Source organism: Camarhynchus parvulus, chromosome 19 (assembly GCF_901933205.1).
Source record: "Camarhynchus parvulus chromosome 19, STF_HiC, whole genome shotgun sequence".
Classification (NCBI taxonomy): Eukaryota; Metazoa; Chordata; class Aves; order Passeriformes; family Thraupidae; genus Camarhynchus; species Camarhynchus parvulus.
In genome coordinates, this window is record NC_044589.1 from 3,681,165 (window position 1) to 3,737,760 (window position 56,596).

General features: G+C 57.1%; 5 protein-coding genes across 9 annotated transcripts; 3 read left to right on the forward strand and 2 right to left on the reverse strand.

The window, feature by feature from the left end:
* Window positions 1-8,286: 8,286 nt before the first annotated feature.
* METTL27 (methyltransferase like 27) lies at window positions 8,287-10,974 on the forward strand. 2 transcript variants are annotated; one of them, XM_030962663.1, is made up of 5 exons: window positions 8,287-8,473; window positions 8,542-8,670; window positions 8,763-8,898; window positions 9,022-9,114; window positions 9,590-10,974. In XM_030962663.1, exons 1-5 carry the CDS (start codon window positions 8,366-8,368, stop codon window positions 9,826-9,828), a joined length of 705 nt encoding a protein of 234 aa, XP_030818523.1. In that variant the 5' UTR covers window positions 8,287-8,365; the 3' UTR covers window positions 9,829-10,974. The 2 variants fall into 2 exon arrangements, with proteins under 2 accessions (XP_030818523.1, XP_030818524.1); XM_030962664.1 differs by lacking the exon at window positions 9,022-9,114.
* A 345-nt stretch (window positions 10,975-11,319) lies between these two features.
* Window positions 11,320-19,230, reverse strand: LOC115911502 (claudin-4-like). Its single transcript, XM_030962518.1, has 2 exons — window positions 19,124-19,230; window positions 11,320-12,138 (listed from the first exon to the last, which is right to left on the reverse strand). The coding sequence occupies exon 2, from the start codon at window positions 12,127-12,129 to the stop codon at window positions 11,485-11,487; it is 645 nt and encodes a 214-aa protein (XP_030818378.1). The 5' UTR covers window positions 12,130-12,138; window positions 19,124-19,230; the 3' UTR covers window positions 11,320-11,484.
* On the reverse strand, window positions 14,156-15,657 carry LOC115911503 (claudin-4-like). The gene has a single exon (XM_030962520.1). The coding sequence runs from the start codon at window positions 15,625-15,627 to the stop codon at window positions 14,998-15,000; it is 630 nt and encodes a 209-aa protein (XP_030818380.1). The 5' UTR covers window positions 15,628-15,657; the 3' UTR covers window positions 14,156-14,997.
* A 3,339-nt stretch (window positions 19,231-22,569) lies between the features above and the next one.
* On the forward strand, window positions 22,570-23,669 carry LOC115911541 (claudin-3-like). Its single transcript, XM_030962591.1, has one exon. The coding sequence runs from the start codon at window positions 22,660-22,662 to the stop codon at window positions 23,302-23,304; it is 645 nt and encodes a 214-aa protein (XP_030818451.1). The 5' UTR covers window positions 22,570-22,659; the 3' UTR covers window positions 23,305-23,669.
* A 762-nt stretch (window positions 23,670-24,431) lies between these two features.
* Window positions 24,432-28,915, forward strand: ABHD11 (abhydrolase domain containing 11). 4 transcript variants are annotated; one of them, XM_030962694.1, is made up of 6 exons: window positions 24,432-24,556; window positions 25,349-25,484; window positions 25,578-25,755; window positions 26,164-26,334; window positions 26,424-26,605; window positions 26,877-28,915. In XM_030962694.1, exons 2-6 carry the CDS (start codon window positions 25,414-25,416, stop codon window positions 27,007-27,009), a joined length of 735 nt encoding a protein of 244 aa, XP_030818554.1. In that variant the 5' UTR covers window positions 24,432-24,556; window positions 25,349-25,413; the 3' UTR covers window positions 27,010-28,915. The 4 variants fall into 4 exon arrangements, with proteins under 4 accessions (XP_030818554.1, XP_030818556.1, XP_030818553.1 ...); XM_030962696.1 differs by having other exon boundaries at window positions 24,438-24,556; window positions 25,582-25,755; XM_030962693.1 differs by having other exon boundaries at window positions 24,472-24,533.
* Window positions 28,916-56,596: the final 27,681 nt, after the last annotated feature.

Below are 56,596 nucleotides of genomic sequence, written 5' to 3' on the forward strand. Positions count from 1 at the left end.
CACACGCAATCCGTCTGCAATGCTGCAGCCTGGATTTGTATCAAAAAGGGCCAAAGGTTGGATGATTTAATTTTTTCATTTTTCCTTGCAGTACAGCAGGAAATAGCTGGGATAGTTACATACCTGGCGAGATGGCCGAGGAGCCAGGGGCCAAGAAACACAGAGGATCTGGCATGGCCCAGAGCATCTGTGCTGCACACAGAGCCTGCAGGCACCTGGGGCTGGGGGGTCTGCACACCTGACCTGGGAGTGGGAGGTCACAGCAAGGACCCCCACACCAGCCAAGGCTTTGAGAACCGGTAGAGAGTGACCAGCATGACCTGGGTGGCTTAGAAGCACAGAATCATGGAATGGTTTGGGTTCCTCAGAGGCCAACCAGGGACACCTCCCACTGTCCCAGGCTGCTCCAGCCCTGTCCAGCCTGGCCTTGGGCACTGCCAGGGATCCAGGGGCAGCCCCAGCTGCTCTGGGCACCCTGTGCCAGGGCCTGCCCACCCTCACAGGGAACAATTCCTAATTCCCACTATCCCGTCCAGCCCTGCCCTCTGGCAGTGGGAGCCATTCCCTGTGTCCTGGCACAGAAATCTTCTCTGACGCTGGTACTTCGTGCCATCTTGACCCCCAAATCCTTGTTCTAGCAGCAGAGCAATTGTCCTTCCCTTGCTGAGGCTGATTAGACCAGTTTCCTCCTGATCCTGATCCTGATCCTGGTCCTGGTCCTGGTCCTGGTCCTGGTCCTCCTTTCCAGCCTCTGTGGGGCTCCTCCAGCCCCTGCTCTCCACCAGGGCCAGCCTGAGTTTCTTCTTAAGGCATCTCCCTTAATGAGGTGGGTTGTGGGGGTGTCTTTTTTAAAAATATAATTTCTTCAACAAGTCAGGCTCACTTTGAGTTGGTCCTTCAAGGCTTCTCACATGGCTGTGGATTCCAGGGTGTTGAGGATTGTGGGAACCACACCTGCACACACATTATAACAGTGCCAGGAAAGTCATGGTCCTGTGAAACAGCACCAAACCCCTTCCTGCAGTCAAGGGTCAGACCCATGTCCTTCCCAGCTGCCTTTCCAAGTGCTGGACGAGGAGGTTCCCTGCCTTGCCCTGAGAGGGTGGGGAAGCAGTGCCCAAAGCTCCCCTGCACTTCACCCCCAACAGCAGAAACCCAGCACCCACACAGGGTGACACAGCCTCAAATACTTTCCCAGCTCATAGCAGTTTTCATGGACATCCTGAGCCAGAGCTGAGCCTTTGGCTGTGATAATCCTTGAGGTATTTTTCTTCCATGAACTCGAGCTGAACCCACCCTCTGAACACACGTGAGCTCCTAGTTTAATTGTTACTTGAGATAATCCACAGATGAGATTTCTTCAGATAGTGTTCAAAGTGCCATAAGACAAAAGTCCATCACCAGGCTTTTGGAAATGTGGGATTTGCCCAGGCTCCCTGTGCCTCCAGCCCAGCTAGGCTGAGCTCAGCCCTGTGAGAGGACTTTACCTGCACTCCCCACTCAGGGTAGAAAAGGAAGGTGACCAAGCAGCCACCCCAGACCCAGCCATGGTCACACCTCCCCAGAACCACAGGGACCACCCTGGGTCAGCAGGATCACCAGAGGTCACCTTCCCTTCCCTCTGGACCCTGGGAAATCCATCAGGCACCCCAGCAGGCCGTGCTGCCTCTGCTCACGCACTCCTGTTACCCTGTCTTGAATGATTTAAAGTTGTTTCCACTGTCTGGGCTCCTCCTCCTTGTTCTTGAGATAATTCCCAAGATTTCCATTTTGCCGGATTCCTGGCCTTTCCCTGAACTTACTCCCTTGACTCTGTTTCTGCAGGAGCAGGACCCTCCCTGACTCGCGCTCCCGGGAGCTCCAGCCCGCCGCCTCCGCTTTGCCGCTCTGCCTCCTCCTTTTCCAAGAGCCACTGCACATCTCCTCCAGCTGCACTGTCCCTTCAGAGAGACCCACCACCAGCCTGCCTAGCCAGGTCATTTGGATCAACATGGGCTGGGGAGCGTTCAGAGGAGCAGCTCCAGCCACCAAACCCAAAGATGCAATCCTCCAGCAAAGTCCTCCGGAGCTGAAATGCTCGGCACAGGGAGGGCAAGACTCAACAGCCAGCAGCGACTGGCTGGCATCACTTCCAAAACAAGCACAGATGCCATCGGGCTCTAGGATGGATGAACTCAGGGGTGGGGAGCAAGTTGGTCTTTAGGGTCACTTCCAACCCAAACCTTCCTAGGATTCTAGGAACTCTCAGTCCATGGTCATCATCATGCAACCCACTGACACCTTCCCACTCCATTGCTCTCACTCCAAATCACTTGTGTAACTTCTCAGCTTGCTTTCCCTGCATGGGTGACATGGTCCAAGTCTGGTGATTTTGTTCCAGTTGGAATTGGCAAAGTTCAGCTCAGGTTCAGCTCAGCTCAAGAAAGTGATAATGGTTTGACCTCTTTGGCTTCACTCCCACAGGGCCCCCCCCTCAACTCCTCATTTGGGCAGGATGGGCAGGGGATGAAGCAGCATAGGGATTCTCCATCACTCCTGCCAATGGCAATCTGTCGGGCCCACATCAGAGCTGGGATTCAGGGATGTCCCTGAGAAAGGAAAGACTGGTGTCCAGGAAATACTAAAAGAGCCTGGGGATAAAACAAATAACAGCAATTGGGCACAGCAGCCCATCCTCCTTCCTGAATATCTATAGAGTTGGAAGTTGGTGGAGGAAGTTACAAGCTGCTTTTTAGGATTCAGATACCCAAACAGCACCTCAGCCCTTGTGCAGACAAAGTTGAGGTGGCTTGACATCACCAAAGGTCCAGAAGTGCTTTAAGATCATCAGGATGAACTCAACAGGTAAGGTCCAGACTGTCCTGGGATCACCGAGATCCCTTGGAGAGCAGCCAGCTTTCCCGAAAGCACTGAGTCATCTTTTACAAGTCACAAGAAATCCTTTGTTTATTTTTAGCCACTAATCCACTCATTAATTCCTGCTCCAGTGAAAGTGTGTACCTTATTACTGAGCTGGGCTTTACTGCAGCTTCCACCTCTGGCATCTCACCCAGCCTGTCCCTTGCTCTTCCCAGGAGGTGGCAGTCACTGCCCAAGATGCAGGGAGCAAAGAGGGGAGTCCCGGGTAGGAGATCCAGAGCGGGGCACAGGAGTGCTCTGGGTAGCCAGGCTGGTGGCAGGGCAGGTGGTCAGGGGGATGTGGGGACGTGGTCGGGTGGGCTTGCATCGAGCCAGGGGACTGTGGGGCAGCCACACCTGGAATGCCAGGAGTGGCAGGGATGTGACCAGCGAGTCACGTTGTGTCCCAGGGTGGGAACAGGGAGCTCCTGGGGCGGACCTGAGGACACTGAGTCACAAGTGTGCTGTTCCACGAAGGACTCTGAGTCAGGAGGGTGCTGTTCCACGAAGGTGATGAGCTCCAGAGGTGCTGTCCCAGGAGGGACACTGAGTCACTGGTCTGAGGTGTGCCAAGGTGTCAATGATGTCATGGCACTGCCTGTGGGAATGGGAACAGGGAGGCAGCACCAGGGGAACTCACCTGGCTGCAGGAAGGGCTGTGAGGGACAGAACATGGGTCCAGGAGGTGATGGGGTGTGAAAGAGAAATGGGGAATGTGTGGTGGGTGGGACCTGAGGTCTCTGGGTGTCTTGGATATGGTCAGGGTGGGAAGTCCCCAGTCAAGGGAAAGGAGACAATGGAGACAAGAGGGAACAAGGGGGAAGGGGGACAAGGAGTGAGGTCCATGAGCTGGGTGTGTGGATGTGGTTTGTGGGGCTGCTCAGAGGTGAGGAAGAGGCTGAGCTCAGCTAAGAACTGCAGCCAGAGCATACACTGTGAATGAAGCCACAGGCATTTGGGATGGGGATAAGGAGAAATGGGAATGTCACCAGTGTGGAAGCACCATGCCCCTATGAACGTGTGGAGCTGAGGGCCAGAGGGTGTGTGGAGCTCTGCGCACCAGGTGCACAAAGGGAGGGTGGAGTCCATACCCTGGGAGTTCAGGGAAAAGGAGCATCAAGGATTTGGGATGCAAGAAGGATGAAAGCACCACGCACCAGGGTGCGGGAGGGAGAGCAGCACGGCCCACTGGGGCTGCAGGGAGGATAGGATGCAGGCGGCACACGTGCAGAGGCTGGCACTGATGGAGGAGCACCGCGGCCAGGGAACGTTCCCAGCATGGCAGGGATGGCCCTCTGCGGCTGGCCCCGGGCACCAGCCATGGCCAGGCCCCTGCGGGGGACAGCCACACTCAGGGAATGGCTGGGTCAGCCACACTCGGGGAACAGCCCAGGCCCGGGGCTCACTGGATGGAGGCAGCGTGGCCCGCTGGAGGCAGCGCAGCCCTTCCAGCCCCCGGAACGGGTTCCATGAGCCGCTCCCGCCGCGCCAACCACTCCGATCTCCACCCAGCTCCGCTGATTTACACCTCAGCCCCTCCTTGTCACCTGCCCGGAGCCGTGCGGGCCGTGGGACCAGGGCAGGAGGGTTGGTGACCGCAGCCCCGGGCACCATCAGTCCCAGCCACACCGAGATTGCAGACTCAGAAGTCGGGCAGGAGGCCAGCAACCCAGGCAAGCTCATGCGTCTGAGTGGGGCTCAGGGGGCAAAATCCACGGCCCTTGAACACCAGGGGGATGGGGGTTAGGAGAGGAGCGGACAGATTCCAGTCACATTTGGATACTGGGAAAGGAAAATGCTCTTTCCTCTAAGGATGTGAGAGCAATCCCACCCAGGATGTGTGAAGCCCCACCAGCCACCCCAGCCCTGTCCTGCTGTCTGTCACTCCCTCGGCCACGGGGAGATTTCAGAATCATTAAGGCCGGACAAGCCCTCTGAGACCATCGAGTCTAACCACTCCCCCAGCACTGCCAAGGCCACCACTGGCCCGTGTCCCCAAGTGCCACATGCACAGGGCTGTTAAGCCCCTCCAGGGATGGCGACTCCACCCTGCCCTGGGCAGCTGTGACAGGGCCTGACTGCCCTTTCTGTGAAATCTTTCCTAATATCCAACCTGAACCTCCCTCTGTCCCCCCATGGGGGCTCTCCAGATCCCACCTGGCTGTCACCCCACAGGGTTTTCCTTCTCTGCTCTGCCCAATTCTGCACCCAGCAGAGCAATCCACCTCCACCTTGTGTGGCTCAAGTGCCCCATGGGATGGTTGTCCATGCTTTCCCAGCTCAGGAAATGCAGTAGAGAGCTCAGAGGACCATGAAGGGCCCTTTCTCAGAGCTGGAAATGTCTTGGGATGCCCTGAAGACATTCCCTGGTGCTGGTAGGCTCCTGCACCACCAAGAAACTGCAGTCAGGACCGATGCACAGAGAGGCAGCTCATGACCGTGACAGCCTCCAGTGACAGTTACCATGACTGTCCCCAAAGTCCTCTGAGCCAGAAGCTGCCAAGTCCACAGTTGTCCCCCTCCAAGCATCTGTCCCCTTGCCCCAGGGACATCCACACCACAGCCAGACCCAGGAGCTGTGTGGGTCACCCAGGAAGTCTCTAAGGCACACAAGGCCGTGGGACTGAGCATTCTGTCACTGCAGCCTGATGAAGAAGCTTAGGGACATTCCAACATCATTGGGATGTCCAGGGGGACAGCATCAGTCCCACCCCAAGGGCCAAGGATGTGCCAGGGCTGCTCTGCACACGTCCTGGGCCATGCAAGCCCACCTGCCCAGGGTACCAATGCCACCACACACTTCACCTGGGGATCCAGGAAGGCTCAGAGGGGTGACCTGCAGGCAGGTTTGGTGCCAGGTGACATTGCCCACCCTGGAGATGCCTGGCCCAAACCCAGCACAGACCTGGGCTTTCCCAACTCCTGTCCAGCTCAGTGGCAGCTTTGAGGGTGAGGGCCCCACCTAAGCTACGCTTCCACCCCTGCAGCAGCTCCTTGGGGAGGGAGGGCAGGCAAGGCCCCAGCAGAGATCTGTGGGTTCAGGGGGCTCAGCCCCTGCCTTGGGGGCACACGTTCCCCCAGGTCCCTTTGAGGGGTGGTGAGGACACTCCATCAGGGCAGCTGAGCTGAGCTCCAGTGTCCCAGCACCCCATCAGGGCACAGGGAGACCCGTGTCCCCAGGCAGGGGACAAGGACAGCGCCCCAAGGAACTGCACCATCAGAGAGGAACGTCCTGTGACCCAGTGGGAGCTTGCCAGCACCAGGCCACGTGTCAGGACAAAGTCCAGCCTCACACCGGCACCGGCCATGGGACGCTCCAGTTGCTACCTGCTGCCACCTCTGTCCCCTGCCCTGAGCAGGGTACAGCCCCAGGCCATCCCACGCTGGCAACAGGCCCTGTGCAGACCCCAGCAGGGCCATGCTGGGTCCCAGCCAGCCCAGAGGGTGGCACAGGGTGCAGATGTTTGCACAGCTGTGCTGTGACAGAGCCAGCCAGCTGCGGGAAGGGGATGGAAAAGCACCAGCAGATTCGGGGCTGATCTGTACAGGCCAAGGCTGCAGAAGGCAAGGCCCGGTGGCCCCTGGGGCCAGCAGAGCAGGGACAGGGGGTGCTGGGGGTGCATCCTGGCACTGCTTCCTCAATGAAGGTTCACTAAGTGGTGGGAACCGTGACGAGACTGAGAGAGCCCTTGCTGGAGGCCAGAGCCCTCGCAAGGATGCCAAGCGCGAGGGACAAGATTGGGCCCACGCTGGTGGCAGCAGGGGGGACGAAATGCCCACGGACAGTGGCAGGAGCTGTCACAGGGCTGCAGCCCCAGCGCGGGAGCCATCCCTGTGCCCCGGGGTGGATGGCACGGTCGCTGCTGTCCCGGGCCGAGCCCTGGCCGCCCCCAGCCCCGCGCTGTGCTCTGCGGCTCCGCCAGAACCCCGAGCGCGGCCCCGGGCGGGGCGCGGGTCCGTCCCGCGGGCGGAGGGCTCCCTCTCGAGGGTCCCGGCCAGCACTGACCGGCCGCGGGCCGAGCTGTCCCCGCCTGTGACACGGACGGGTCCCCAGGGAGGGACAGAGGAGGTGGCGAGGCCACCAGCGGCTCCGTCAGGGCACCGCATTTTCTTCCCGTCATTAATTAGCACCTGAATCCGTCACTAATTAGCGGCTGGAGCTGTCTGTTTCGCTCTGGGAACAGCCGGAGGCGATGAGCACAGCTGTGGCTTGTCCCCTAGCGTGTCCCTCACCCTCGCTGTGACACCAAAGGTTAACGGGGACTCCGGCAGTGACCTCGCAGGGAGAGCCCTTGGAGAGATAACGAAGCTGGATACGGAACCTCACAAACGTTGGGCACCTGGACCAGGCACTCCGGAGAATTGTGACCTGGAGGGGACATCCTGCCCCCGCCGTGCATCGCGCGGATCTCAGGGCTGTTCTTGCTCTGAGCCAAACCCGAACCTCACCCAGGTCACACACTGATGGCGCACGGAGAGCTGGAAGGAGCCGGCAGCCATCACCAACCCCAGCTCCCCGCTCCTCGCAGGAGCCAGCCCGCGCCTCCTCCCTCCCAGCCACGGCCCGCTCCTGGCCCCGGGCCCCTGTCCGCACGGGGCAGCGCAGAATGACCCCCGGCCCGAGGGGCGGCACGGGCCGGTCCGGTCAAGCAGGAGCTGCCCGGTAGCGGGCGGCCTCCTCCCCGGGGGCAGTCCCGGGTTGTCACTGCCGCACACGGTGCGACACGGCGGGCGCGGGTGGTGGCCACACTGGGTGACGGTCGGAGCGGAGGAAGGAGATGCGGCTGCAGGATGGAGCTGACAGCGCAGCGCTGGGGCCGTGTGGGGCTGGGGCCAGGGCCGGACAGGAGGTGACCTGTCCAGGACACTGTCCCCGCGCCTGGGACATGAGTGACGCAATGGGAACTGACCCCTGCAGGAGACAGAGCAGCAGGAACAGTGGACACTGTTGGGAGACAGGGCCCCTGGTGCCGCTCCCCGCGGGGATTCGGTGTCACGCCCCTGGGGTATTTGAGGTCACCATTGCTGGACTTGGTCAGCCCCCCAGGACACCTGACGCCTCCCTGGGCCGTTGGTCACCACTCGGACGCTCGGTCAGGTCTCAGGACACCGGGTCATTCCGCCCCCCCGCTTCCCGGCACACTTGGTCGCTCCCAACGCCCCGAGGGGCAGCTCCGGCGGCCAATGGAGCGCGGGGGCGTGGCCGGGGCGGGCGCACCCAACCAATTGGCCGGGGCGGGGTCGCGTGTTCTGTGGGGCGGTCCTGGGCGGGGTCACTGTGGAAACGCGCCTTGGGGGCGTGTCCTGGGCCAGCAGAGGAGCCAATGAGGCACTGGGGGCGCGTCGCCAGCGGGAGGCGGGGCCAAGTGCTTTAGGGGCGTGGCCAGGGCGGAGCCTCCGGCTCAATGGGCGCGGGGGGGGGCCCGGCGCGGGTCAGTTGGCCCGGACGGTACCGGGCGGTACCGAGATGGGGCTGCCGGCGGCCGTGCGGGACCGCGTGGCCGCGGTGCATCGGGGCTCGGCGCTGCCCGAACGGCTGCGGCTCTACGACGGCTGGGCCGCCCGCTACGAGCAGGTACCGGGGACACAGAGCGAACGGGAACGGGGTCGTGGGTGTCCCCGCTGACAGCCGTGTCCCCGCAGGATGTGGCGGCTCTGGAGTACCGGGCACCGTATTTGGCCGCCGCCTCGCTCGCCTTCGCCTTCCCCGCGCCGCGTGCGGAGGCGCGGCTGCTCGACGTGGCCTGTGGCACCGGGCTCGTAGCGCGGGAGGTAACGGAACGGGACGGGCCGGGGGTAACGGACGGGACGGGACGGGGGGGTAACGGGACAGGGCGGGGGTGACGGTGCCTCTGTCCCCGCAGCTCCACCGGCGCGGGTTCCGCTGCCTGGACGGCGTGGACGGCAGCGCGGGGATGCTGGAGCGGGCACGCAGCACCGGGCTCTACCAGCAGCTGCGGCTCTGCGTCCTGGGCAGGGAGCCGCTGCCCGCGCCCGCAGGTAACGGGAGGGGGCGGACCCCCGGCACCCCTCGGTGACACCCACGTGTCCCACGGGTGAAGGGCCGGCACCGGGCGGGGGAGCCTCGGAGGGTCGCCCCGGTGATGCCCCGTGTCCTCGCAGAGCACTACGACGCCGTGACGGTGGTGGGGGCCCTGGGCGAGGGGCAGGTGCCGAGCACGGTGCTGCCGGAGCTGCTGCGGGTCACCAAGCCGGGTAAGGGGGGGCCGTTTCCCCTCTGCGCCGGGACCCCCGGCGTGCTGGGATGGGACACCGAGCCCCGGTGGATGTGGGTCCCCTGCTGAACGCTGGACCCGTGGCACAGCTGGACCACGGCCTTGTCCCTGCTGCCAGGGACGGGCGATTCACGGGGTCCCTGACCCTGCCCACTGCCAGGTCTGGGCAGCGGGACAAGGTAGGAGGTGACAGTAAGGGCGCTGGTGTGTGACAGCCTGTGCTCAGGCGGGACATCCGCCCATGCCCTGCCGGCCCCCTGCGCTGCCCATCTCTGCCTGCTGTCCTTCCTACCCCCTGTCCGTGCCCTGTCTGCGCCCGTCCCTGCCCTGTCCGTCCCCTGCCCGCTGACTCCCGGCAGGCTCTCAGTGCCTCCCCGTGTCCCCACCCTTTCCGGGGGATGCGGTCCCCAGAGAGGGACGCTCTGTGTCAGTGTTACCTGTCTCCTGTCCCGCAGGCGGCTTCCTGTGCCTGACGACGAGGAGCAACCCCTCGAACCTGCGGTACAAGGCGGAGCTGGAGGCAGCGCTGGGGCAGCTGGAGCAGAGAGGAGCCTGGCAGAAGCTGCTGGCCCAGGAAGTGGAGTACTGGGAGAGGGCCACCTCCGAGGAGGAGAGCACCCAGGGCACTGGCTACATCTCCGGGGTGGTCTACATCTACCAGAAGTGCCCTGTTCCCAACCTCGAGGAGGGCTGAGAGCTAGCATGGCTCTGGAGGGGGGGTGAGCACTTGACCCTTTGTAAAACAGAGCCCAGTGGCCCCCTCCTGCAGCAGAGCAGCTGCTGGGGGTGACAATATTCTGGGGGAATTTCCCCATTCACTTCCTCGGTTCCTTCTCACCGAGGTCTGGGCTTGGGGCCCTTGTCTGCTGCACAGCACGGGAAGGGTCTCCTGGATTCACCAGGGTCTCCTGGGTGCCACCTTTAGCTCTGACATTTAGGTATTGACCCCAACACCTCAACGTTCGCCGTGACATCTCATAGACCCACATGGCTGTTCCAAGGCATGTCCAGTCTGGATTTCTCCCCACCTCGCCCATCTCAGCACTCATGGTCAAAATCTGGATCCTTCTTCATCTCCTACCCCCAGAGTCTTTAGCTGGGACTGCTGGAGGTGGGTCCCCACTGCTGTGTCCTATGGCCTCTCATCCTCCCTAGGGACTGAGCCAGCCCTGAGGTGCAGGAGTCTCCACATCCAGAGTCAAAGCAGCAATGCCAAGGTGACTCCCAGCTGGAGAGGCTTTCCAAGTGCCACATCTGCCTTGCATCCCACAACAGCTGCTTGAATCTCATTTTCCCACAGCTTTGTAGTTAATGTTCAGGGAGGGGAAATGAATTTGGAAGGGATTTGGGGAGCTGGCAGCTGCTCCCCACCCAGGAGCCATCCAGGACTGCCTGCCCAGCCTGTTCCCCCAGCCCCTTGCTGGGCTGCCTTCACAATTCCTCCTCCACTGCTCCCTTGGGAAGTTTTTTACCCAAATCTCTTCCTGGAATATTTGGGTTTTTTTCATTTTTCCCTTCCCTCAGACCTGTTCCTGCTTATCCTGTTCCTATGTTCCTGGAGAAGAGGTTGCATCCTTCCCCTCAGGAGCTGTTCTCAGTGTGAGGCAATGGCTGTGTCTGTCCCTGTTCCTCACCCAGGGCATCCCACATCTTCCACACTCGCCCTCCCCATGGCTCTCATCACCCTTCTGCTTCATCCCCCATGTTTTGGGGTCCCTGTGCCCATCAGTCCCCATTTGTCTCCGACACTGTCCCCTGAGCAGCTGGGGGTTGTGGCTGTCCCCAGCCCTACACTTGCCTGTTCAATAAAGCCCTGTCCCTGCTGTCTGTCGGCTGTGTGTTGTTCCCAGAGCAATGGGAATGTGCACCCTCCAAGGTGGGTGGCCAGGAGCTTGGGAGGGGGGATTCAGCCTTTCTCTGGGGTCCCCTCCCAGTCCATGGGGGCTCAGAGCACCTGGTGTTCCCCTGTGCCTCTCTTAGCTCTCAGCATCCTCTCCCTGCCTCTGTTTCCTGTTCCAAGGAATGCCAGGAGCTGGCTGACTGCTGCTGATCCCCTTGGGAAGATGGGGGTGTTCTAGGTGCTGGAACACAGCAGCTGGCAGGGCACAGCACCCCCAGACGCGTCACCATCCTCCCCACACCGCGCTGTTCAAAATGAGCCCAGGCAGCCTTGGTGGCACCAGGATGTTTATAGTCCCTGCCCTGGGGAAGGGCACGTGTGGGGACCGTGCTGGGGGTCAGCCAGCGTGGGGATGGGCAGGAGGAGGCAGTGCAGGGGCAGGGTGTGGCACGGGGATGCAGGACAGGGACAGTGGTGCTCTGCCTTGGGCTGGCACCTGGGCACAGTGGCTCACACATAGTCCTTCATGGCATAGCCCATTGGGCCGCAGGTTTTCACTGCCCTGTACTTCTTGGGGTAGGGGTCCTGCTGGGACTGGGATCCTGAGCAGCACAGGACGCCCCCACCGAAGAGCTGCAGGGCACTGGAGGCCCAGCCGATGTAGAGGGCAGCCCCCAGCTCTCTCTTGAGGGCCTCAGGCACCATGGGGTTGTAGAAGTTGCTGACGATGCTGTTGGCAGACCAGGAGACAGGGATGAGCAGCATGATGCTGGCCATGATGAAGATGACACCTGCCACTGCAGAGATCCTGCTCTTGGTGCCGTTGTCATCCACGCAGCGGGTGCAGTCAGCTCCTGAGAGGGCGATGAAGAAGGCAAGGCAGGCCACGAAGATGGAGGTGACCACCAGGGCACGAGCAGCTTGCAGGTCAGAGGTGAGCTCCAGCAGGGAGTCGTAGGCCTTGCACTGCATCTGCCCCGTGCTCTCATAGACACAGTTCATCCACAGCCCTTCCCAGAACACCTGGGCCACCACGATGTTGGAGCCGATGAAGGCCGTCACCTTCCACATGGGCAGGGCACAGGTGAGGATGGAGCCCAGCCAGCCCAGTGCGGCCATCATCAGTCCTCCTGTCTGCATCGTCATCATCGCCATCAACAGCTCCTGCGGGGACAGGCACGGGTGTCACAGGCACAGCCCACAGCCAGGGACAGCATGGGCTTCATCTGCTATGCCCTGCTCCCCACCAGGATGGGAATGGCTGCAGGACAGCATGGGGACATGGGAGACACGGGGACTTGAAGGGCACAGGGACATGAGTTGCATGAGGCAGTGCTGCAGGGCAGGATGGGGACACATGTGGTACTGAGGACCCAGGCCCCAAGCAGGCCAAGGTGCAGGAGCCCCCGTGTGTCACACTGGCCCCTACACTGTCCCCACAGCACAGCGCAGCCTCTGCCATCCCCCCTTCCCAGGCCATGGCAAGTGCCAGGGAAGGCACGGCTTTTGGGGAGCAGGATGGGGGGCTAGGTGGGCCCATCCCCCAGTGCTGCAGAGTTCAAACCCCCCACCTCACACTCATCCCATGTCCTGCCCTGGTGGCCATCCCCTAGTGCCCACCCCATGTCCCACTCCACCAGAGGTGCTCAGCCTCCCCGGCCACAAGCCTCGTGCCAGGGGCACAGGGAATGGCACAGGGCACAGCAGGGAAGGCAGCCCCCCCACACCGCTCAGCACTGCCTGCTCCCGTTCTGGCTTTGCCCTCACAGCCATCCTACAGTGCCCTTTGGACCCGGGATCTCCTCTCCAGGAGAGAAGGGAAATGGATCAGAGCTGAGCTCTGCCCCGATCCCAGGTCGGGCTCAGCACCTTCTGTGATACCATCCTTGAGAAGCCCCAGGAGCAGCCCCAAGAGGGCAAACCCTGGTGAGGGGCTATGGGGTCACCACAGGTGGCATCCCTGGGAGAGGGGTGGTTGGTATAGGGACACATGCTGGGCACACTGGCAGCTCCACCATGGCCACGTGTGACTGCTGTGGCCCTGGCTCAGCCCACATCCAGTTCAGCCCCTCACGGAGCAGAGTTCACCCATGGGTGCTCATGCTGTGCTTGGCAGCTGGGACCAGCCGGGGTTTTATGGCCCCAAGCTCAGCGGGTATCGGTTGTGCCTGGCACACCCTGCGGCTCTTGCCAGAGGTTTCACCATCATTTCCTCTGTCTCAGTTTTGGTTTCTTCAGCCTCTCCTCTCCTGTTGTATCCCCACTCTTTATCCAGCACCTTTTATCCCTCAGGAGCCTGATGGACACCCAGCACTGGACTTGGCATCCCCCAGGCCATGAAAGACCCTTTGGGCCAAAATCACAGCCCCTTCCCCAGGCAGGCATGGGCCGGGATGGTGGGCACCACCCCCGGCACCGTGCCCCAGCCAGCAGGACCTGGCCACACGAGACATCCCAAACAGGGCCTACGACCGCCTGCAGGGGGACAAGGGGCGCCTCCACGGATCCCCAGGGATGCTCGACAGAGCATTGAGCTCACATTCCCACCTGGCCACCGGCACCACAGGGTTACAGGAATATTTTCCACCATTCCCGGGCCCAGTGAAGGGACTGAGGAGCTGGGAGCCTTCCAGCCCTCAGATCCAGACGAGACACCCAGAGCTAGGCGGAATCGACCCCCGTCGCCACAAGCCCCGAGGTGGGAAGGAAGGATGTTCCCAAGCCAGAGCAGCGCTTGCCGTGCCGGAAGCGAGATAGGCAAAGTAGCCGGCGCTGCCCACGCCGGCCGCGGGGCGCTCCCAGCCGGGGCTGGGGGGTGGCACCGGGGCCAGCGCGCCCCGACCCGCCCCGGCCGGCGCCCGCCACCTTCTCCCTGCTCGGGTGGGGAGATCGCGGCGGGTCAGGCGTGGGACAGGCGTGGGACGGCCCTGACACCCCGTCCGGCGCCGCCAAGACTCTGTGCCGCGGCAGCAGCCGCTGTCACCCCCGGGGCGGCCCGGGAGGGGCACGGCGACGGGACGCCAGGGCGGGAATAGGCGGCGGGGATCTCAAGAGACTCTGAAGAACAGATTTGGGTGATCTCTCAGGAGGACAGGAGCCCAGGGCACAGGAGCACCGGGCTATCCCACCACCGAGGCGGGTGTTGGAGAGCGCAAAGAACACGAGGCACAGCGGGGTCTGAGCAGCTGCCGTTTAATGCGGGAAGGCTGAACACGGGGAGGGATGGCAGCAGAGTCAGGGGTACCGTGAGACTGCGCTCCCGGCCCCGAGCGCCCCGCTCTGGGGCGATGGATGGGGTCGGGTCCGGGAGACGCCCCCCACCACGCGGGGGCACAGCCCCGCTCCCGTCCCTCCTCCCCGACCGGTTTTCCCAGCCCGGCTGCTGCCTTCCCACTCCCAGGATAATGATGCCCCCGCCCTGGGGAGCTGCCGCGAGAAATCACACTCTGTACGGCCGCTCCGAGCCCCGAAAGTAGGTCAAAGTCAAAATTTAGAGAACAGGCAGGTGACAGCCCCTGTCACCCCTCAAGACCCTGCCGGGGTTTGCAGAACCACTACGTCCCTGTGACCACGTGGGACAGGTCCCTATCAGCACCGACACCGCCACCCACCCCGAGGGACAGACACGTCCCGGGGAGCTTCACGCGGGGAAAGAGAGCCCCGTGTCACCCGTGGGACGGGCTCCTGGGAGCTGTGTCACCACATGGCACACCCCGATACCGGGAGCCAGGAAACGCTCGAGGAGGAGATCAGGTGATGTCTCGGAGAAGATGCCTCAGCTGGATGCTCCGGGGGGAGCAGAGCCCCCACCGCGGACAGCCAGGACAGGATCTCCTTGTCCCCTGTCTCAACCGAGATTAGAGAACCGGCTGCAACCCCGGTGGAACAAAGGCGGCTCTGTCTGCCTTCCCTCGCACCGCCCCGGCGCCCGGCCAGTCCCAGCCCGGCCGGGGAGGTTTTGCGTGTCCTGGGAGGTCCCTGTGCCCTGGAGCGGCCGGGGGGTCCAGGCAGGCGCGGCGGCTCCTACACGTAGTTGCTGGCTGGCAACGAGCGAGCAGCCGTGAACTTGGCGGAGTAGGGCTTCTCCCCGCGGGGGGGGCAGGTGCAGCACAGGATCCCCCCCCCAAGCAGCAGGAGCGCCGAGGCCGCCCAGCCCACGTAGAGGGACGAGCCCAGGTCCCGCTTCTGCGAGTCAGAGACCAGCGGGTTGTAGAAGTCCTGGATGATGCTGTTGGCTGACCACGAGATGGGGATGAGGATGAGGATACCGGCAACGATGAAGATGATGCCGGAGAAGATCATGACCTTGGCTTTGGCGGTGTCATCCTCCACACAATTGGTGCATTTGCCGCCGGTGACGGCCAGCAGGGTGCCCAGGATGGCCAGGACGATGGCCACCACCACCATGGCACGGGCGGCTTGCAGGTCCTGCGGCAGGGCCAGCAGCGAGTCGTACACCTTGCACTGCATCTGCCCCGTGCTCTGCACCACGCAGCTCATCCACAGCCCTTCCCAGATGATCTGCGCCACCACGATGTTGTTCCCGACGAACGCCGTCTCCCGCCACATGGGCAGCGCGCAGCAGAGGATGGAGGCCAGCCAGCCGATGACAGAGAGGGCGATGCCCAGCACCTGCATCCCCATGGAGGCCATCGCTCACCGCCTGTTCCCTGCCCGCCTCCCGCCGCGCAGTGCCGGCTGCCGGGACCATGGCAGGCATTTTATGCCTTTGCCGAGGGAGGAGCGCCGCCGCAGCCGCCGGCCTGCCGCCGGCACCGGACGGAGGGGTAGAACCAGTTTCCCGGGATTCTTCCACTTGTATTTCTCCCTGCAGTGATGACACTTAATATCCCGGTTGCTCCCACGGAGGAGGATGCAGGGGACTGGAACCAGGCCACCCTGGTGCAGGAGTGCATCCCATTGCTGTGGGCAGGCAGGACATGCCCCGGGAAGCATTGGGGCTCAGCCCAGGATGCTAAAGGGGAAGAGCCAGTGTCCAGGCACCAGGATATCTCTGCCATCCCTGCCAGAACCCTCTGCTCCATCACTTGGATGGGGTCCCTTCAAACCTTCATGCCTCAACTTCCCTCCAGCTCATAGCCCAGCCTCTGGCTCCCCATGGCCCCATGCCGGGGGAGGAGCACATTGTTCCCTTTGGCTGCTGGGCTCCATGCCCGGCAGGACACAAGAGGCTCTTGTTTGCTCCTTGGCATCCATACCAGCACTTGCAGCCCTCCATTAGGCCTCGGGCAGGAGGTGCCACCGCCCAGACCCACAAACCGGTTGGAGCGGCTGCCATTTCCCCACAAAGGAGAGACGGCACTGCCCGGGGCAACAGGGGGGCAGACCCCAAACCCAGCTCACCTGTGCTCCAGTGCCAAGCCAGAGTTCACACAGCCACCCTCAGCCCCAGCTCTGCCCATGTCCCACTGCTTGCATGGTGGGGTTGCATGGGTTGGGGCTACAAGGGGCAAATGCAGCCTCGAGCTGTCCCAGAGCTGTACCCACTGATCGCATTGATCATACCAGAGCCACTGGTCCCAGTGCTGATGCCAATACCAATGCCAACACTGATGCCATGCTGATGCTGACCTGTCCTCTTTTAATCCATTACTCCCACACGGGCTCCCTCCCTACTCCCTTCAAGCCCCTGCACAGGCACAGCATGACACCAGACAGACGGCACAGACAGACAGACGGACATTGCGCTGTTTCATCACCCTAGCTTAATCCTGGGCCCCAGGAAAAGATAAGAGGCACTGAGATAATCTTAGTTTTCCTGAGCACTGGGTTACCATCACGATCCAACCATTTGTTCTTATTGCTTGGTGTGACGGACTCTGGAGCTGCTACTGCTCGTGCCAGGGTGTCCCTGGGCATCATGTCCCATTGTGGTGGGACAAGCCTGGTGGCCCATGCACTGTGGTGCCAGGAGGATGCCTGGGGGACACCCATGTCTCACAGCAGACCCCAGCCTCAGGAGACGGTCACGGTCCTGCCTGCCTGACTTGTGCCAGAGGAGCTGCCCAGGCTCCGTCCCTCTGTCCGGCTGGAATGCCCGCATTGTTCACATACCAGTGTGTCTACCCTGCGGCCAGAACCTTGTGGTCAAGGGCTCCCTTTAATCTACAAGGCTCTGGAGCATCCCCGCCGGGGCCAGACTCTGCCTGAGGCTTTCACCTCCCAGCCGGCTGCTGTAACCACCGAAGTATTTGGGGTTGGAGAGAGGCACACGCCCACGTGTGTGTGTGTGGCTCACAGCGGCACAGTGTCCCCGCGGGCACGTGGGGACATGTCTCTGGGCTGGGGACAAATGGCAAGGTGGGGACAGGGACTCCCCCGCACACGGAGCATCAAAGCTTGAGCTGCTCATACTCCCCCTCGGAGGCAGAGCAGGCGCCAGCACAGCCTCTGACAGCCAATTACTGTAATTAATGCTGGAACGTGACATATATTCCACCTGGCAGCTGCCACACAGGGGCAGCCCCTGTGCCCTTCCCCACATTCCCAAGTGACACACCCACCTGGACAGCACTGCTGGCCCCGTGTCCCCAGCACTGCCGGACAGCAGGACCGACAGACACCGGCTTGGCATGGAGGAACAGCAGCCGACCCCAGAGCCCTTGGAGCCTGAGGATGGTGATGCAGCACAGGTGGGACCACCAAGCACCTCAGGACATGACATACAGGACAACCACTCCACAGACACCAGCCCCACACGGACACCAACCCCACAGCCCTATCCCAATGCTCATTCCCAGTGCATCCTGCAGGACCCCAGTCCCAGATTTTCCCCAGTGTCACCTGCAAGAAGCCATGGCACAGGCACATGTCCTGGTGGGACCACAGCCCAGTTGCTCAGCAGGAAGCTCTTCCACCCCAAAACAGGCTGCTCAACACACTCAACCCACCCTGAGCCTTCACCACGCAGCACTTGCCCCAGCATCCAGACAGCTGTGGATGCCCTACCCCGAATGCAGTGGGATTTGAAGGACATGCAGGAGCCTGGGTTCCCATCCCTGTTACACTGCGCTAACAGGGTTTGTGAGGGCAGAGCTCCCGTTCTGGCCCATCCATCAGGAAACACCTTCTGACATTTTTCCTGTGTTCTCCAGCATGGGGACACACTGCAGCCCCTCAGCTGGGCAGTGAGGCCATTCCCAGGCAGGAAGGTGACATTAAACGCACTGTTACCACAATGCGAGGCACTGCTGGGTGCACAGCAGAGGCTGTGTCACCCTGGCATTGCTCAGGCTGGAGGACACCCCTCAGGGAGAGGGCTTGGGGCATGAATCTCCTGCCAAAAAGGTCTTGGGGACACCTCCACCCAGGACATGAGTGTCATCCCACCTCACATACCCCATGGCACTGAGCCGAGAGCCCCTCATCCCCCAGGACCCACACATGGACCCACCAACCTGGCTACCTCAAGGTCCCAAAGAGGCAGGTGAGACTTGCCAGCAAATGATGATCCACCGGGATCTCTGGCTTCACATCTGCCAAGCAAGGCACAGCCAACAACCCTCCCACTCAGGCTGTGAGGAGCGGGGCAGCTTCTCCCCGCTGGAGGCTGAGGATTAGTTACCGACAGCCCAGAGACTGAATGTTCCCAAAAAACATCCTTGCCCAACATAAATCCCTCCGACCGACTCAAAAAATGCACAGTCAGGTTGTTTGTCGCTACGGGAAAGCAAAGTCTTATCGGGAGGGGAGCCGCACGCTGGGACCTGTGGGGTCCCTGCAGGGAGAGCAGGGACCTTCGGCCTGAAGTCGCTCTGAAAGTCAAAACTCCGTCCAGTTTCTATGCAACAAGTGGCTCCCGACAGGGAAAACATCCCTAAGCGCTGCCAAGGTGGTTGGCGAAGGGATGGGGGAGATGATGGATCAGGAAGGGGGTCACGGGCCGTGCAATGGGGGTGTCCCCACCGGCGATGCTCGGAGGAAGCGGGATGTCACGGCAAAGCCCTGGGGAAGATGATCGGATCTGTCGGGGTGGGGATGCCCCAGGCATGATCCAGCATCCCTCAGCGAACCCCCTGACACATCCCGCTGGTCCATGTCCCCCGCCGCCCCCAGCCCCCGAGTGCCGCAGCCACCTCCCCGCCCCGCCGGCAGACAGAGCTGCCATTGATGCTCGGAGCCGCCTCACCTGCTCCCGCCGCGCCGAAGGGGCTCCAACAATGGGCTGCCTGTGTGCCCTGGCCGGGGCAGAGCCAGCAGCCCCGCACCTGAAATATAAGCAGCCGAGGCGGCATTTACCGCCCCGGCCCCGCTCCCCCGGGGGAAAAGCGCCGGCATTCCCGACCGCAGCGGCGGGAACACCCCAGCCCCGCCGCACACGTGAGTGGGACGCGGCCCCGCGGCGCTCGGGGCGGTTTCTGCCGTCACCTCCCGCGCACCCCCGGGGTGCTGCCGGGTGCCGGTTGCATGGATGGGGGATGCTGCAGTGGGTGTCCCCCCTGTCAGCGCAGGTGTCCTTCCACTGGGGCCACCAAACCGGTGATGGTCCCGTGACCTGTGAGTCTGACATTAGTTCGGGGTCTCTGCATCACAATGCAGCAAACCTGTCCCCGTGTCACCACAGAGTTCTTGCAGCCGCCCCACTTTGTCCCCATCCCGAGGGACTTGGATACTCCTCATCCCTCCCCAGCTGTGTGGAAGTGCAGAGGGTCTGCACTGGGGAGAGAGATGCAGTGGTTGGGATGGGGGTGCTCTCAGGAATCCCCCAGGGATGCCGGTCCTGCTCAGCTCCTCAGTAAACACCAGTGAGCTAGTTTGCTCACCACAAGAATGTGTTGTGCCGGGGGTGACCAGCACCCGAAACCCCGGTGATTTGCCCCTTCCTCCGTCGTGAGTCAGGCGGTGGCAGCTGCCCCAGGCCGGCACGACACTGGGCACAGCCTGTACTTTGGGCAATTTGGGATGACAAAGTGGGGACGCCGCGTGTGGGGCTCTGATTGCAGGGTCGGGGGCTGTGGTGTTTCACTGTCCTGTCCCACCCCAGCTCTGCCCCAGTATGTCCTGTCCCATACACCTGCCTCGAGTACCCCACTCTTCCCCAGCCCCACAGCCCTACCTAGAATATCTTCCCTGTCCCATATCCCTATCCAGAGGTATCCCTCTCTCCCACCTCCCACTCCTATGTGGGTTATCTTCCCTGCCCCATGCCCTGCTATTGAGTATTCCCATTGTTCCACAGACCTGGGGGTATAGCCCTGCCCCTATTTCTGTGCCCCACACCCCGGTCTGGGGTGCCAACCCCCCTTCCTTATACTCCAGCACTGTCTGGGATATAACCCTGCCCCAAAGCCCTGCTTGGGGCATCCCCACACCCTACAGCCCTGCCTGGGGTCCCCTCCTGGCCCAGAGCCCTGCCAGGAGAACCCCTGCCCACAGCCTCATGTGCACTGGGGGAGGGTGTGTATGTGTGCACCTGTACCACTGCCTGTTCACCTCTGCTCCTGTGTCAGTGTCTGTCTGTGAGTCCGTGTGTGTGTGTGTCTATGTGTCTGTGAGTCTGTGTGTGTCTGTGAATCTGTCAGTGAGTCTCGGTGTGTATCCGTCAGTCAATATGTCTGTGTGTCTGTCTGTCTCCATGTGTCTGTGTGTCTGAGTCTGTCGCTGTGTGTCTGTGTGTCTACGTGTCCATGTGTTTTTGTGTGCAGCTGCATGCCGGGGCGCTGCTGCCAGCAGAGGGGGTGTGTGTGTGTGGTGTGTGTGTGCGTGCCTGTACCTGTGTGTTTGTGGTGTGTGTGTGTGTGTGTGTTCACCTGTGCACCTCTTGTGTGTGTGTGCCTGTACCTGTACCTGTCTGTGTGCCTGCGCCTGTGTCTCTGTGTGCCTGTACCTCTCTGTGTCTGTGTGCCTGCACCTGTGTGTCTGTGTGTGCCTGTAGTGTGTGTCTGCGTGTCTGTGTGTGTTCACGTGCATGTGTGCACTCCCACACCCCGGGGCTGCGGGCACTCCCGTGCCTGCACACGTGGGGGCCCTCGGCAGCCCGGCCCCCCCTCTGCTGGCCGCTGGCAGCCCGGCCCTGTGGCAGCACTGCCCCGTGGATACCCAGCCCGAGGTGGTCCCGAGGGCCGGGGCCCCCAGCGCCTCCAGCAAGGGCACAGAATCCTGGGGGCTGCTTGCATGGGCTGGGTCTGCCCTGGGTACCCCCAGCTGGCCGTGGGGATTTTTGGTGTCCTCGGGGGGGTGATCACAGTACAGTGGGGTGCAGAAGCTCACTCAGCCAAGTACAGGATATTTCTGGGATGCCGTGGGTTGGCAGAGGCTGCATATGGGGGTATTGGGGTGTCACAGTGTGGTAAAGGTCAGACATGGGGTGCTGCAGGGGGCTGGAAGTCAAGCTGGGTGGATATGGGGTGCTGGGGTGACATGGGGTGACAACAGCTGACCCAGATATATATTGGGTATCAGGGTGCTGCGGGGTGACCCCGCTGGCTATGGGGGTTCAGGGTGCTGCAGGGCAATAGAAGGTGACCCACCAGATACTGGGTATCAGAGCACTCTGTGGCACCCAAATACAACCCCTCTGGCTATGGGGTGTTGGGATACTCTGGAAGCACCCAACTCCAAGCCCTCTGGCTGTGGGATATCAAGGTACTGTATCCTGTACTGTACAGGGATACAGCCAGGCAGCTGCAGGGTTCCCCCCCACCCCAACTGCACGGCGCCAGCTGCCAGCATCCCACCGCGCTCTTGAGTAGTTAATAAGTTGTAGAGGAGATTTTTGGAGCAGGCAGGGAACAGGTAGGAGCAAGCCTGTGTCCAGCAACCACATTCCTGGGGGAGGGGGACTGGAAGCACTGGCACTACCCCCAGCATGCAAGGCTGGGGGGGGGAAACATCCACCCCACAGCCATGGGGCTGTTGCTGCCAGGTCTGAAGGGATTGCTCATGCCTTGGGATATTTTTCCCTTTGCCGGGTGCCAGCTCAGGTTGTCAGGGTGATGCTGCTGGGGTGGTTACGTGCATTATCTGCTTCCTTCAAGGTCACAAGACTTGTGCAGGATGAGTAAAGATATTTATCAGTCAGTCAGAGGATCTCTGACTGTGCTCCTGGCCCAGCAGGGTGGGAACAGGAGGGGCCAGGCTGAAGGGGTTCCTGCTGGGCCAGGAGCACCCACAGGTCCCCTGGAATGGTGACACAAACCTCATGGCATGGCGGAGGGGTTGCACTTTGCACAGTAATGCAAAGGTGCCCAACGCTCACCGAATCCCAGTTAAATGTGAGCACTGACAACACTACAGAAATCAACCAACCCTGACCTGCCACATTTCCTCCACGGGGGAAAGGTGAACCCTTGAGATTTCCAGGTCCACAGAAGGGGTTTGGTGGGAATGAGCATGGTGGTAGTGCTTCCTGATACCCATCGGCCGAAACCAGGCGATGGCTGTGGCAGGTGGCATTTCTCCTCCTCCCGCCCTTCTCTGGTTACCCGGCGCCATCTCTGCAAACAAAGGGGAGGGTGTGGGACACAGGTGACGGTGACGGAGGAGCAGAGAGGAGCGTCCAGCAGCCAGCACTGAAACCCCACCCCGGGGCCAGCCCATATAAATAGCACTGCGCACAGGTGTAAGCCGATCCCCCGGCTGAGAGCGGCGGCGGGTGGTGGCGACGGTCTCGGTCCGTGGGTTCTTCTCCGCCATCGCCTGGAGCGCGTCACTGAACCGTCCACCATGTCGATGGGGCTGGAGATCGGCGGCGTGGCCTTGTCCGTGCTGGGTTGGTTGTGCAGCATCATCTGCTGCGCGTTGCCCATGTGGAAGGTGTCGGCCTTCATCGGCAACAACATCGTGACGGCCCAGATCATCTGGGAAGGGCTGTGGATGAACTGCGTGGTGCAGAGCACAGGGCAGATGCAGTGCAAGGTCTACGACTCCATGCTGGCGCTCCCTCAGGACCTGCAAGCCGCCCGCGCCCTGCTGGTGGTGGCCATCATCTTGGCCGTCCTGGGCTTAATGGTGGCCATCGTGGGCGCCCAGTGCACCCGCTGCGTGGAGGACGAGAGCACCAAAGCCAAGATCACCATCGTCTCCGGCGTCATCTTCCTGCTCTCTGGTGTCTTGACCCTCATCCCTGTCTGCTGGTCGGCCAACACCATCATCCGGGATTTCTACAACCCGCTGGTGATTGAAGCGCAGAAGCGGGAGCTGGGCACCTCGCTCTACGTGGGCTGGGCGGCCTCCGCACTCCTGCTGCTGGGGGGAGGCCTGCTCTGCTGCTCCTGCCCCCCCAAAGACGACAGGTACCCCACAAGCAAGGTGGCCTACTCCGCCCCACGCTCCGCCGTCACCAGCTACGACAAGAGGAACTATGTCTGAGCCCCCCCAGGGTCCCCCGGCCCCCCTCGATATCCCCCACCCCACCCACCCACCCTGGGACCCTCACTGCCCTCCGTGGGGCCCGGGGGCGGCAGCGCCGGGGCCGGGGGGGGCGCGAAGGAGGGGACGGGGACGGCCGCGGGGTCAGGGCCGGGCTATGTAAATAGAGACAGTTTCGGTTAAACACGAGGCAGTTTCGGGTCGGCGGGAGAAGCGGCACTCGGCGAGGTCCTGCCATGCCGATGGGGCGGGATGAGGACGGGATGGGGACGGGGCCCCCTGCTGTGTCCCCCCATCGCTGCTGGCCCGGCACCGTCTGTCCCTGTTACGCGTGGTCTGTACCGGTTACATTTGTCAATAAACGTGTCCTGTTTTGGTACCCGAGTGTCCTTGAGAGGTGCGGCACGATCGAGGTGGGCACGGGGAGGGGGAACACGGAGGTCCAGCCCCCCAAGGCACCCTACACACCCAGCTACGGCGGCACCCGAGTGGCACCGGGCTGGGGACAGAGGGCTCAGCCGCAGCGCGCCGGGCGTCCCTGCTCGGGGTGGAGACCCGTTGTCCCCCTGCATTCCAGGGGCAGCTCTCCGGGAACGGTCGGGGCGGGAAGCAGCGGAGGAGCCGCTGGATGCCGCAGGGACACTCCCTGCCCGCAGTCCAAAGTCTGGGGCCGCCGGGGGGGCTGCGAGGCGCTTCCCTCGCCCGGGAGCTGCGCTGGGGCGAGGCCGCCCTGCTCGGCCGCTCCCTCCCGCTCGCCGCCACGCTCCAGCGGCCAGGGACAAAGGGGCAGGAGCCGCCGCAGGAGCGCGGGGCCGGTCCTGGGGAAAGCGAGGCCGGGGGCGGTGAGTGCGGGGCCGAGCCGGCCGGTCCCGCTGTGCCTACCGGCGACAGCGGGCGGAATGGCCCTGCGGAACCCCCAGCCGCCCGCAGGGAGCCGCCCCGCCCGGCTCACTTTCCCCGAGCCCCAACCCCCCTGCCCGCTGCCCGCCCCGGGGCCGCGGGTGCAGCAGCGGGAGCGGCCCCGCCGTGACCCTCCCCGTGCGCGCGCTGCCGCCGTCCTGCCGCTGGGGGCGCCCGCCGCCGGCGGGGCGGGGCGACTCGAGCACGTCGCGTCACGGCCCGCGCGCCACCGCCTCCGCCGCCGCCATGATGCTCCGCCGGCTGCTCCGCGCCCCCGCCCCGCCGCCTCTCCCGCAGCCCGCCGCCGCTGCCGCCCGCTCCGTGGCCACGTAAGGGCCCGGTCGCGCGCGAGGTGGGACGGGGGCGGCGGGAGTGGTCCCGGGAAGGGTCCCGAGGGGAGATCCCGCGAGCAGGGGCGTGGCCGCCACAAGGGAGCTGGCCACGCCTCTCTCAAACCACGCCCCTTGCGCCGAGATTCCCACACGGGTGGTGGACGGGTTTGACCACGCCCCCCTGGCCCACGCCCGCTTCCCTTCCTGCCCTTGGCCCAGCCCTGGCCGCGCTCTCAGAGTCCCAGTGGGCCCGGCTGGAAGGGGCCCAGGGGGTCCCTGGTGGCACCTCCCTGCTCAGGCAGGGCCATCCCAGAGCACAGGGCACAGCACTGTGTGCACAGGGCTCTGCAGTATCCCCGCTGAGGGACACTCCAGCCCCTCCCTGGGCAGCCTGCTCAGGGCTGGGCACTGCCCAGGGCAGAAGTTGTGCCTCCTGGGCAGGGGCAGTGCTGGGCTCAGGCCCTGCCCGTGGCTCTGGTGCCACTGCTGGGCCTGGAGCAGAGCCTGGGCCCTGCTCTGCCCCTCCCTGCACACAGGGACACCCAGGGCTGAGGGCCCCTCTCAGCTGGGGCTCCTCTCCAGCCTGAGCAGCCCCAGCTCCCTCAGCCTTTCCTGGGCACAGAGATGCTCCAGGCCCTCCTCATCCTCACAGCCTGAGCTGGCACTGCTCCAGGAGCTCCATGTCTCCCTTTTCCTGAGGAGCCCAGGGCTCGACACAACACTCCAAATGTGCCTCACCAGGGCTGGGCAGAGGGGCAAGGCTCACTTCCCCCCTGCACCTCTGGCCATACCCCATTCTTGTCTCCCTGCAGTGTAGTGCCCCTGACCCACGTGGAGGTGGAAGGTCGCAGGGATCGGCCACCCCTCGTCCTGCTCCATGGGCTCTTTGGTAGCCACAGCAACTTCCAGACGGTGGCCAAGACACTGGCACGCCGTGGTAGCGGCAAGGTGAGACCCAGGGCGTGGGGGGAGGCACAGCATCAGGGAGAGGTCCGGAGTCATATTGGGCACTGCCTGGGGTGACACGCTGCTCCTGCCCAGGCAGGTGCTGACAGTGGACGCCCGGAACCACGGCAGCAGCCCCCACAGCCCTGTGATGACGTATGAAGCGATGAGCCTGGACGTGCAGCACCTCCTGAGCCGCCTGGGCATCACCAAGTGCATCCTCGTGGGACACAGCATGGGGGGCAAGACAGCCATGACGCTGGCCTTGCAGCGGGTCAGCAGGCACGGGGATGGGAGTGGGGTCACAGGCTCAGGAAGTTTGAGGGGGGGCTGTAGGAAGGGGATAGCACCTTCTGAGACTGTTCACCGGGGCCAGCTTTGCCCCCAGCCCCACAGGGACTTGTTTGTATCAGGGTGAGTGGTGTAAGCCAGGCTGTGGGAGCAGGAGCAAATCTATGTCCACCAGCCCATGCTCTGCCCTGTCCCTCCAGCACCGATTGTGAGGGAGCTTGGGGATCTGGGCTGAGGACAACTCTGGGAAGGGCACATGCAGGTCTCTATTGAGACAGGAGGGAGCAAAGAGCCTTCAGGGAATCTGACTGGGAGTGGAGCCCTGTGCCCACTCTCACTGGGGAGATCTTGGAAGATCCTGGCATCTGATCTACCTTGCTTGTGTCTCCAGCCAGACCTGGTGGAGCGCCTCATCTCCGTAGACATTGGTCCTGGCTCAACCGCCCCCGTGTCCGAATTCTCTGCCTACATCTCAGCCATGAAGGAGGTGAAGGTCCCAGCGGGGCTGTCCCGCTCGGCAGCACGCCAGCTGGCAGATGACCAGCTGCAGCCCGTAGTCAAGGTAGGAAATCCCATGGGAGATGGGGAGGGTGCCAGGACATCCTGTTTTGTTGCTCTTACTGAAAAGTGCATGATCCCCTTCCATGGCAGCTCCCACAGTTGAGACAGTTCCTCCTCACCAACCTGGTGGAGGTGGAGGGTTGCTACGTGTGGCGGGTGAACCTGGAGGCTATTTCCCGGCACCTGGCAGATATCATGAACTTCCCTGTGTTCCAAAAGCCATATCCTGGTCCAGCACTCTTCTTGGGAGGGTCCGACTCGCCCTATATCAGGTGAGACTGGATAGAAGCGGTTCCAGGTTTGACCTTTTGTGCTCTTTGCAGCTGCCAAGAGTGGGAGGAGCCCCTGGGATGAGGAAGGTCCTGAGCAAGGGCTGTTCCTCCAGCAGCCAGTGACACCGACACACTGGAGGAGGGGGGAACCTGGGGGCCCCCTGGGCTTTCCAGCAGGAAAGGAGTCATATCTGGGATCATCCTCTGCTTGGGGAGGGTGAGGGTCCACCAGGAGCAACCTCTCATCATGGCATGTTCCCTTGTCCTGCAGCTCTAGAGACTACCCAGAGATCCAACGTCTCTTCCCCAAGGCAGAGATCCAGTACATTAAAGGTGCAGGTCACATAGTCCATCAGGATAAATTTGAAGAATTCATCACTGCTGTCCTCAATTTCCTGCCATAGCTGTAGCACTGGGGAGCAGGGTTTGTGCAAGGACCATGTGGGGCTTGAGGAGCTCTGGACAGTGATGCAGGGCTTGGGCTCTGAGGATGGGCTCAGCTGGGACTGGCTGCCCTCAATGCAGTCTGATCCTGCCTGCAAGACCTTCTCCCATCCTGATTCTCCTGCAGCCAGAGCAGAGAGACACCTGCATCCTGCTGAGATCTCCTGCCACCTGTCAGGGAGATGGGGTGCCACTGCCTCAGGACACTGTCCTGCCTGCACAGGGGTGTCAGGCACACGGATGGGGGCAGAAGAGCCCTCTTGTTTTCCTGCTGCCAGACCCTTCCATGGATCTGGCTGTGACTTTGCAGAATATGCAATAAAGCTGAATCCATGCCAAGGCAGAACAGGGGTTGGATGTGGCCATGGTGGGCAGGGCATGTGTGGGGGGCAGAGGAGGGGGTTCTCAGTTGGCAGCAGGGATGCTGGTGGGAGTTGACAGCTGGACTGGGCCCTAATGTGACAAGCTGTGGGAGCAGTGCACGTGAGACACAGGTTTGAGGATCTTTCTTGGCTTCCAGGGGAAATTGCAACTTTGCTCTATGCCTGGGGGAGTGTGAGGATTGGGGAGTGAGGGAATCTGCCTCCTGAGCAAGGAGCATGTTTGCCCACGCTGTCCCAAAGGCAGGTGTTGCTTCATTCCTGTGCTCCCGACAATTTCTCCCCTCCCACTTGCTGTGCATCCCCCCGAGGCAGCATAAGACCCACCCACCACGGGCTGGAGGCAGAGGAGCAGGGTGTCTGCTGCAAAAATCCCTTTACTGGACAACTGGTAAAGTCGGGGACAGGGCAGAAGTGACCATGGGGGTGACAAATCATCTCTGTCACAACTGGGGACACACTGTGTGTGCGGACAGTAGAGAGACACACTAACCATCTCTGCTTTTGCTGCTCCAGAGCCAGGTGTCTGCTGCTCCCTGGGATGAGTCTGCTTAATTTGGGGTTGTTTGGAGGCCCCAAAAGGGAGGGAGGGCAGAAGACTGAGGATGCTTTATTCCAGGTCTGGCTGTAGTTGCCTAGCACAGCGGACACCAGGGACTGCTTTGGAGATTTGCTGTGTTTCTGCGGAGCTCTCCCTCTCCCTCTCCTCTCCAGAGCTGGGCTGCACTGGCCTTGAGTTTTCTACTATATCATCCTCATATTCAAACACTTTTCTTCTCTGTGTATTACTTTTTTCCTGTGAAGAATGTCAGACCAATAAGCTCCAGAGTCACAAGTTACTACTGAAATGAGTTTCTTGGGTGCCACCAGCCAGTTGGGGGTGGGGTCTGACCCCAGCTATCAGCATACAAGACCTTTGGACTAAGCCACAAGCTCTGGAGCCCAGGATCTGTGGGGGATTTCTCCCCATTCCTTCCTGCTGGCCAGGTACCAGGTTTGGGGCACAGACAAAAGGCAGCTACAAGGTGCAAGGTGAAGCGTCTCACCATGGCAGGAGATCAGTGGCCTGAGGAGAGGTAGAGCTTTCTAGAGGTAGAGCTACATTGTAGTCCATCCTTGTGATGGCATCTGCTGTGGGAACATAGGGAAGCATTGTTGGACCTGGCGTGAGAGAGACAGCAGGCTCTGTTCCTGCATGGGAAGGGTGCAGGGAATTCAAGAGCTATCCCAGGGGCACATCCAGGCATGTGTCTGGTGGCACGAGGGATGCCATGGGCTGCACCAACTCACTGGGCTCTGTGCCTGCCAAGTGTCAGGCTGCTGATGCCTCCAGAGATCCAGCTGACTCCCCAGGCAAAACCAGAGCCCTTTTTGACAGCCTGCTCCCAAGGAGCCTGCCAAGAAAAGACCTGTCCTGGCCTGAGCTCTGCTCCAAGAAGGACGTCTGATCCTTGGCACAAATGCAGTGAACCAAAATGCCACCTTTAGGAAGACCTCTATGTGGCTGTTGCAGGCATGGCTTCAAAACTGCTCTATAAGGCATTGGGTAGAAATAGAGCCTGTTGATGACCTGCAGGACATGGGATCTGTGACAGATCCCATGGGTGACAGAAGATGTCCAGTGTGACTTCACTGGCGTCCCTCACTGCAACAGTGATTAATGCTGAGTGCCAGACCGGGACACTGGGGCACCTTCTCCAAGATCATTCTGTTTGGCCCATCTGACCAACAGCACGGAAAAAGGGCAGGGCATCCTAGGGAAGACACAAGTGATGTGAATGTTTTCTTCAAGCTTCTGCTTTCCTGTTCTCCCAGGAGCCATGATGGCCTGGAGCCATCTGAGACCCAGCAGGAGAAGCCAATTTCCACCGCAGTGGTTCGCGGGGGAGATAAAATCGGCAGGAGAAGGAGCGCAGGCAGAGCCGGGGAGGGGTGGGGGTGGGAGCCCCGCCTCCAGGGAGGCGCCAGGGCGGGCGGTCACAAAGCTCTGGCCCTGGTGCTGCTGGAGGGATGTGCGGGTGTCCTGAACAGCCGCCTACCCTGGTAGTGGGATTCCCTGCAGTAAAGGCTGGAATCAATGAGCTCAAAGGTCATTTCCAATCTAATTTATTCTGTGATCTCCTGCCCTGCTCCTTGGTCGGCAGACCCCTGGCTCCCTTCAGCCCATGCCTGCTCCATCAGGGGGGCTGGGCTATGCTCCAGCCCTCCTCTCATCTACTCTGCCCACAGCATGTGGGCTCCTTCTGTCCCCGATGTCGCAGTACTCACTCAGGGAGTACTGCTGGATCCAGTGCTGGCCCCGGATGCCAACAGGGGCTAAGGGGGCACCTCAGTGTTAGGAAAGGCCAGTGGCACAGCAGAGGGCCCTGCCAGAGAAAGCCCCTCAGTTACACTGGGAAGTGCCTGCAGCAAGAGGGGCTGATGCAGGGCAGGGCCCCTTGGGGCCCCTGTTCAGGCCGAGGGGGGACAGCCACCCCCAAGAGCTCTGTCATCACAGGGTGGCAAGGGGGTCTCAGGGCAGTGATACCCAACTGCCCCTTGCCTTTGAGCCTCAGACACTCCCCAGGGCTGCTCCAGCATCCCGCTGGAGGCTCTGGCCAGGAGCAGACCACAGCCCTTCATCTCTCACCTGAGTCAGCTCAGACCCAGCTGCTCCACCATCCTGAGGCTGTCACTGAAGATCTGGCTGGCCTTAATGCCCTTTCTGGAGCACGGTGTTTGAGGAGCCAAGCCTTATCCATGTGCATCTTGCATTGATCCTGAACCTCTTCCACCTCACTGAGGGTCAGAACCCCTTGGGCCAGCAGGTTGTCCAGCATCCCAGAGATCAGTGGGTTGCTCACATGCTCCACAAACTCTTTCTGCACATTCTGGAGCAGCTCCTCTTCAGGCTGGCACCATCTGCCCCACATCATAGCTCCAGCTGCCCCACCACCTAGCTCCCTCCAGGTGCTGCCTCCTCCCTATGACCTCTCTACCTGCTCCCCCTGCCCTATTGCCAACCCAGGGTGCTGCTCCCTCCTTCATTTTCCAGCCCAGAGGCTTTTCCTGCCATCACTCACCTCCCCCTTTTCCCCACACATTTTCCCCGGGGAAATTGCCCAAAGCAATGCATTTGCAAAGATTCAGCATCCGTGGGACAAGGAGGAGGAGGTGCCTCTGCACCTCCCAGAGGCAGGCCCGGGACAGCTCCACTCACAGCTGGCACCAGGCAGGGATGGTTGTCCGCTGTCGAGGACCAACATCCCTTTGTCTATGTCCCCAAACCCTCCAGACCCGTCTGGGGCTGGGCTCAGCTCATCATTTACAGAGGCTGCAGAGAGACACTGCCTCCGGCAGCAGCACTTGGTGCTGGCAGCTGGGAGCACTGGAACAGCTGCCCAGAGAGGCCGTGGGGTCTCCCTCTCCGGAGACATTCCAAACGCACCCAGACGCGTTCCTGCCACCTGCTCTGGGTGACTCTGCCTCGGCAGCGGGGTTGGACTGGGTGATCCCCACAGGGCCCTTCCAGTTTCAACTACTCTGTGATGCAGCCCGCAGGATCCTGGACGGTAAAACCCAGGCTGTGAGGAAGCCTGAGATTGCCCCCTGACTACATGAGCGGGGCTGGCCCGCAGGCAGGCTGGGGACGTGAACGGCACAAGTAACGGCACGGATCGGGAAACGCAGGGACGAGGCGAGGGGCAGAGGCCATCTAGCCCCGGGGGAGGCACATCCAGGCCGAGAGAAGCAGCAGCTGCCCGAGGCTGAGCGGGGCGATAGAGCGGGGAGGCCTCACTATCTCTTGACCATTCAGGGGGCTTCTGTAGAACGCGAGGCCTGGCCCGGAGGCAGCGACACCGCGCCACCCTGTCCCGGCCGAGGCACCGGAGGCGGCCCCGCCGCACCGATGCCCCGGGGCTGTTCCCTGGGCGCTGCCTGGCACCGAGGAGCTCAGGGCTCCGCCAGGCTCCGGGAGCCCCCGGGGCCTGAGGGGGTCCATATCAGCGGGCGGTCACGTGACGGGACAGCCCAGCCACCCCCCGTTCCCGCCGCCCGCCCGCCCTGTCTGAGGAGCGGCGCCGTGCGGCTGCCGATTGGCTGCGGCGGGACGCGCTGTGATTTCTCATTGGCCGTCGGGCGGCGGGCACCGCCCCCTCTCGTGTCACGGGATAGGCCTGGCGGGAGGGTGGATGGGCGTGGCCTGGTGGCCGGTGGCGCTGGGCGGGGACGCGTTCTCTCTGCTGATTGGTCGGTGGCGCCGGCGGTGCCGGGCGCTGATTGGTCGGGGCGCGCGGGCCGGCGGGGGGGGCCGGGCGGGAGCTGCACGCGGCAGAGGCGGGAGCGGCGCGGCCGGAGCCGGGCGGGACCCGCCGGGACAGGTGAGGCCGGGGCTGCCCGGGACTCTCCGCCCCCGCTCCCCCTCCCGCCGCCCTGGCACCCAGCGCCGCTCCTCGGGCCGCCGCCCGCCGCGGCCCCGCTCCTTCTGCCCGCCGCCCGGTGAGCGCGGCCTCCCCGGGGCCTGTCCGTGAGGGGCGGCACCGCCCGGTGGCAGCAGCGCTGAGGCGGCGGCCCTGCGGGCCGGGCTGTACCGGAGGTTCCGTGGTGTCGCCGGCGGGCGGAGGCGGGGTCACAGTCAGACCGAGGAACGGGGCGCGGAGCTCCCGCTGAGGCCGGCCCTGCCCGCTCCGGCCCTGCCGCGGGGCCTGAGCCCTTCCCCGGGCCGAGGCTGCGCGCGCGGCTCGCCCGCCTCTCCTGTCCACCCGCGCTGGGGCCGTGCAGATCCCGCCTGGAGGTGCCTGGCGGGTGGGCGATTCTTGTGCCACAGAGATCCGGAGTAGCGGCACGGAGCTGGTTCTTTTTCGCATGCGGTGGGGTTTGCTCGGTGCCCCCCTGGAGGCCACACACGGCTGTGTTTGGAGCAGGTGCCTCCCCTCCGTGTTGGGTAGGAGCTGGTTCTGTGCTGGTTTGGAGCTGGGGCTGGCTCAAGTTTGGTGTGGAGATGGTGATGCAGGTTTGACATTTATTTAGAACCTCCTCAACTAACTGTACTGTAAACACTGCTTTCCCTAAAGCACCAAAGCAGCTGATGTGATGCCTTTGGGGTGTCCTGCTGAATTAACTCAAGTGGAATGAACTCAAAATAGTTAATGTTAAAATGGGGGTCCTAGAACATTATTGAGCATGTTATGTTAACTGTCTCATAAAGATCCTGATGGTGATTTTGGCAATGACTTGAAGGAAGCTGACAGGTAAAAGCTGAGAAACTGCTTGAGCAGCTCAGAGTGCTGAGTAAAAAATGGGAAACGAGAATCTGACACTGTGGCCTGGTTAGTTTGGCACTGGACTTTGGGGAGACCACATATGTTTTACCAGAGGAAGCAAAGAAGTATACTCTTCAGGAAGAGTCTGAAATGGGAGCAGAGAAACAAGGGAGGGAGAAGTGGGATCTGTCCTGGAAGCAGGAATTTTTGCCTGGGTTCGTGACTGTATTGAACAGAGGGAGCTAGGCTGGAGGTGGTCTTTGGTACCTCACTGAAGAGGAGGAGACAGAGTGTTAGCTGAGCTCCCATGCTGGTGCAAAAGCTGCTGTGTGGTGCTGAGAGAACTCCATCAGCTTTCTCCAGCAAGAACTTGAGAGAAGATCTGGCCAGTCTGCATCTGCTTGTGGAGAACAGAGGCTGGAGACTGGGAATTCAGTCTGGCTGGTCAGGGTATGTGTACATGGAATCCAAAATGTATGTCTTTAGGTGATGGAGATGCAAGCATGAGAACTAACTTCCCTAAGTCATGATGACTTTGTATTGGCTGCCAGCTTTTACACGGAGGCTCCATGTTTTTCTTTTTTTTTAATAAAAGCAGCTGGGCTCACAGCCCCAGGAGTTTGGGGTCTGTGAGGTGGCTGTGGTGTCTTTAAGGGAGTTTGCTGGAAGATGGACATCTAAGTAAACTGGGAAATAAATGTAAACGTTTCACTTATAAATTTCTAGGAACATCTGAGTTCCCCTTTGCTGCATTCTTAGGAATCTGTTTGTCTGGTTGTGACAGCTATTTGATTTTTTTGAGAGAGCCTTGACTGGAACATTTCCTCAGAGGTGTCACTGCTGTGTGTTTTGTGGCAGGGTCCAGCCCATCTGTCTCAACAATAGTGTCATTTACCTGTCAGATTTGGTTGTTACAAGCTAAAAGGAAAAAAAAAAAAACAAACCCAAAACCCAAATCAAGGGAAGCTTTAGGGGCAGATCTTGCCACAGAGACTTTGGAGACTGCTGCTGTGCCGGCTTTTTATTGTGATCTCAATCTGCCAAATATGCACTGGCCTGCTTTTGTTTTTTGTTTACGTGGGGCTTCTCAAAGTCTCCCTTGTGCCAGTGCTGGGGAGCACAGGGATGATGTGAGCAGCCTTTCCTCAGCCCGGTGCCTGTGTCTCCCTGAGCTCTGCTCACCTGGAGGCAGGTGCCAGGCCTGGATGACTCCAGTCTGCCTGTTGGTGAGGATTGCTCTAGGAATTGGGCCTTCTCCTCCAAGAGATGTTGTTTTAGTCTGTGCTGCTTGAGACAGAGCTATTTCCATCCCTCTTTGCTGTCTCTAGTTTGTTTCAGAAGCTGCTGTCAGTGGAGGGAGAGGGTTGTTCTCAGTAATACTTCGTTAGGTGAGGAAAAAGGAGGGTAGAGAGAACTGAGATTGTTTTGGGGGGTGTGTGGTTGCGCCGACTGTGTGCAGTGGTGTTGGAAATGACTGAGCATTGTTTCACAGGAAAATCCAGCAGTGTCATCTAACCCAGGTTATTTTTATGAGAGAGAAATGTGAACAGAAGGAAAGAAATCAGTGTTGTGTACTTGCACATCATACTCAATTTTCCAGGACATGCTCCCCCAAGGAATTAATAGTTATCCAAGAGTTATGAAAGCTCATACCTTTCCCCTTCCAAGGCAGCTCCAGCCAGCCAGTTTCCCATGTGTTTTTGGATTTCTAGTGGTCTTTTACTGTGAGACTTGTCGCTTTTTGCAGAACTAGATCAGAGCCCTTTTTAGATAATGATGAATGGCGATGAGAGCTATTTAAAAAATTACTTTGCTCTTAGCAAATTAGCATAACAGTTTAATCCCTGCTCATAATCACTGCCTGTTCTTCAGGAGGATGCTGGGGCTGTGATGGAGCCGGGAGGAATTTTGTCTGGTCACTTGGAGCATGCTCTGGGCCAGTGTAATCGCTTCCCTCCCATTCCTCCCTGACGTTCCCGCAGTTCCACACACTCTGAACAGCCCCAAAGGGTAGGATTTCCCTCCGGAGGGATCAGATTATTAGTTTATAAATAGCAAATGCCTGCTCAGGCCTACTTTCCAGGGTGATTTGGTCCCTGTTCTGTCCAAAGCAGTGAGTACAACTGCATCCGCACCTTGCAGCCCAGAGCCAAATCCATGGAAAGGGGGATGCTTTCCCTTGAGATGGTGAATTTCTGCCTGGAAGGAAACTGCCCTGGTGCAGGGTGCTTTGGCTTTGCAGCCAGAGCCTCAGAGGGGGGATTGACTGGGAGGCTCTGGCCGCAGCAGTGCACTGTGCTGCTGGATGTGCTGGCACAGCACTGGGAAACTGGCTCTTTTCTGGGAATGTGAGCTGAAATGGATCTGAGATGTGTTCAGTGGCTGAATCGTGTTTGAAATGAGCCTGTGTTCCTGCCAGGAGGCCTGTGCTGGTACTGGGGCACCCTTGTATCAAAGCCTGAGCTCTTGGAGTCCTCTTTGAGTTGCACACATTCCCCCTTACCTATTTCCTTCCAACTTTCTTTTCTTTCTCTCCAGTTTAGCCAGTCCTGGGCTGCTGAGAGATTCTGACACACATGCTGAGGTTTGATGTGCAGCCTCTGGTCACTCTGACATAGCTGGGTTTGCCTCGGAGCTGGAGAAGCCTCTTCCCAGTGGGGTGGGGATGGTTTTCACGGGGTGTGTTTTGCAATATCCTTGTGCAGTGATCTGTGTGTGGTGGTTCTGGGAGCAGCCTGGGCCTTTCCAAACAGAGATGACTTTAGTGGGACAGAGCACCAGCAGAACTAATCTGACAGTTCCTGCTTTTAACAGCCGTAAGGCCTTTGTTGTTACTTATTACTTTGTATTGCTCTTTGTCAGTTGGGAGATGCCCTCAAATTTCTTCTTCAAGAGGGAGAAGCCTGCCCCAGGGCCTATCCCAAGAGAGGAGAGTTATGTGTCAGTATATTCTGTTTCAACATGTATCAAGTTTCTGGCCTCAGAGGTTTCCTTTTATGTTGTGAGTTTTTTAGGCGCTTTATTCCCTTTAGTCTCTGATGGAGAGCATTCCTGATCACCCTTCCCTCGTGGATCCTATTGCTTCACTTCTAGGTGGAGTGTTTGCTCAGCAGCTGTGAGATACAGCTGATCTCAGGCACTGCACAGCCAGGATGGTCGGCTGGCCCGGCCATGCACAACAGAGTTCTGCTTTTGCCAACGTTTCTTTTCCTGGGGGACAGAAACACTGCGCTGTCTCTTGCAGGGGTGCGGGTCTGATCCTACCGCAGAGATAGGCACAGCATTGACAGGAAGGATGGCAGTTAGGATTATGGTTTTCCTAAGCCTTGGGAACGGGGTTTGCTAGATATAAATTAAGTGGGAATGTTCTGATAACAAAGTACAGGTGACATATTGGGTACCTCTGTCTGAGATGGAGCAAGAGCCAAATCTGGTGACTCTTGCTGAGGCTGCTGACCACTGTCAGCTCCTCCCCGCTTCAGAGGAGCCTGTGCCTGCCGCAGGGACAGAGGTAGACATGGCTAACAACTTATCTGCTCGGGGGCAAAGTCTTGTAGCTGAACTTAAGCCCAGAATTGCAGCAGGGTATTCTCTGGAGCTCAGCTTTCTGCCATTTCATGCTGTCAGAACAGCCCTGGCTGGGAAGTGGAGTCCTTGTCCCTTTTCCAACTTGACCAGTTCTTCACTGCAAAATGAAATTGGGGAATTTTTCTCAGAACGTGCTTGGACATGGCACTGCCTGTGAGTGACAGCTTTATGGTAAGGACCTTCAAAGCATTTCTGCTCTACAGTCAGTTCAATTGCTTAGGCTCTGCCAGCCTTTCCCTGATGGTCCCTGCTGAAGCTGGGGATTGCTCCAAGCGAGCGAGGGTTGCAGTTTGCATTGTTCCTTCTGGAAACTTCAGAGGGTTTTGTTGGTTTGTTTTATTCTAGAAACTTGTTGAAGTAGATAGTTTCCCCGAGTGGATGAGTGCCTTGTGGCAATCCAGCATGAATCTATTCAGTTGTCTCTGTTGTTTCAACTGTGCTGCCTGGATTTGCAATAATTTTTTTTTTAGTCTTTCAAAGGACTCAGCAGAAGTCTCCTTATAGCAGGAGCATGACTGGCACGTAGCACTCAGGGACACCATTGTGACAGAGCCAGGTGGGATCTGTTTCACTGTTCTAATGGGTATGAGAGCAACCGTTGTCCTGTTTAGTATCTCATTTATGGGCACCTACACCCTGTTTGGAGAACGTCTCATTGAGGGTGCCCTGGGAGAGCATGGCTGGCTGCCAGCCTGGAGCCTGGGTCATGCCCGTGCTTCCTGCAGCTCAGCTTGGCTGCCAGCACCACCTGGCAGCTTCATCACCCTGCAGGTGCCTCGTGACCTGGGGGGCTCAGGAGGAGCTTTAGGATGTGAGGAGCCCTGAAGTTCTTGCTTCTCACCCCAGTCAGCATCGTTTGGGCTTATATTCACTTCTGCTTTCCAGCCAGACAGCACCCCCTTCCTGCCTCCCCCAGGTCAGGCCTGCAGCTGCGCCCATGCCAGAGGCACTTCTGCCTTCCTTCCCAAATGGCAGACTGAACTTCCCAAAGGCTAAAATGTTCTGTTCTTGCTGAAAACTTTGGAGCAAGCCCATGGCATCTGGACACCGGCCAAAAAGCCTGTGCTGCCCTGGAGTTCAGGCTTGGGGCAGTAGAAATGAGTCTCCTCAGGCACAGGGCCTGGGGAGGCTGAAGTTGGATGCGGGATGGAGCAGCCTGTATGTGCCAGCACAGAGTGTGTGTTGGGATGGGGGAAGAACAGCTGTGAAGTATTTGGAGGTTTGGTGGGAAGAAACACAGTGAAGTGGGAGCTGGTGAGCTCCTCTGGAAACACTAGAGACTTGTTTTTCAAGCTGCTTTATGTACCACTGAGGATGCTGTGTTTGTGGTACACTCCCAGTGACCTGGGGTGTTAAACTTCCCTCTGGCTGTGCTGAAGTACAGTTCATGGTTTGTGTCCTCTTATCAACTTTCCTGTGCCCTTGGGTAGGTCTGGACCCTTTTCAGCCATACATTCCCTCTCCAGTGCTGCTTCAGGGTTTCTTACAGCTCAAGACTTATGTCCTTTCTATGTGGGATTTGTTTCCTTTGATGCTATAGTTCAGTGCTGCTTTATTTTTTAAAAGCTGTGGCCCTTGTGACTTGGGGAACTGCTGCTGATTTCTGGTGTGATGAGTGTCTCTGTGTGTGCTCCAGGGCAGCCATTTCCCTCCAATCCCAATGGACCGTGGGATGGCTGGAAGCCCTGCAGAGGGATTAACTCTGGCTCTTCTTTCTGGGCTATCAGCCTTTCCTTCTGTGTGTTTGGATCCTTTGTGTTCCTAAACAATGTGCCTTGTTCTTCTGAGTCCTCTGCAAGTATCTGTCTCACCTGCACTGGGCTCTTCATCACCTGCCTCCTGTGGAGGGAAGATCTGCTGCTCCTGGAAAGTGCCAGTGCTTAATATTTTGTTGTCAGGAAGTCCTGGCTTGTGCTTTTCATATCCACCTCTTCACAAGAGGTAACTTCTCTAAGAAGAGAAGGTTCCTTGTGTCCACGCACTTCTCTGACAAACAGGTGATATCTTGAGGCCATGGAAGTGTGTGCAGACCCAGCTAGGGACAGTGGGTACAGTGAGAGGGAGTCTGGGCAATGAGAATTCTCGTCTTGCTTGTAGCAAGAAAACATCTCCTCCAGACCTGTTTCCACTAAGTGCCAGGGGCTCTGCCTGTTGCCCCTTTCCCTTCTGCAGAAAGAGGGAATAACACCATGTGCAGGGGGAGGGACGAGCTGAGGTCAGCAGTGGCTCTTCCCAAAGAAGTTGTAACCTGGCTGAGCTGATTGGTAAGCAGCTGATTGGGAATTTTGGTACTGATGCCAGCTCTGACACTGCCAGCCTTGGTTGATGCTACAGCTCACAGGGTACAGTGCCTTTATAAAGTAATTTTGTTACTATGTTGAGGGAGTTTTATCATACCCAGGATAACCATATCCTTCCTCTCTGCACTCCAGCTCCCTCACTGCTGCCCTGCTCAGGGCCTTGCTGCCTCTTAACTCAGGTGAAATTGCATTGGCCTCTGAATGTTTGTTGTTGCTGTGCCCTGAGCGTTCATGTTTGGATATAGCTGCCTATGGGAAGAGAAAGTCCCTTGATTTCCAAGGAGAACTGCTTGTTTGTGCTGTGAAGTCCCTATTTTCTAGGGGATGTTGAACCTGTGGTACATCCTAAAGGGCACATAATGACAAGAATAGAGGATCTTTTCTTTAGAACTGCTGTGGTGAGGGAAGGGGCTGTGGGAGACTCCCAAGCACTGGAGGGGGGTGCGGAAATCCCCGAGGGTGAGTCCCAGGCATTCCCTGCATCTTTGCTGGATTGCACCATCCCTCAGGGCCGTGTCAGTGGTCCCTTCAGCAAAGCTGTTGCTGCAGCAGCTTTGCTTTGTGACAGCTCCACTTCTGCTCCTCCTGGCACTTGGGATCCTTGGAGTGGGTGTTCACCGTGCCTGGTGAGAACAATGGGGGGTTTGGGGCAGCATCTTTCGAAGCGGTGACCTGGGCACAGTTCATCTTTGCCATAAACCTTCCACAGGGATGCTGGCTGTTTCTGTGTGATGTGGTGATTCTGGGGATTATCACTCTGGAAGAGCAGATCCTTTGTCTCCCACAGCTGATTGGGAGCACAAAGAACTGTGTTGGAGAGGAGCTTTACTGCTTGCTGAAGGTGAGGAATGAGTCTTGGTGCAGGAAGGGATAATTAGTAGAGCTGCCTCAGGCTGAGATTTGATGGATGTAGGGAGGAGCAGGGGCTGCAGAGAAACCTTTGCAGGACTTTGAGACAATACATGATTAGAAGAACTGAATGAATGGGCCTGCTTTGGCCTGAAGAATTGGTCAGGTCCTTTCTGGTGCCTCTGGCTGACTCATACCACTGAGTGTTCCTCGGGAAGCCGGTAGCTCCCAGCATCCAAGGTACTGTGCTTGTTATAGGGCAGCCTGGAGACATATTGCAGGCAGCTGCCAGAGGGAATGCCACGTTGCTGGCAGGCAGCCAGCACAGGCTGGATGCAGATCCATGGGAAGTGGATGCCAGGGTTGGGATGTGCCAGCGAGCGACCCATATCCCTCCCTGCTGTCCTTTGCACTTCTTGGGCTGCCGCGAGGTTATATCTTCCCTACCCTGTTCTTTGCTCTTTCCCCTTTCTGGAATTGCAAAGTTAATCTATCAGGACTCTCCAGGGAGTGCCACTCTTCCCAGCATGCCAGTGAGCAGATGGATCCCTCTCTGCTGTCTCATGTCTGCATTTCCAAACCAAAGTGGGTAGCTAAGCACCTTGGATGCTGGCTAAGATGATCCTAGACAGAGCCTGTTTTGTTCAGCAAGGAGAGCAAACGAAGATTATTTTTTAATGTGAAACTCTTGAATGCAGAGGTTCTGTGCAGATTTAGCTCATTAGGAAGCTCTGCAGAAAGCTTTTGTTGCCGTTGCTAAATGAGGCAAAAGAGGAAGTAAAAGCAGTTCTGTGCTGTGAAGTGGATTGATAGTTTTGTTTTATAATAAACCACAGACTTATGGACAAGTGAATCCCCCACCTCCCTTTCTCTTTGTTCCACGGCATCGTTCCCTCTTCAATAGGTGTTTTTACTAGAGGAATTCCCAGAAGCATGAGAGGAACTGTTCTTCCTGTGAGCTTGTCTTTTATTGCAATACAAGAGGAAGTTCCTTAGACTTCTGTGAAAAGGTTCAATAGGTCTCATGGCAGAGGAAGTCACATTTTCAGCATGTTTTACTAATGACGAAGTACTCAAAACCGAAGCGGGAATGAGCAGCCAGTTCCTCCTTGGAATTCCCTGGGGAGCAGCAGCCCAGCGGGTAGGATCCCACTGCCCCTGTGCTGCCACTCCTGCTTCCTCCCTACAGCAAAGGCTTGATACTGGAGCAATAGGAGCTGGGAAGTGGGACGTTTCACTGAGTGCTGCAACTCCAGCTTTCCATTCTGCCTGTTCTCCAGAAGCTCTGGGGCTGGAGCCCAGGATGCTGGCCTATGTGGCAGCATGGGCTGGAGTCAAAACACAGCACTGGGGAAAGCCTGGATTCAGCTGGAATTGCTGATAGAGCTGCCACTGGTGTTGGTGACTGTGGGGTTCCATCAGTGCGTGTCAGTGATGCACTGTCAGGAGGAAGGGAACTGTGTTTGGGCAAAGATGATAAAAACGCCAGTGCTTCCTGAGATTTGTCTTTGGGTTAGATAAAGTCTGATGCATTGCAGTCTTGTCCTAAACCTTGTAGAGGCAGGAATTTGATCCTTAATGAGTTTTATTATAGTCACTTATGAAGGGGAAGAAATCCCAGGCTCTGTTCCCTCTGTGAGTTGCAGCAGATGAGACTAAATCCTCTGGCTCCTCTCAGTACTGAGCTCAGCATGTGGCCACCTTCATCCCCCATCCTGCTGGAAGCAGGGAAGGGACAGCGTGTGTGAATTTGAGCAGCTCTTGCTGCTAGATAAGCTGGGGACTTGCTATATATATCAAATTGCCTTCTCTTCCCTTGTATCAATTGGCTGGGGATTTCCCTTTCTGTGAGTGCCTTTGGAGCAGCCGGCATGGCCAGTGCTGTTTTTAGAAGCAGTTAAGCTCGTGCTTAGAGAGAGCACGAGATGGGAGCACTTAAGCTCAGCTGAACTTGCTGACCTGCCCACATCCTTTGAGGTGAGGTTATTAATGAAAGCAGGTCAGTGTGCAAGGCACTACCTCCATGGGATTTTCCATTGCTGAAGTGCAAACCAGTTTTGAAAGGCTCCAAATACTTGGAAATTAAAGACCGAAGTCTCTGATTTAACCTTCTTAAACTTTGGCGGCTTGGGGTGGGAAAGGGGAGTTGTTAAACACCGGGCGAGGTTTTGCTTGGTTTTGGGAGGGATGCCACCTCCAGAAAAGTTTCATGAAGGCCAAGTTTCCGAGTTTGAGTTCGTTGCCTGGTTGTGAAGAAAAGCTGTGGCAACACAAAACCCTGAGAGGGTTCCTTGGGAAGAAATATGTTTGGGCTGTACACATAACAAACCATCAGGAGACAGTGCCTGCAAACTCAGGGTTTCCATGGGAGCCAACGGTTCTGACCATGCTCAGGTCGGACATGCAATTGAAAGTGAGCTCTTAGCTTATTAATAACTCTCAAGGGTTTTCATCTCTTCTTGTGGTCTTCTGTAGCTTGATGGTAAAAGCCCTGAGCAGATGTTCATTGCTCTGTTTTAGAGGTTCTTCCTGTGATGGCACAATTATTGCAAGTTTTGGAGAGGAACTGGCTTTCCCCCAGGAGGGAGGAGGAGTGTTCAGCAGAGCTATGTGTTCCCAGCCACGTTTCAAGGGTCAGTGCTGCAGGGCCTGGCACAGGATCCTCCTTGTCACTTGTGAGGAGGCTGCTGGGGAAACTGGGCTTGGTCTGGGTGAGTCAAGAGAATAAATCCTGATGCTTCCTTGTCCTCTCAGGCCTGCTGATGGTTTCGGTCAGAGCTTTTTCACATATGTGTTTATGTGGGTTACTAAAAGATGCTTCATTTTATTCCTGTGGAAGAAAACTACCCTTGGAGGACACAGGCTTTCCTAGAAATTTTGCCTGTGGTGAATGGTGGCGCTTGAGCTCTGGCCTGGAGTCTGCCTCCAGTCAGCAACATGAGTTTCCAGGGCTGAGGAGCCTCAGCCGGACCTGAAGTGTGGCTGTCACAGGGCTGTGAATCCCAGCAGTGTTATTGTGATCACCTGGAGTAAGGGCAGTATTTTCTGCTTTCAGATACTGTTTTTATTGGCTGTCCCAGGGGAGATTCCAGATCCTTGCGGGCAGGCTCCACTTTAGATGCCAGAGGTGTCCTGACTGCCCTTTACCAAGGGCTGTAGTTCCCCCCATCCATTCTGTCCTCTGGCTGCAGGAACATGCCTCAGAAACCTTAGGACTCCTAAAGTAATACCACATGGGTATGTTTATGCACTTGTATAAAATAATAGTAGTTACATTAGTAATAACAACAGGGCTGACGTTGTGTTGCTGCTGTTTGGTTGAAATTACTTTAAAGTACCCACATGTTGAATGCCAGGGTATTAGACATGGGTGCTTGGGAAAGCCCTGAGCTTGGCTGGGAAAACCTGTAGTGGGGTAGGGAGGGGAAGTGGCATGCTTTAGGACTGTCTTTGGATTTCAGAGCCTTTTGGTGTGTTTGGTCACATATCTCAGGTTTTTTCTGCAGTCACAAAGATTGCCTTTCAGAAAAAACTGTGGCTGTCAGAGACTCCCCAGGCTGATGGGAGTTAAAGGTGAATTCTCCTTGTGCATAATGAGAACTGAGTGTTTGCATAAAGACCAGTTTAGACAGCACTTCTCTGGCCTGGCGACTTGGGATGTGACCTCGGTAGTGCAGGTGCCATTTCCTTGAAGCTGTTGCTGCTTCCTTCCTGAGACTGAGTTGAAGTCAGTGCACGGTGTGGAGGGAGGGGCCAGGGCAGCATGAGAGGGAGCCCTGGCCTGCGCATCCCTCCCTTCCAGCTGCAGGACGCCAGGAGCAGGCGGGAGCCTGGATGGCAGCTGGGATGGGTCCTGTCTGCACTGCTTTGGGTAGGGACCAGGCAATTGTTTGCACTTGAATAAAGGCTTAATTGTGACTTGAAATGTCCCAACTGCTTTTTTAAAGAAAAGCAAACAAAGCTGGAGAACAGCAGGCTGGACTTACAGGGAACTTTGAAAATGTTTGCCAAAGCTGTGCTTCCTGTCTCTGTCAGTCCCTTGGTTATGGAGTTCAGCTTGGAGCCTTGGCTTTTAATTCCTTCTCTGCCAGCTTGGGATGAAAGGCCTGTAGGGTGGGCATGGCACGGGGGCAGCAGGGCTCTCTCGGTCCGTAGCTCCTCCACGTGCCCCCATGGAAAAGCCTGACGGCTCTGTCCCTGTCTGCGGCTGCCTCGGGCTGGATGGGACGGGAAGGAATCAGTGCGGTGATGGCAGCGCCTCCGCCAGGCCCTGCTCCTTCCGAGCCCGAAGGAGGAGGCAGACGCTGAGCTGGCAGGGGACCATCCCGGTGTGCTGCTGCCACCTGGTGCCACCGGCTGCCCCAGCCCCGGGGCTGCGGCGCCGGCAGAGCCACAGCCTCGGGAGGAGAGGGGAGATGAGCTGAGAAACTCCTGCTCCTGGCTCTGCTTCCTTCACCGTCATTGCGTTCCCCTTGAAACTCCGATTTCACTGTCATTAACGCAAAGAGCAGAGTCAGCTGGCAGGCAGGCTGCTGAAATTAATTATGCTTAAAATCATTGCAGAGATGGATAGCAGTGCTCGCTTGCTGGCAAATGCTGGGCTCTGTTCTCTTCCCTCATTATCCCATACACCTTGATGGCATCTGGGTGACACTGCTGGACCCTGCAGCTGGGGTCCGTCAGAATCTGCCTGTGCACCCCCCATCTCACAGACTCACATAATGCAAGGTTTGAAAAGGACCTTAAAGATAATTCTGTTCCATCTTGCACATGGTATAAACTGTTTTCTGGCTCCTATGTGTATTCATCTCTCCTGAATCCTGGCTGAGCAAGATGTGGCAGAGGAAAGGATAGGACAGACAAAATGCTGCTGGGAACATGGTCCTGGAGCTTGGATCCACCCTAAGGATCTCCCCCTCCCTGGTTCTTTCACTCTTCTGCAAAACAAGTTGTCATTACACTGCTTTGACAGTGTCCCCAGGCTAAGCTGTCCCCTGAGCCTGACACTGAGGTGGCTGGCAGGACTTTGCTCCAGGTGTATCCCTGGCCCAGCCTATCAAGTTCAGCATTTTTTCAATTTTAGTGGTGTTTTCCTCCTCCAAGATCTCATCTTGTTTGCCTGTTTCCCCCTCCAGCTCTTTCCACACCCTCTTCTACATTCCTGCATCTTTCCTTCCAAAGCTTCCACTGTTCCTTCCATCCTCAGCAGTCCTCAGTTCTACACTGTTCAGCAGCACAAACCCCAAAACTGCCTGTACCCCAGTGCTGCTCCTCCTCCAGTGGTGCCTGCTCAGCTCAGTGACCCCTGTTCCCACCAGCAACTCTGCCTCAGGGTCTGCATTGTTCTTCCCAAGCTCTGTGATCTTCAGCTACCTCATGTATTTCCTTTTCCAAAATTACTCCTGTTCATTCTCCCTTTTGGCAGTGATGCATCCATGGCAGCTCTGGGGTCCAGGCCTGCCTACAGCTGTGCAGGATCAGGGCTCCCGGCAGAGCTGCTCTGGGTTTTACTAAACCAGAGCTTTGCTTTTATTGGGCATTAAGCCTGTGGCTGCTCCAGGCACCCCTCTGATTTCTCCAGCCTTCTTTCCCCTTCTTTTTTACTGCAGAGGACCTTGTGTCTTTAGAAGGGGAAGGACAAAATACGGTGCCAGCATTCCCTCCTGCCTCTCTGCATTCCTCCTGGCACTGCTCTTTTCCCTGCACCAGGCACAAGTTCTCCTCTGGTTTGTCCTCTGATCTCTGCCCCTGTGCTGTCTGTTCCTCCCTGTTGCACTATTCTTCTTTCCCGCCTTGCTCAGTTTCTCAGCTGCCTCTGAATCCTTCACCATGTTATGTAGTTTCTCCCCTGTTGAAAGCAAAGCTCACCTCTGCTCCTGCTCACCTCCTATGCCTATTCTTTTTTCCCCACTTCCATGTTAAGTCTCTTGGACACAGCCCAGTCAAAGCAAAGTCCCTCATCTCCTCAGCCTGGAACTGCTGCTGCAAAAACCCTGAGCTTGGCTAAAGCTCCATGTTATTCTCCCCACCTTCACCATTTGAGAGATTTGACTCCATGGCAGTTGTGCTCCTGAAATCCTGAACTCGCTCTGCCCATTCTCTCCTTGGCTCTGCTGCTCCTCCCGCACTTCCTTGGGGATTTGCTGTCCCAGCAGGGCTCTGGTTTCTGTCCTGTTGCCCTGTGTAACCTTATCCTCACACATCTTCTGCCCTCCTTTGCAGCTGGCACAGGCATATTCTGTCCCTCTCGCCCTGTGCCTGGCTGTCAGTTACAGGCCTGGATGATCTGTCCCCGTGTTCCCTGTGTCCCTCTGTGGCTGAGCCCAGCCTCCAGCATCCTCCCTGTACAGCTGTAGGTGCTTGCCCTGGGACTGGGCATGAGGACCAGCCCAGCGCTGGCCACATGTGGGTGTGTTTTTGAGGGCTTTTCTCCCATAGGATGGTGCTGTGCAGTCAGGAGCATTCCTGGCTACGGCACCTTTCCCTGAACCCTGCAGTCCTGCAGACAGCTGATTTATGTGTCCTGGCCTGGGCACTTGGGAACAATCCCATGTTTGAAACCTAGATGTTCCCGCTTGGAATGCAACTGAAGCCTCAGCAGCCTTCAAAGAAGTCATGATTACTTTGAAATATGAAGAAAAATGCTTTCAAGGTATTTTAATCATGACCTGACTCCTGGCTTGGACGACCAGGAAGAGTTTGCAAGTGGTGACCTTCTCCTGGTGGCTGTGGGTGAGGTGGGGTGGGATGTGGTCCTGTGCCATGGGCCAAGTGAGGCAGTGGCCATGTCTTGCTCTGTGTTGGCCTGAGGCCATCCCCTGGAACTCAGGATGGGCCATGCAGTGTAATGGCAGGTGGCCCCCTCCCCTGGGGTAATTCCTCTTGTCCTCCCCACATCTCCCAGGTAGGATAACTTTGAACATGAGAGTCAGTCTGTGATCCCAAGTCACTGATCCTGGGAAGAGCACCTGGAGCTTGGGGTGTGCCAAGGGCCCCATGGGCAGCTCTGCTTACTCAGAGCCTGTGGAGATTCATGTATTCAGACCTGGACTAAAACCAGCTATTTAATGGAGTTTTAAACACTCCAAGCAATAAAAAGGACAACTTTTCCCATAAGCTTGATGGAATTGATTCCATTCTGAAACTTCATCTACCAGTAATTGGATTGAGATCTGTCCTTGTCAGCAGGACCAATACTTAGCATAAATACTGCAGTATATTGAAGAATTCTTTTATTTTATTATCTTTGGGTTTTTAAGCTGCATAGGTGAGCTGGTTTTGCTTTGGATCAGTACATGGCATTGGTCTTCCTGCTCCAAGTGTGCTGGCTGAGCTCTGGCAGTTGTAGCCATGGTCCCAGTAGTGCTGGGGACAGAAGTGCCACCCATCAGTCCCCTCTCTCATCACTGCTATTATATATTTTTGCAGTGGACTTTTTGCCGGTCCCCGTTGAGCAGCTCATGTGGGGATGCCTGTGAGATCCTCTAATATGGACTTCCAGCAGCCCTTCATCCATGGGTAATTCTTCATCCTGGAATTCAGCCCTTCCCCCTGGTTAGACCATATATTATGATCCCTTCATGCTGCAGAGCAATGTGAATACTCTGGCAACTTTTCACCATCATCTGGTATTGCTGTGACATTCAGGGGCTCTGGTAGCTTGATCTTTTCTTTTTAATAGTTATTCAGCAGTAAAAGAGTCTTGTTGTTGAAGAGCAGCTGGTCATGGCCATCATTAGAAACAACCCTCTTAGCTGTGATTTTGTTTGAAATAACAAAGACCAGCCCATACAATCTGCTTTGCATGTAACTGTGGGGTCTGACAATTGCATTTTTAGCCTCTAATTAGTGGGAGGCTCGAGATGGCTGTTTCTGTTTCACTTGGGATCACAATAAGGCTAATAGATTTCCTGGTTTTTTCCTTCTAACATCCCGTTTAATATTGGACTTGTACTTCCCCTTTAAGTGTACCAGGACCAACTCTACCATTTTAGCTGAAATTAAAGCAAAAAATCTCTGCCTGGGGCAGTTGCTGAGTGCAGAGAGCTCTGCTCCAACTGCAAACAATGGCTGGAGTTTTATGAGCAATTAAAATCGAGTCTCCTAGCAGGGAGTGAGGAGCTGCCAGGGGCCACCCACCTCGCCTGGGGCATCCATGACACTCCTGCAACCAGGAAGCCTTAGCCAGCTCTTGCTCCCTTTCCCAGCTTCCCACAGCTCCATGTGTGTATGTGTATGGGGACCCTCCCTCCTTCCCACAGGACCCCTGTTCGTGCTGTGATGGCAGGGAGCGGGTGCTGTTCCCCGTTATTCTGTGTTCCCTACATTGTTAATGCCACTGTACTAGAAGCAGGACTTTCAGCTTTTTCAGAGGTTCCTGTAAATTCACAGCCCTGTGCTTTTGTTGCACCTCTGTGAGACCTGGGGAGGCAGAGGGATAGGAAGTGATTCTCCTGGGGTTTGACAGCCCAGTTCTTTGTGAGGATTGCTGCGATTTCCAGTTCTTGTCACATCCTGGCTTGGATTGCAGCTGAGAGGGGACCTGGGTGTTGCAGACCAGAGCTGCAGTTTGGAAAAGGAGCAGTCCTTTCCTGGTGTGTGTGTGACAGTCTGGCCAGGGATCAAGGCTGAGCATCCTGGAGGATGCAGGCAGAGCTTGGTGGTCCTGGCCAGGTTCTTCCAGCAGCATCTTCCACCATCTGCAGGGAACGGGGACAGAGGTTTCCACACTGCTCCAGTCCCTCCCCCTCTGTTTCTCACCAGGAGGGCCAAAGATCCCTGGAGGCAGCGGTGTGGTTGCATAAGGAAGTGTGGTGTGAGTCACGCGAGCAGGAGGCTACACGAGAGCAAATGAAGAGTTTTACGAGTGTTCTCAACTCTGACACGGCTTTTTTATCTGAGGGTTTGTCTCCCAGAATGAGAGTTCCAGAGGAGGTTACAAGCTATAAAAATGCTCAAGAGAAGTGAATTATTTTCTCTACTTCCCCCAGCCCAGCTGTGTCAGGTGGGATCACCTTACCAGCCCCACCAGCAGCACCAGTGCCTCCCTCCTGTGCCCCCCTCCAGTGAGCTATGGGGAGGGCAGGCAGCTGCTGGCCCCATGCTCTGCCTGTGACTGTACAGCAGCAGAAAAGCCTGAGGCTCTGGGCTTTGGGGTACTCAACATGAAAAAACTCAACATGACCTATCGGTGTGCTAGTGACAGGACAAGGAGGAATGGGTTCAAACTGAGAGAGGGAATTTAGGTTAGATATATTGGGATGGAATTCTTCTCTGTGAGTGTGGGCAGGCCTGGCACAGGGTGCCCAGAGAGGCTGTGGCTGCCCCTGGATCCCTGGAAGTGTCCAAGGCCAGGCAGGATGGGGCTTGGAGCAACCTGGTCTTGCCCATGGCAGGAGCTGGAACAAGATGACCTTTAAGGTCCCTTTCAACCAAAAGCACTTTGTGATTAAGTGGTTCCATCTGTGTGTGAAAGGCCATTGTTCTCTTTTATCTTCTTTTCAGTGCCATCCTTTTTGTCTTGGCTTTCTCTGTCCCTGGTCCCTTCTTCATTTAATTCTGTAGCATCAGCCTCCACCTTGGCATAGCAGGTGGCCAGTCCCAGCCCATCCCCAGCCCATCCCCTGTGACCAAGATTTTAAGGAGAGCTTCTATCCTGGATTTTGGGGTAATCCAGCCTCTCGCATGGGAGGCAGCTCCTTGAGCAGGTGCCAAACCTGACTTCCGCAGGAGAAGTTGGTGGGCACAGCCCAGAGAGGTGCTGGACATCATTGCTGGGTGCAGTGGGCAGCTACCACCTCTCTCCCAAGGGCTGGAGACCCTGGGCTAGAGCCCACAGGGGCAGAGCCAGCAGCCAGTGGGACACAGCAGCCTTGGAAAGGAGGAGGGCCATGGCCAGCCCTGAAACAGAGGGATGCATTTAAGATGCCAGCACAGGAGCATGTGGAGCTGCACAAGTGCTCGAGCAAGACTGCCTGGTGGCCTGGGCTGAGTGTCATTCGGGTAAGGCTGGAGGCTCCCCAGAGGTACAAGCAGCACTTGGATTTTTGTGGTATCTCCTGGCTTTTTCTCACCCCATTAATCCTCAGGAACCCCTTCAGCTTTGCCCCTGCTCCCAAGGAGGAGGAAGGCCCTGGGGACACAGGAGCAGCAGCATTCCAGCAGGCTGAGCTCATGGGGCCAGGAGTCCTGCTGCCATGGATTGCCTTCCTCTTGGGCAACTGGCTGTCCAGAGAGCTGGGGGATGGGAGTGAGGAGGAGCCTCCTCAGTCATGACACAGCCACAGAGTTTCAGTTTCTGGTCATTGCTGACTTGTACAAGGAAGGAACTGAGAAACTGCACTGGCCATTAGCAGTGATTGCATACATTGGTCCAAAGCACACTGCAGAAACAGTACTCCTGTTGTTCAGTGTTGTCAATAATTCAAGTATCTTCAGATTTAGTGAAAAAAGCATATTTAACATTTTTCTTCCCTTTCTTACCTACAGACTAATTGTGCTTCTCACATCACTTGCAAGTCACAGGTTGGCAGTGACTCTCCTGGTAGCTCCTGCTGGAGGCTCTTTCCTCTGTGAAGTCTGATATGTGAGATTATTTGCTAAGTAGTGGGAAAAAGGCTTTTATAGTTCGAAAGAGCCAGACTGATCTGGGTTTGAAGGGTGATAGTGCACTGTTTGTTTTTTTTTCTGTTTTCATAGGAAATTTTATTCCCAGCGTGTGGGAATCACAGTTCCATAGTTTCCTGGAACTTGGTGATCTGCTTTTAAATGTAAGGTAATGTGACAGAATGGTTTGGGTTGGAAGAGACCTTACTTACCATCTTGTTCTACCCCCTGCTCTGGCAGGGACACCTCCCACTGTCCCAGGCTGCTCCAAACCCCATCCAGCCTGGCCTTGGGCACTGCCAGGGATCCAGGGGCAGCCCCAGCTGTCTGGGCACCCTGTGCCAGGGCCTGCCCGCTCAACCAGGGAACAATTCCTAATTCCCAATATCCCATCCATCCCTGCCCTCTGGCAGTGGGAAACCATTCCCTGTGTCCTGTCCCTCCATGACTTGTTCAGCTCCTCTGGAGCCCCCTCAGGCTCTGGAAGGGGCTCTGAGCTCTCACTGGATCCTTTCCTTCTTCACGTGAACACCCCCAGCTCTCTCTGCCTGGCTCCAGCACAGAGGGGCTCCAGCCCTCAGAGCAGCTTCATGGCCCCAGAAAGATAAGAATTAAATGTAGAGATAGATTGCACAAGACTGGAGTCCCTTCTGACCTCCCATGCCTTTCTCCTGTCCTTTCCTGTCAAGTGCATGGCGGGATGTGAGAGATGATCTGAAAGGCCAAGGATAACGATTCCAGCCTGGGCACGGCAGGAGCAGGGTGGGAGCAGCTGCCTCACTGTGGGAATCACATCTCAGCAATGACTCCTCCCTGCTGGCATTCAGCTTGGCCGCCTGATGTGTGGGTGTCAAACCTGACTTAATTATGGGCTGGGAAGGAAATCCCTGAGCAAAGGAAAGCCTTAGGCAGGTATTCAGAGCTCTTCTGTAGCCAACACAATTCCTGAGTGGTGGAAGGAGGGGGATTCCCAGCTGGGGTGTGTTGTGTGAGATGTTTAGATAATCTCCAATTGCACATTTGTTGGCATTTGTATTTCACCTGAGGAGGAGAAAGGTTAAAATTAATGGTGGCAAAATTTACGGAAGACCTTGAGCATTCCTGGAGTTCTGACGTGCTACAGGGAATTGGCAGAAATCAGGTTGGGTTGGTGAGCTTTGAGCCATCCTCAACCTACACTGAAATACTGAAGATCCCCTGTTTAAAATGTCATTGTATTTAAAAAACATTGGGACACACACATGCACATTTCTGTGCTGTTTCACAGAATCCCAGAATGGTTTGGGTGGGAGGGGGCCTTAAAGCCCATCCCACCCCCTGCCATGGGCAGGACACCTTCCACTGTCCTAGGTTGCTCCAAGCCCCATCCAGCCTGACCTTGGACACTGCCAGGGATGGGGCAGTGGGATGCTGCTCAAGCACATGAGTGGTACCAGGACAGGAGTGCCCAGGGCTCAGCCCATCCCTGGTCCCAGCGTTTAATTGTAGATAATTCCATCCCCTCTGAGGGGCTGGAAGAGCAAAACAGAGGCGAAATGTGGGCAGATGAGAGAGATGTTGGTGATCAACTGATCTTGGAGACACCTGAAAACTTTGAGGAAGGGTCTCTTCCTCCATGGAGTTCCCAGGATCACCTGAGGGAGCATCTGGTCCTGTTGGAAAAGATCTTGGAGCAGGACCTTGTTCAAGTCTTGCTGCTTGGCTTTCCCCTTCCTACAGATGCCCCCTGTGACCTCCCTCAAGCAGGGCAAAGCTGGCAGAAGGACTTGCTGGTTTTTCCTGGTACTTGTAGTGCTTGCATCCTGCCCCACCTCCCAGGCAGGACCCAATTGGATTTAGAGGTGTTTTCCTCCCAGGACCGCAGGGATCTTCTCCAAACACTCAAGTTCCCTGTGAAGGATCTTCCCCAGGTCCTTGAACCACAGTGACCAAACCTGTCTTCCTTCAGCTCCTTCCTGTGTTCCCCCACAGTGGGGGTTTTGTGCTTGTGGGGCACAGGCTCTTGTATGCTTATGTGACAAGTCCTGGGTGCTGTGTGAGTGAGTGACCAAAAGAATTTGGTGGCTCCCCCTGATGCTGAATCTGGTTTCCAGCAGCTCCTGGAAAGGGCACAAAGCAGAGGTTGGCAGGGATAGGGAGAGACTGGGCACTGGCCTCGGGGCTCTGGATTTTTTTTTTCCCTCTGTGTTCACACTGGAGTACCATTCCTGTAAATTAAATTTCTTAACTAAATTCGTATAAGCTAAACTTCTGCTCTGGGTTGTCTCCTCTTTGCTGCAGGTGAGACTATTGTTGTGGAAGAACAAGAAGAGACTGAGCTGTGATTGAATCAGGAGTGTTTGGACGGTGTCTGAGGATGGTGAGTCCATGTCCTATTTCATCTCTACAGGATGGACATTGAGGAGCTGGGAAGGGTCTGGAGCCCCAGGAGAGGCTGAGGGAGCTGGGAAGGGGCTCAGCCTGGAGCAAAGGAGGCTCAGGGGGCCCTTGTGGCTCTGCACAGCTCCTGCCAGGAGGGGACAGCCGGGGGGGTCGGGCTGTGCTCCAGGGAACAGGGACAGGGGGAGAGGGAACGGCCTCAGGCTGGGCCAGGGGAGGATCAGGGTGGATTTTGGGGAAATTTCCCACTGAAAGGGTTGTCCAGCCCTGGCACAGCTGCCCAGGGCAGTGTCAGTGTCTCTGTGCCTGGAGGGGTTTAACAGCCCTGTGCATGTGGCACTTGAGGACATGGGTTAGTGGTGGCCTTGGCAGTGCTTTGGGGATGGTTGGACTCATTGATCTTAGAAAGCTTTTCCAACCCTAATGATTTCATGAATCTGGTCTGCTTCTGTCCTCTCTGGGTGGTCTTGTTCTTTGTGTGTCCAAATCTTGTACTGCTGCTAAATGTAGGAGAAGAAATACAAGAATGGGCAAGAAGAGTGCAACAGTACTGTGTATTATATACAGTAATATAATAGAGGGGATTTATCACTGTCATCAAGATGCTGTTAACAGGAAACATTTATTCCTAAACCTCTTATTGGAATATATTGGGAAAAAAAAGTAAGACTGAAACACCCTTCTGTCTCCCTGTGCTACTGACATAGTCATCCAGTTTTTGTGGCTTACTGATTTATTTTTTCTTTAAAACTTACTGCTGGGGTTTTTCATTGTGTTCTTCTGTCGCCTCTCAGTGAAGGATTTCACACCATGCTAATAACAGCTCTGGTGCCACCAAAGAAGCAGAAATTTCACAAGAATTAGTCACAGAAAAATGTGGTAGCAAAGAATCTGAACCACAGCCAAAGCAGCCAGATTGCTGATAAACTTGGATAAAGGGCCTCTAATACCTCCAGCAAGAAATAACCCAAAATACAAGGGATCTGCTGGGAGGAAAAAGCTGGAGACTGGCAGTGTTGAAAGATCTGCTGAGAGTGTCCTGAGGGGGGTAGTTTGAAGAGGGGTGATCTGCATGTGGGCTGTGGGTGGGCAGAGCCTGAACTTGCTGCAGTGACATGGACCAGCACCAGCTTCGTGTTGATGTGGGGTGGTGAGGAGAACTGCAGAGACAGACAAAGGGCTGGAAATTCAGACTGAGGACATGAAAATTTAGGTTAAACACATTAGGAAAAAAAAAAAAGATAAAAATCTGGCAGAGTGCTTGAGGAAATGGTGATGTCTCCTGAGGGATTGTCCCCGATGTATTTTGTTAACAACTGGAATAGGAAAGGAAACGTGCCCTCTGCGTGAGTTAAGCTCTCAGCTCAAGTAGCTACACACTCAGCACTTTTGCTGTATCCCCTGTCCTCATGCTCCCTGGTGCTGCCTCAAGATCTCCTGTGCTTCTGCTGGAAGAACTGATCCCCAGCTGCAGGGTGAGGAGCTTAGTCTGGGGTGAAAGTCCTCGCCTGTCAAAACCTGAGAAAGGGCCTCACACTTCAGCTTGGAGCTGCCCTGGTGTCATGTTGGAGGTGTGAAACCCAATGGCTCCTGTGAGTGGGACTGAGGTGAGAGGGATGCAGATGTAACCAGATATGAATGAAAAAAAGGGAATAAACACATGAAAAATACATCAAAAATCTCCCCAGGAAACATGAAGAAGGCCAGACCGAGCCCCCTGAGGGCAAGGCTGGTCAGACACCTGAGTGACAGGGCCCAGTGAATGCTGCAGGGGTTTGTGACTCAGGTGTGTGCCCTCACCTGGCAGGACCTGCAGCTCAGGGACTTGGTAATCCAGAAACTATTTATTGATGTTTTATGAGCCCTTGGTAGGTTTTCCTTCCATGAAATCATCAGGCTTTTAAAAACCAGGTGAAGATTTGCAGTTGTGTCAGGGTTGTGCTGCTGAGCGCCTCTTGCTTTGTTTTGGAACCAGCCCGGTATTGTTTTGGCTGGTTTTGTATTGGGAGTAACAATAAAGTGTGGTGCTGCATGTGAGCATCTCCTCCCCTTCAGGATTTTGTAGATCTCTACACATTCCCCGTAGACATCTGAAGAGCCTTTTAAATTCTTTGTAGCAAAGCCGTCTTTAGTTCTTATCACCCCTCCCTTGACCTGTTTTTTTGGGGGGGTTGGGGATTTTTGGGGACAGGGGTTGGGTTTGGTTTGGTTGGTTGGATTTTTGTTGTTTTTCTTGTTGGTTTTTTGGTTTTGGTTTTGGTTTTTAGTGGTGTTTTTTTTTTTTAAGTGCAGAGACTGGAATTTTGGATTTACTAAAATATGGAAGCTTTTCTTTTCCCTGAATTCCTTTCTTGTGTCTGGACAGACATTGCCCTGACCTGGCCCTGCCCACCCTTAGGTGTAATCATTGTTTGATTTCTTCTGTATGAGAGGGTTTCCTTATCAGTACCCTAAGATACCTTTACTGTTTCAAAGGATCTTCTGAATAGGTGGGGTTTTTTCCCTTTAATATTTCATTAAAATGCTCCTGTGATTTTTTGAAAATTATTTTTTCATTTTGGAAAAAATAAACCAACCACTAAAAGCCCCTCCCATTTCACCCACGGTTTTGGGAAGAGACTATGGGCTTTTTGTCTCTCATGGCAAGAGAGAGAAAGCGACTTGTAATTGCAAGCTGTGGAAATAAGCACTTACCTCCATCCCCTTACCTGAGCTTCTGTCAGCAGCTGAAGGCAGAGAGCTGATGGAAACTCCTGACAGCCTCCTTGGAGTCCTTCTGTGACCTCTCCAGAGGGCTGTGGCTCCCGAGTTAGTCACAGGGAGGGCTGGAGGTGGGCTGTGGGTTAGGGGGTGCCTCGGGGCTGGCTGGATCCCTGTTCCCTGCAGCCATACTGAGTGCTTCCTTAATTCCCAGTGCTCACAGCAGGCTGAGGCCACAGCACCAGGGTCCTGTGGTTAGCAAGGGCAGACCCAAAAGCTTTGCCCTTACTCAGCATCACCCCAGATGTGCCTCACCACCTGCTCTTCCCTTTCTGCTGCTCCAGATTCGTGGTCTAGTGTTAACAGCTTGGATTGCATAACTCTTCCCACTTTTCCCCAAAACTAGCTGCTGATGGGGATGACCTTGAAGACAGCACTAGTGTTGGTTTAATCCTGAACTCTGGCTAATGGAGCTGTAATAAGCACTTGGTACCTTAATACATTACTTAAAATGAATCTGGCAGGTGGGGTTGGTGCAGGTGCTGTGCTGGCACTCAGTGCTCAGCTCCCACAGCAGCATTCCCTCTCCTGACTGCTGGGATACTGGCACTGTATGCATCTGGTTCTTACCCTGTGGAGGGGCCCATGACTTACCCGAGGTGGGCATTGGCAGCCACCCCTCAGCCCCTCGTGCTGGTGCATGGAGTTGACAGCCCATGACTTGTGCCCTTTTGTCCCTCTCCTCAAAGGTTTCTTGCTGCATATTCAGTTCCATGCTCATCTCTGGGCACCTTTCTGAACAAATACCAAATGCAGTATTACAGATCTATAAATTATTCTATCATCCTATCCAGATTCAAAGATGACACCCACCATCCCAGTCCTGATTTATGGGGTATAAAACTGTAACTTCTCTTTGCGCAGGTTTAAGGGTTTGTTTCCACCTCAGGCTCAGCAGCCTTTCAGTTTACCCACAAACCGCCCGAGCCTTTGAGGAAATTAACTATTTATGTAAGGGGACCTGAAACAAAGATGCCCTTTGTGCAGCAGAAGCAGAGGAGGCAGAACAAGAAGTGCCTTTGGCCACAGCTCATCAGTCTCAGCATCAGCTTATGGAGACAGAGAAATACGTGTCTGAGGGCAGCTCATCTTACCCAATGTGGGCATCTGCCAGGCAGAAAGCGAACAAATTTTAACTTTTAGAATAAGATAAATGATGCAAGTCTCTCCCTTCTCCATCTCACCTGGAAAAAAAGATCTAGATAACCAGTTCCCAGTTTGATCTTCACTGAAAATAAATATTCAGACCTGGAAGGATCTAAAGTAGAGTATCCTGATGGTCCCTCTGCTGCTGGTGCCCCTGGCTGTCAGACAGAGCTTCCCTGGCTCCCGCTGACTTCTCATGTCCTGGAATTCCCTTTCCAGGGCAGTCACCTCCTCCTGCCAATTTTTCTGTCGGTTTTCTCCAGCTGGAGGCAGATCAGGGCAGTCTGTGCAGTGGAT

What these genes read in the sequence shown, in the direction of transcription:
- LOC115911541 (XM_030962591.1), top strand. Translation starts at nt 22,660, where the DNA reads ATGTCGATGGGGCTGGAGATCGGCGGCGTGGCCTTGTCCGTGCTGGGT.
- ABHD11 (XM_030962694.1), top strand. Translation starts at nt 25,414, where the DNA reads ATGGGCTCTTTGGTAGCCACAGCAACTTCCAGACGGTGGCCAAGACAC. An exon ending in CACGCCGTGGTAGCGGCAAG is followed by an intron (nt 25,485 to 25,577) that starts GTGAGACCCAGG and finishes GCTCCTGCCCAG; the next exon opens with GCAGGTGCTGACAGTGGACG. An exon ending in TCCGACTCGCCCTATATCAG is followed by an intron (nt 26,606 to 26,876) that starts GTGAGACTGGAT and finishes CTTGTCCTGCAG; the next exon opens with CTCTAGAGACTACCCAGAGA.
- LOC115911502 (XM_030962518.1), bottom strand. Translation starts at nt 12,129, where the DNA reads ATGGCGATGATGACGATGCAGACAGGAGGACTGATGATGGCCGCACTG.
- METTL27 (XM_030962663.1), top strand. Translation starts at nt 8,366, where the DNA reads ATGGGGCTGCCGGCGGCCGTGCGGGACCGCGTGGCCGCGGTGCATCGG. An exon ending in GGGCCGCCCGCTACGAGCAG is followed by an intron (nt 8,474 to 8,541) that starts GTACCGGGGACA and finishes GTGTCCCCGCAG; the next exon opens with GATGTGGCGGCTCTGGAGTA. An exon ending in CCGGGCTCGTAGCGCGGGAG is followed by an intron (nt 8,671 to 8,762) that starts GTAACGGAACGG and finishes CTGTCCCCGCAG; the next exon opens with CTCCACCGGCGCGGGTTCCG.
- LOC115911503 (XM_030962520.1), bottom strand. Translation starts at nt 15,627, where the DNA reads ATGGCCTCCATGGGGATGCAGGTGCTGGGCATCGCCCTCTCTGTCATC.